Below are 67116 nucleotides of genomic sequence, written 5' to 3' on the forward strand. Positions count from 1 at the left end.
TACATCCAAGTTTCAGCTTAACTAAGTGACATTGATAAATGTCTATTTGCCTCTTCAATACAACAATAACCAAAATTGCTGATAGGTTAGGTATCTAATTCCTAAAAGAGGTAAGCAATCCCGGTGTACTTTTGTGTGAAAACTCATTAAAAAAAAAACTATGTGAAACTACTACAAAGATTTAGAAATCAAATTTTAATATACCACTGGAATAAAACAATCGTTTATTTATTGAATGTGTTTGTATAATCATAAGTCTCATCTTGATTTTAATTCTCCATTACAAGATTGTTTACCTTTTTAAATACCTAATCTTTTTTTTTGTGCATCATACGGCCCTTAGTGATGAGTCATATGCTAAAATGGTTGTAAGTCTCGTAACTTATCGAAACGTTTTCACAAATTATTTATTTGCTCATGTTTCTATTTATAATGAGCAATTCCATCATTGGTAAGAATGTTCGCAAGAAATAAATCATGAATTTTATCACTACAATAAAACAAATATCTTATTTTAACTTTAAAAGTCGCATAAATCCTTCTTAACTAAAAACGCCTTGACTCATAATGCCATAGGCTTTGGAAATGTTGCCTGTAATGTCCTCAGCTGGTCTGTCTGACGTCACAAGCCATGTGCTCGCACTGGCACCTTCTCTGTAAGCTGTAAGGAGGCCGGCCACTGCTGACTCGATCCTGGAAAATAAAACAATTAGCTGACTAATGACTTTTAAACGTCATTGATAATTATTAACTCTTGCAAATTGCCACTGGAACCTTGTCACATTAAGGGCATATGACGTCATCCACATAAAAAGTAGCATTAAATACGGCTTGCATAGCAGTGTACAGTCAAATTTACTTTACCAAAACGGCGGCCAGATTGTTTAGCAATTTGCGGGGCTTAAAGCAAATATAAAAAACGTTTTTATTGTGTAATTCAATCATAATTCCTACTTTCCCATGCCACCAGTTTGACTCCCTTTAGTAAATATTATGATATTTATACTTTAGTTCAGTAATAGTGAAACTTACTTCTGCATTGGCAATTTCCCTAGACTTCCCACAAGTAATTCATCGGTTTCTTTATCGAAGGCCCCCATTTTGGAGAGGCTGAAAAGGCTGGTGTCGGTGCATCCAAAGCACAAGGTCAACACCCTGACACCCGACCGAGAAGCATGTGGGTCCATCTGTGGATAGAAAGAATTTGTATTTTAGCGAATTGACCAAACTTTTTTTGTCTCTCCTTCACAATCGTCTGTAAACGAATCCCGGACCTTATTCTTATTTAACTTTGATATAGCCGTGTCCACGGTATTGTTTTGACGTTCAAGTCCCCAAATTCCGGTCGAGGTGACATCGCTAGTTTGGCGCATTTTGCGTAAGGTCATAGACATGGTTGATCAACAATCACAAGGTTGATCATAGACATTAGTCTAGAGTAACAGTATCTAGATACTCAAAGCCGCATTCCGTCATTCCCGATAGTTGTTTTGCGACTTAACCATCTTTAGTTCTTATCACCAGACCCCTTATAAATATTTAGACATCTATCTCTAAGTTTGAACAAACATCAGTCTATTTGTAATGCTCTTCATAAAACATTATACAATTTTAATTATTGTGTAAAGATAAGATAGTAGCATAACAATGCAGCTATTTAATGAGTGGGATTACTCTTTAATAGCAAATACTTAATAGGTCATATACTTATACACGTTAGTAATCCGACTGCCTTGTTTGTCTTACGTGGTAAGGGTGAGCCATATGCACAGAGTACGGGGATTGATCCCAAATCAGGTGCGAAAACACTTTATTTCCTGATTTATTATTTCGCTTCATTATCAAGACCAAGATATTTGGGATTAAATTAAACAATTAGTCTTATCAATAGTACTTACTCCAAGACAGTTGCTGAACTGCAAGACAGCACTCTTAGTAGCAGTGTAGACGGGTAAAAGATGAGCTTGAAACAGGCCAACGATTGACGATATATTGATAATCGTTCCACCTCTACCGCCGTGGTCTTTGCGCATCAGTTCAAATGCTTTAAACGAACTCCTTATTAAAGCAGTCTGTAAAAACATAAAAAATTCGTCGAAGAAAGTCATTTGAATTTCTAACAAGGTACAAGAAAGGTCCAATTTAACTCACCACGTTGATTTCAATTTCCTTCACGTAAGCATTTGGTCTATCATTCATAATTCCAGCGCAGTTGACAACTACATCTATATAACCGAAATCATTGACAACATTGTCATACACTGCATCTATCTCATTGGTTGTGACGTCACATTTATGGAACCTCACTTTCCCTTCGCCATATTTGTTGGTCAGGTCCTGTTGGAGTGCTTGGCCGTTGGAGGTGTCGATGTCTAGGGCCGCGACATGCTGAAGAAGAAAACAGGGCATGACTTTAAGGTGTATTATTTATTATATTGTAAAGTTGAAGTGTTTTAAGCATAAATAGATCAGCTATCTATTGCCGTTGGGATGGTTGACGTTATTTTTGGTACACCAACGTTCCTCTGTGTAAATATATTTATAAACCTACTTCTTGATATATCTTCATCACTGCATGCCTCAGGCATTAAGTGAGCCATGGTCCATTGCGTGTATAATAGGTGTGAGTAAATAAATAATATGAAACATAAACTCACATGATCGAGAAAGCACAGTACTTACCCTCGCTCCTTCATCCAGAAAAGCTCTTACAATGACAGCTCCTATACCCGCAGCGGCGCCGGTTACGAAGCACACTTTGTCTTGAATTTCATGCATTTTCAGTGTTGCACCTCTTTTACTCACAGATCAGTTACACCTAGTAAAGAAATATCGTTATTTAGACCAAGAGGTAAACAGTACGTACGTAATTCATTTTATAACAAGCCGAGATCCACAGCATTTTGAACTTTAGTCCCGATCATCTATAGGTATTGTGTGACTGATCATAAAAACGTTGTAATCATTGCAAATAATTCCAAGTATGCCAACTGAGGTTTAATCCGCTTCTTAATTAGACGTACTACCTATATTTCGTTCATAATCATTTCTTCTACAATACCAAGAAAAGTGATAAACGAAACAATGTTAATAAAAGGGTCAAAGACAGAGGAAACGTGTAATTTCTTCAAGAAATATTTGAAGGTAACGGAAATAAAAATGAGGTTAAACGAAAAATCGACGATAGTGGTTACATGTAATTAGTGACGATCGTGCATCCAAATGCCTTATTACAATCGTACAATGCAATTATTATAAGCTTCTGTCACCAAGCAATATTAACAAAAATACAATGCAGATCCCTGAAAACCCCGTTCAAGGCGGGGGTGCGATGCTGAAGGTTCCATTCCAATGACCAGACAAAAAAATTGGTAGGGAAAATATAGCCCATCAAATTCATGACTGCACCGTAGCTCAACTTTTCAACTGTGCATTTTACGTTTCATGAGATACGGACGAGACAACTGAATATTTTACATTGTTCCTAAAAAAATTGCAACTTTTTTAAGCGTGACAAAGCAAAATATACTATCACTTGACACGTTACAAATCTATATTCTATATACTAATATATAAAGCTGAAGAGTTTGTTTGTTTGAATGTGCTAATCTCAGGAACTACTGGTCCAAATTGAAAAATACTTTTTGTATTGAATAGACCATTCATCGAGGAAGGCTTTAGGCTATAAACCATCACGCTGCGACTAACAGGAGCTAAGATACAATGGAAAATGTGAAAAAAACAGGGCAGGTATAAATCATAACTTATATCTTCTACCCACGGGGACGAAGTCGCAGGCAACAGCTAGTTATAAATAATAGTACAGATAAGTAACAGTTCAACGAGCGGCCAATACTCAGACTGCCTTTCAGTTGAAATGTTTGTTCTACGATAACAGTTATTTTTAGCTTTCAGTCTAGTAATATTGCACTTAGCATTGCAAATAACCTACTCAATTGCTATCGAACAATAATAAATATAAATACTATTAGTTCTATATTTGGTTTAAAAATATAATAAAAGGCAAGAGAGTCCTTCTGGGGAGTGGTTAACGCAAACTCCTCTATGTATATATCTCTATAAATAGAGCACTTAGGAAGCGGTGAAGGATTGGCAATTTAAAGTGATAACACAGGACCTTGTGTATTGTATGTATTTTGAACGTTGTAGTTTACCTTATATGTTATTATTCGCTTTATATAATGATAGACAATTGCACCGCTTGAAGGTACGGGTATGGGTATACATTTATGACCTCTTTCTTTAACGTAGGATTCCAAAAATATTTTTTTTCTTCTCATAGTTTTAACTGTCACTTAAATAATTGTCAAAAGACCTAAATAATTCTAGCACCATTATCATTAAAAGGTCAATAATAGTAAATAAACAAAACATTAACACCTAAAAATTATGAAATAATACTGGCCACTCACACCCAATACACAGCAAATATTCTAAGGAACGTTGCTATTTAAATTAAATTCAAATAAAAAAACAATTGTCGATACCTTATACGTTAACCACACTGTAGTAAATATCACTCCGAGCTGCCAACACAACACTACTGCATTCGAAAGATCACAGCTCGCGACTGACTCTCAAGGTGCAACCAGGTGATATAGGCCGCGAAAATATTTATGCTAAGCATCTGTTTCCCAAGGCAATTGATGCATTGCGTAGTATTTGTTTTTAGACCTTATAGCTACTAATATGTTTATTAACATAAAACATACATAGCGGCACACAGTAGCGAGGCTGTGTAAACAAAAATATGTTTATTTATTCAATTTTTTATTTTATTCAATGCTTTACTTGCAGAAGTTATCTACTTGACTTTTATGATTTGTAATGGAGTCAGAGGACTGTTTGCTGTGGAGTAACTTAGGGAATGCCTATGCTAGGCCTAGCAGTGGGCTGAATGGATTGATTGAATACAATGAAACAATTTTATTCACACTTCAGAAAGACAGGACTCAATACTGTGACTCCCGGACGAACATGCCCACTGCTTTACCAACCAAAGAGGTGCCTGACCAAGAGTTAGATTTTGTTCTTTGTATTGTGACACGTCTTTTGATGAACATATTTAATAAGAATGATTTAAATGAAGATATGATGTTTTGTTTTTATTTCTAATACGCCGTTTTCTTAACAGCGTAAATTTTAATAATTAATGCGCCTTTGTTAGGATTTTTGATTGACTGCAGATATTTTTACAGTACCTAAGCAAAATTGTGTCTAAATTTTTTTGCGTACCTGTTGAATTAGATCGCCGCCATATTATTACCTATTATTAGAGATAGTCTATTCAAGTATTTTAGAATTCAGTACCCAAAGAGTAAAATCGGAACCTTATCACAAAATTTAAATAATCCAGTTATTTTAGGTGCAGGAAAAATCCTAGTAATCTGAACTTTTGTATGTCCCTTTATTACTGTATTATCATGAAGATTTGAGAGAGCTGAAGTTGTGCAAATTTTTGCTCATCGATATCTTTCAGGTAAATAACACTTTTGACGTTAATTCACACTAAAAGATAAATTAATATTTTTTAATATGAAGCCTACCTACAAACAAGGAAATTTGTAATAAACTTATAAATATATCATGTGTGTATCCTTTCAAACATTCGAGTGCTATGGTCTACGTAACCTCTAAGCCTTTTAGTCCAAACATTTTCAACACTGTTACGGTATTTGCCTAAGAGTTGCCTGACTGCAAATTAAAGAACCTCAATCAAGGCATCTGAGTCAAGGCAAAGCATCGCCGTTCGCCGCCAAAATTGGTAGGACCAGTCGGTAGTATAAAAATGAACTCCAACACCTTTAATTCGCTACGTTACCTTATAAGCGATATTTGTACATTTTTCCCATTCGTCGAGATCCCTAAATTCTACGTAATTGGATAACTTTATAACTAAAAAAATTATGAAGTACTTTGTTTTTTCGTTACATACTTACCTACATAGATCAGTCTCTTAACGGATTCAAAATTCTGCTTATACCCTCTGAGATCTCCGCCATGGGCATGAAATGGAAAAATTCATTAAAAGAAAAGCAAAGCATTCATTAAATGGGGAAATGAAAAAGCAAAAATTCTTTAATAAGTATAAATTTATTTCACTAATTGCAAAATACTTGTGACTTCAGTGTTTAAAATATCTGTAAATGTGTTCTTATTACTTATACCTACACGATCCAAGAGCCATTATATTTTCGTTGAAAATCTCAAACTCACTTTTCAGGTTCGGCTTTGCTTTATTAACATACTACACTCCCTACAGTGCTAAATATCTTAAAATACGTTGTTCAATGTATATAAGGTGGACAGTGCACATAAGGTCTATCACCATGTCTTAAATTAATATCATTAACGTTGTGAAAGCGTGACAGTTCAATACCCGGCGTAGAGTGGCATCTCTCTTTCATACCCGCAAAATTACCAAATAAGCTCAATTGACAATTATCACATAAAAATAAATACATTGATCCTTATATTATTCACACAGTATGCGTATAATTTCTTTGTCTGCTTCCTCTAATATCTTCGTTACTTCTGTAGCAGGCTGGCTTCTGTGAACCAACCAGATCGACGCACTCTCCGCATTCTTGAAAACTTCAACTGTACCACGTGCAGCATCCTCCGAACTGGAAAAGGGATTATACATTTTATTTGTAGAGTCGTAGTTTTGTATTTTTCGGGCGAGTTGCAATACATTGCGGAGCTGAGCAGCTCTGGTATCAAAAGTAATATCAACATCGCTGGCGATGTATTGCAACTATTAGGTTATACCCTTCCTCATTTATACTATGGGGTGGGCAAGCTATTTCAGAAATACAGCTAAGCACAAATTTGGCATCTTATTGTCTATCTGAGGAGCCTGCCACCTCTTCAAGAAAGAGTATTGCAATTATAAAAGCGAAATGGCACGCTTTACACTGTAGAGTGGCATCTCTCTTCTACAAAGTAAAAATACTTCCTATAAACGGTATTGGAAATTTTACATGTAACTAAAGGCAGCGCATTTTGGTAATTACCCGTACGTACAGATCATTGATCTGAATCTTCATGCGAATACATTACAGTAATACATGACCAAAAATACCAAGATTTCTGATAACAAAACAAAGACCGTGATTGCACCAGAAGATATGGAACTCTACTTTTAAGATAATAATGATGGATTTAATTGATGTTGAGACAAGATAATCGTTATCAATTATTATTATTTTTGAATATTTAAACTATGTTAACCGGAAACGACTCATTGGATAAGTCAGAAAAGGAAAAATGGTTTAGCACAGACAGCCAAAACGTACTGAAGACAAAATTCTAACTTGACAAATACAAAATATTATCAGGTTTTTTACATACGAATTTATGTAGAAAAGTACCAAAAGTTGGACAGTGAATGCTTACAAGTGAAAAGCAGCACTTTAAGTCTAAAACAATCTAAGGCGGTAAATAAATGTCCTAACTATTAATTTATAAAACTGGACTAGATTACTAGCCTTGAGTAATATAATATATATATATATAATATATATAGTAACTCATACGTACCTTTGTATAGGAACAGAGTTTACTATAGCCTTCACTGTTTCATCGAATTGACGGTCAAAAGTGTTCATAGTTTTTAAAATGGGAGTATCGGTGACTCCATAGGCAACCCCAATTACTCTAACGCCAGTATTAGCACAGGTATCTTTCTGAAAACAAAAAATGAAACGTGTTTTTTTATTGGATCCCAAAGAATTCGGACGTTCTAAAAACGTCTGATCGTTTGTCTGGACTTAATTAAAAGTGATTAAAATGACTGGACATTTTAATCTGCGGAAACATTCTTAGTGAGCTGAATTTTTGTATATCCTTTTATGACGGCGCTGTGATGAAGACGTGAAGGTGTGAGTAACATTAATATCGTGCCGTTAATGAAGGTCAAAAGGTCGCAGAAAATCATTATTTTAGCAATCAATGGTCTATGGCTCAAAGGTCAATATAAAAAGATACATTATTATCTCTAAAATTTTCTCTCCATCTTTGATGAGTTTTAATTCGTATGTTTTATTAATTTAATAAAACAAAAATTACGAATCCAGGGAATTGTCTTTTTAGGAAACCACCTGACGGACATTCGTAATTACTGAAAATTATTACTTACACCGATACAAGTGCTGAATTGCAAGACGGCTTTCTTATTTGATGAGTACACGAAGAGAGGTGGACAGATAGGTGCGAGTCCAGCTATTGAGGATATGTTGATGATCGCTCCACCCCTGCCTCCTTTGTCTGTTCGCATCAGTTCCAAGCCTTTTAGAGTTCCGAAGACTGTCGCTATCTGAAAATTTCCAGATGTTTCAAAAGTCAGAAAACATTAGACCACAAGTAGATAATAGACAAGTAAAGAGAAAATAGTGAATTAAAAAAGGGATTAGGTAAGTTATCCATAATAAATGTCATATTAAGACTAAAAAAATAGTTAATAAAAAACTTAACTTTTATTTTCCGTTGTTACAGTTTTGCTATTGTATAATTGCCATCACAAGACTTAACATCTATCATAACCCCTGACATCAGATTCAATGAGTGATTAGCTTCTTATATTAGCCCATCTGAAAAAATAGTTTAGAAAAAAATATACTCACGTAATTTATTTCAATTTGTTTCCGCACAATGTCCACGGTACTTTCATCAGGGATCCCGGCATTATTGATCAAAACATCAATGAACCCATTATCCTCTTTGGCATCAACCAATGCTCTAAAAAACTGCTCTGTGTTGGTCACATCGCATTCGGAAAACTTCACTTTGTCCTCACCATATTTTTCATTCAATGATGCTTGTAGAGATAGTCCTGATTTTTCGTCCACGTCCAGAATTCGAATATGCTTTAATTAAACATGAATAAGTATTATTAAATGATGTAACGGTTTACTCACGCGTATTTATCGGGGTAGCCAGACTAGTTTCGGACCCAACCGGAGTCCTTAATCATGAGTAGACGCGGCGGGATCGCGATCGCAGTCCGAAACTAGTCGGGCTACCCCGATAAATACGCGTGAGTAAAACGTTACATCATTTAATAATGAATCAGTCTCACAATAGTTATTATAAAAATGAATAAGTTTTATCATATGAAGCTAAAATTAAAATTTATGGGTTATGTTAAAATAATATTTTTACGAAGATAAGTACAATATATTACGGCAGTACCTAGTAACTAGATTTTACTAAATATATCTAATATTAGATACAAATTTCAAAAATATACTTTTATTAACTAACTCTTTGCATCGAGCTATTTTTACTTGAACATCAAATAATGTCGAGGTTATCAATGAGATTTTATATTTAACTGAATGCACAGATAACCGAGTGGTATAATAAATATAGGTCACCAAGCCATTATTAATGAAATACTCGGATGGTACAATAATTATATTTTAGTGAAATTATAATAAAACACATTTGCGATTCTATGCGGTTAACAGGTTCGATCCTAACGCAGGCAAATGTGCCTTTTTAAAGTTATATGTAATTTCTTAATAATTCTAAATTAAGAAACTGTTTAAAGGAAAACATCGTACTAGAACCTGAAATCGCCAACCGGCAGGGCCCTTCTATTCGCGGGGCCCGTAGCGTTTGCTAATCTTACTACAGTTACTACGTGGTCAATCCGGGACTGATTAAAAGTGTGATACCTACTACACGACCATCAACTGACAATAATGTGGACAAATGCGGACAACATCACATACATTGTTTTGAACCCAAAGTAAGTTGCTAAAGCACTTGTGTTATGGAATTCAGATACAACGAAGGTACCACAAACACCCTGACCCGAGACAATGTTGAAATGTGAATTTTTACATTGACCCGACCGGGGATCGAACCCGGGACCTCAGAGCTAGCGACACCTTGAAACCGGTGCGTACGTAATGTATTTAATCAACAATTATACTTATTTCATACCTACTGATAATATTTTCTGCATGCTCGCTTAGGCTAACAAATGAGAAGAAGTTTTACAATAACGTACTCAAATAATTATACTTGTGTCGTATAAAACTCAGAAAATAGAAAAAAAGGCATTACGTAATATTTTATTATTAATGATACTAGGTACATTTATAAAGCTTATAACTATTTTTTGTTTAGCTACTAACATAATGTTGTTTATTGTATTTCGCAACCACTATCCAGCAAATAATAAGAAAAACTTTTTTTTTTTAATGTGGTACTTTAACAATTCTAAAATCAGATTTTTGAAGGATTTCAGTTCGGTCGTCTCTTTTACGGCACCTTCTGTAGTTTCCAGTAAGAGTTTCGAAAATTATTCTAAGACTCAACTAATAATAAAATTCGTCAAACAAAATATCTTCAGAATACCTGGATCTCGAAATCCAATTAAAAATTAAAAAATATAGGCAATTTGCAAATGAGGTAATCCACTTTGTGGACTTTTTTGGACTTTGTTTTCTTCATGAAAAAGAGATTTATTTAGTGGTTAGATTTTAATAACCTAAGCTACTAAGACCTAATTAAGTACTTACTAAATTATAAAGCAAGTTGAAATTAGAAATCAAGTCAAATTTGTAAGATTTGAGGTCAAAAGTGGGAATGAATTGAATGCGGTGTATTTTTATGGTCATCCCAGCAAAATGGATACCAAATGAAAGCCTATCATTACTTTTATGTATTGTGAGTAGTTACAAAATATAAAACATTTAGGTAGATACCTCCGCGAAACCTCGAAGATGGAAAGACCGAAATTAACGAATTAATAAAATTCAACCGAAAAGAAATCCTTCGTGTATTAAATGACTGAGAAAAAAATGCAACATCAAACAAACAAGAAAAAAAATTTTTGCTTACCTTTGCTCCTTCTGCCAAAAAATGATCGGCGACCACAGCACCAATGCCATTAGAACCACCAGTTATAACAACAATCTTATCGTTCAAATCGTACATGTTGGTTGCTCAGACGCCGATTCGACTGTGAGACGAAACTTCCAACGGTTCGTAATCAAATGATATTTATAGACACTAGACAGGTCTACACTCTTATAAATTAAAAAATCCTCTAATAACGCAGCTGTTTTGTCCCACGTACTAACACGTAAGGTGTAGCTCATACTGTAATGAATTAAATTCCTGTGCTACTTAATTAAATTGATGATAAACAGGTTCTCACATTAATAAATTTCTAAAAATTCACACCAGGTTCATGAGATACGTGGCAAATACCATAATAAGTTAATAAAATAAAATCCTTATTAATTCCTTATTTTTTTACTAGATAACTACCTATAATAACAAAATATGCGTGCACGTGGGGAAGCGTAATTCTTAAGTTTAGAAAAACCTGCGTGAGTTATTCAAATTGCTTACAGAATTTATGTAGGTAGTAAGTACTAGCTGTTGCCCGCGACTTCGTCCCCGTGGTTAGAATATATAAGTTATGATTTATATCTACCCTGTTTTTTTCCACATTTTCCATTGTATCTTCGCTCCTATTAGTCGCAGCGTGATGGTTTAGGTACTGCCTAAAACCTTCCTCGATGAATGATCTATTGAACACAAAAATATTTTTTCGATTTGAACCAGTAGTTCCTGCGATTAGCGCGTTCAAACTATTCAGCTTTATATATTAGTATAGATATATATAGATTGGACAACAGCTAATTCAGTGCGAGTCGTTCCTTACGTATAAAAGTTTGAAAAAGCACTTAATGAGTATTGTTCGTATCCTAAAACCCATCCTCCAAAAATACTAATAAAATATATTTTTTCTTCCGAAGAATATATAAGATACAGTACCTATAATTTGTCATCATATTCAAATGTTCCTTATTAATATGAAATGACTTGACAAACTCGTAAGTAGTTAGCGTAGCATCAATACTATACTTATAATACAGAAAAATGTATATTTAATAGTAGGTACAACTTACCTAAAGCATAAAATAATGTTCGCAAGATATTATAAGCGTATCTAATATATTGATACAAATTATTCAACAAGAAAGTATAGTTCTTTGTATAATAATTTAAATGTAAGATAAAAATGCTGGCCTTAGAAATCTCTTATGTAAGCTGGTAATTGATTAATATTACGATCACTATCGCATTGTAAGTATAAAGATATGAAGCGGCCAATTTAAGAATTTATCAAAGAGGATTTCCGTTGCTATCTCGATAGTAATAAGTAAACCGAACGACATTTTCTTTCGTTTCGTAACGGTTGTCTATTTGACTCCTTCAATAGCTATAAATGATTTTATGAACATAATTATCTTATCCTACTGTTTATTATTTTATTTTACTACGGACTGTTTCCTTCGTTTGTTACAGTTTCTGCCGTATAATTTACCCTTACGAAAGTAAGTTGGTAAAAAAGAAAGTACTTTAACTTTGTTCAAATTTTATTTGTTGTAATGACGAAATTATTATGTAGAGGGAAAAATTAGTATGATTGATAAGTTATTGACAAGTTTGTTACCAATTAAGTAACAAGTAATATTGTCTAAATAAGTCAATTTTAGTACCATATTGAACATCTTTTATTTTTAAATAGAATGTTAGAATATTATAACGAAGTGATCCATTCCTAACTAAGTAAATGCATTTGTTGTTAGTTTGTCTGAAAATAACTACATAAAAATAAAATAAATGTTTTAAAATTTATGCTTTTCAAAAATGGCGCCTCTCATATCTAAAAGTTAGTACTTAAGACTCGTTCGGAAACTGTTCTCGGTAGTTAGAAATATTTCTTTTTCAGCTTTTATGAGCTGGTTATTTTAAATCATTTACCTAATAGCTATTTTACAATGGTATAGTCTAAGTTAATCATTTGTTTCTATTCGCATCTTTGCAATTATAATTTATAATGTTTATGAAATTATTCAATTATATTGCGACTAAGTTCTTGGTTTCTAAACCGATCTCACCATTGCTCTGTCAAATTCATCTGACAGTTGGAAACCAACCCAACTCTGAACTCTGTTGACGTCACGAAGTCGCCCGCTCAAGTCATTGAAATTAGCTCACACAGAAAGTTGTTTTTTCCCAGCGAAAAGCAAGCAGGAAAATAATAGCTCACGTCATCGTTCCGTCTCTTGGAGTGCTCATGGTGCAACATTAAAATTAGTCATACGTGCGTGTGTAGTCATTATAGTTACAAATTTTGGAGACATTAGCTGTTCGCTCAGTGTTTTAAAAGTTCGGCACCGATAAAGTTGACTAAAAATGAATCCGTGGCAGCAAGTAAGTGGTTTCTTTTTTTGTAGTTATTAGTTTAGGCTTTGTGTGAAGGTCTTTCGTAATGCGCTGTTAAAATTTGAGACGAATTGGTCCGGTTGGTGTGTAAAAAGTTTGGTTATCCGATATCGGCGTATTTTGGGAGGCCGTTGCTTTGTTTATCACAATAATATTGATTTTTTCTCGGCTAAAAGTAATAGTTCAAATCAAGACTTTTGTAAAGAAGGTATTTTAACGATTACTTTAAGTTTTATCAAAAATAATAATGTTAGTTTATATGGAAGTAATAGATCTATAGGTTCTGACTCTAATTTTGTATGAAATGTACAAAGTAAACCAACTTTTGAAATAATTTGTTATGTACATAGATATTTCAAAGAGTCTAATTTGTCAAAAGTTTCTATAAAGTGACCTACTTTTTAACTTTAGTTATGGTTGTGTATAGAATATCAATATTATTATGATTATAATGTGTGTGTTATGAATGAAAAATAGAGCATGATTTCACCAGCACAATATGAGTAGACAATCACTGGTTATAGGTTTAATTAAAATGAGAAATCAGAAAATTCCAACTAAGTTATTTAATATTAAGATTACAAGCTATTGTTAGGTAGACAATGAATTGATTGTCATTTTCATTTCCTTCAAGGGCCAAGGATACCCGCAACAGCAATACCTCCATAATATTGGATTTAGCAACACAGCCCCACAGTCTTTTGGGAACCCGTTACCAATGCCAGGGTTTCCCACCATGGGATACCCAGCACCTCAGCCTGGCGGTGGTCCAGGGTACCCTCAGGTATCACAGGGTTATCCTCAACAAAGCTCGGGGTATCCAACAAGTCAGGGTTATCCAAACACTGCTCAAGGGTACCCATCTCAGGGTAGCCAGGGTTATCCTGCTCAAGGGGGCTATCCCCAGGCCCCAGAGGGCTATCCTCCTGCTCAAGGGGGCTATCCCCAGCAAGCTCAAAGCGGATACCCTCATGGGAATGCCCAAGCTGGCTACCCCCAAACTAACCAATACCAGGGTTATCCGCAACATAATCAGTCACAAAGTCATAGTCAACAAGCTTACAGTGTATCATCCGTGCCTGAAACAGCACAGGTATGTTAACACCTTTTTTAATCCACCTTTATCAATTCAGTACTTATGCTAAAAACAATAATTCTAGGTTGAATACTTTCACATATATTTTTTTAAATAGTATTGTAATCTACTATTGTTTATTTGTTTACCATTGTGCTAATCTGATTAAGCGACTTATTGTGATAAGCAAAACATGGGCTTGATGCATGGTTGGTATTAGTTGCATGCTCTATTGATTTTATTATCAGCTTTTGATTATTTGGCTAATATAATTTGCAGAACAGTCTATTTTGCACATTTAGTTTAATGGTCATTATTGGTTTTGTTTGTGTTTTTCTGTAGTTTTTTTAGGATATTCACAGGAGCTAAGCTTTTTTAGTGTCTTCAGTCTTATACTGTACTAGCTGTTGCCCACTACTTTGTCCCCATGGGTAGAAGATATAAGTTATGATTTATACCTGCCCTGTTTTTTTCACATTTTCCATTGTATCCTCGCTACTATTAGTCGCAGCGTGATGGTTTATAGCCCAAAGCCTTCCTCGATAAATGGTCTATTCAACACAAAAATATTTTTTCAATTTGGACCAGTAGTTCCTGAGATTAGCGCGTTCAAACAAACAAACTCTTCAGCTTTATATATTAGTATAGAAGTATAGATTCAAAAGTTCAGTAATTTTTGTTAGAGTTACTTGAATCTGTTCATTAATTTAATTATAATTGTCTTGCCATAATTTGCGTTGTAAAAACTTGTAATATTTAAAAAACGGGTATCCCTAATTGCTGTATATCAATATAGTCGAAATAGAATACTATTCTATTCATCTACCATAAAAAAATTAACCTCCATTGCACATGTTAGGCTCAATTACATGGTCAGGTGGATCAGATATGTTTATCATGGCATTTCACATAGTACAAGAAAATACTTTAGATAACTTTGAATTTACAGAGCACTAGATTGTTATGAGTATTGCGAATTTAATCACAGACATAATTTATAATGCTTCAGCTCACATCCGAAAAAAACATGATATAAAACTGCTATTGAATCAAATTAAATATGTGTTATTGGAATGGGTTATGTACAACATAACATATGACATATTTTGATGTTATTTTATTCACTCATGCCATTGAGTTCTTTATAGTTTATATTTAAAATTGGAAAAGCCTATCAGTCGCAGCTTGCAGCTCAGGCCTTTGAGTATCCTGTTTCTTATCAGAAATAAAAACAAACATTACATTATATGAAATCATTTCTGTTTGCCTTTCCAATACCTATTTACTAATTTAATTTAATATTAATCATCTTTTTCCCCTCTCTCTCGCTTTATAGAGCAGGTGTATCAGTGACATTGGAATAAAAATTATTTGTCAATTTACATGGTTCCAAAACGTCACTCTCAGGGACTAATAACTGCCAACTTATTTACTCCGTTGGCTCCGCGATCCGAATTGTGTCTTGGCGTCTGATACGAGAGAGATCCACTTTACCTGATCCTTGGCTACTTTTCGCCGGTCATCGGCATGAAGCGCCCGAAGGTCCGCCTCAACTATCACTCCAGCGATACCTTTTTTTTTTTCCCTATCCCATCCCCTTCCCGCCGGGGGGCGAGAGAGGGGTATGTGGGACTCCGCGGTGAACAGCGTTCCAGGTATACCCACTAAAAAGACCCAGCGGCACTCCGACCTCACCTGAGTGGAGGGGGCCTGGGAGTCTATGTCGTCCAGTACTCCAGCGATACCTGGGTCAACTGACAAAATACTACTCATGCACGGTGCCATTTCATAGCCTGAGTCCCGATTTGAGTTTATATTACTAAGGTCAACTCTTATAAAGGCAAGCCTCGCCTGCCTGTCCTTTTGTTTTGTCCCAAATAGTGCGGTTTAACGATCCGACTCGCTAGACATTTGTTGTAATGTTTATATTTACGAGACTAAATTGACCGCGTTTTATCTATCAAAACAATAACAATCAAAGGCTAATTAAGTCATTTAAGCTTTGATTGTTACTCAAAAAATATGCTATAAAATTAATGAATTTGTTTAGTTGTTCAGTTTTCTCGGCTTATATTTCGTGTTACAGGCATTATTAGCTGTCTGATAGGTACGTTCCCAATTATCCTGTTAATTTGATTAATATTGTATTTGTTTTTATATTAGATCGTCGATCGTTACCGCGAACTCATTTGAATCCAATAGGACTGAGTCACAGACCAATTTAAATGTAGAGAGGAAAACCAGGCCTTTGCCCTTCAGAGGAACTCCAATGGCCAATAATAATAAAAGGGGATAATCAAAATCGAGACTGCCTAATATTAGCAACCAGCTAAACAACCAGTGTCACTAGTCGCCATATATTTGAACAAAATAAAAAAGAAACTTGCAATTTAAATTCGTTGCGAACATTATTGAGAGTAACACAGGAGGCTGGCGTCCGTACCTACTCGTACTGTGACTCTATTCAAGGAACAGTTTGCTGCAATTACATTGTTATGCTCACTTCGCCTCTCAGTACATTTATCAAAGCAACCAACGATTCAGTCTTGGCATTGGTCCCCACTACAATGGATGTAGTGATCACTAAAATCTTTGTTCTCACCTGTAAACCAGGCATTTTGTAATAATCTCGTGTTATGGTGTTAAATAGTGATGCGACTGTTCCCGTTTGTTTAATATAAGTATTGAGAATTAATATGTCCTCTGTAACATCTAATTCAAGTATGCGCAGTGCCTATAGAGCATCAATTGGTATACGGCGAGGATTCAAATCGTTTCGTTATACGGTATTTATTTTCTTTTATGTGTTTCAATGATATGTTATTTGTTCCAATTGTGTCCGTTGAGAGACAATCGTGCATCACGCATAACTAGAGCTAACAAGTTAAATGCTTGAGTGCACGTTTACGCACGTTTAGACTATTCATGTTTGCCTGGTGTTTGCAGCTGGTTGTATGTCTATAAATAGGCATAGACATTGAATCTATTACATCGGAATCTGAATTAGAAATATTTATTTGCTCAAACATCATTAAATCATTTAAGTAGAAAAGATCAACAGTCTTTTAAGCGATGGTAATTAAGGTCCCTGCACTATGAGAGTTAACCAATTAGCGACATAAACTTCCTAGCAGTCCTCCGACTTGGAATAGGTTTTTCCCCTGATAAGGCACACAGTCCTCCAAGTAGAGTCAGTCATTTCCATTCATTTATATATTGCGTCCCGTTTTAATACCACTCAAGCTACCATATACGCTGAACAATTCGTTGGCAGCAAAGGATTCCCAAATTAATCATATTTTGTCTCAGTCAGTACTTAGGTAGGTAGTTACAGTAATGTACATTCTTCCTTATAGATAACAATGCCACTTAATGATATTACTTCTTATACTGTATCATTACACTTATAACCAACACGTGATTAATACTTGGACATGGAATGCTATCACATTAGTAAATACTTAATATCGTATCGATGGGCTACAACAACTATATTATGATTCGAAAGTCATGATTGTATAAAGAACTTTATTGTTATGTTTTTATCATATCATGATTTCTCTCTATTTCTCTAAATGCTTGCTTTTCACGTGTAAATTACGTCAAAGGCTTTTACTACAGAAATATAACATTATTGTAAATTTAACAGTTTCCACATCTCACTTTATCGATTGACGGCCTATTCTTTCAATTTTATGTGTAGTATGTACAACTGTTGCTTATATTGGTTTGGGTAGGGTACTGATATTCTAGCTTTGATACGAGCATTTAAAGTAACACCTTTGCTAAAGTATGTTGGGCTTACGGGCTTACTAAATACTAAACCACACTTGTTTTCCTCTCTCTTCATCCAGACACTTGGATACCTTTAGCTTGATACATTATTTTCAATCATTAGGTGTTTGGTGGAAGTAGCATATAATGTAGAATGTATTTTTTATCTAGAAATGTTTTTCTGTGAAAAATATTGACTCCAATCGTATAAGTTATTACAAAACGTCTGTAAATGTAATCTAAATCAATCAGAACAGCATTTCTTTTTTAATTTTCTTGTGCACTTAAAAGTAAACTCATTTGATAACGTGGAAATGGTTCTATTTAATAATTTTGAATTCAGACTCCAGAATAATTTTAGTTTACGAGAAAACCATGAACATGGGGAGACAATCTCGACTCCTTACTGGTCTGGTCTCAAGTAGCCGTCAGCAAAGACAGATGCATTAAGGATGCAGAGGCCATATAGCCTGGAGTTTGTAATAAAAAATCGAATGAAAAGCTCCAAAGACACCAAAATAGGCATCATAAACAAACTAAATTAACTTTACCATTTTAAGGACTATTACTTTAACACGAACTTCTATTTCAGACGAAACCAACCGTAGTGCCCGCGAATCCCTTCGACCCTCGCGAAGATGCCGCCGTCCTCAGGAAGGCCATGAAAGGCTTCGGCACAGACGAGAAGTCCATCATCCACGTCCTGTCCAGACGCACCAACGAACAGCGTCTCAGAATCGCCTTCGAGTTCAAGACTTTATATGGAAAGGTGAGTTATTTTGATAGATGCTCCAGTGTACGGCTTGGTTGAGTGGTTTTTACGGTAATGACCTCTGTGTGAGGTGTTGAGGGTTTGATCCCATCATAGGATTTATATATGGGGGTGTGCCGGAGTGCTATTCTGAATGCTTGGTTTAAATCTGAATGTTCTTGGGTATGTGATTTGAATTGTCGAATGAAATTTCTGTAAAAAGGGCAGATTTCGATAGCATTGAAGCTATTTTGTTCAACGTTTGTTGTACTGGATAGGATATCTGATCCCTGTTAAAAAAGAAAGAATATTAAATTATATGCCCTTTCTTAAGGTAACTCTCCAAAATCGTATCGAACAAGTTTCTACATTCCTCTATAATGTAGGTATTATGTAAGCGCAATTCCGCGTTAAAATTTATTATGTATGGCTATAAAATTCATGTGTGATTAAGCTACTATAAAAACGTTTTCAATCATTAACAAAAGAGCACGATGAGGCACGAGGTATGTTTACATTCATGTGGTAATTCGTTGCGTACCGTAGACCACACGTCAATGTGAAAAACGAAGTGCGAAAATAAACTTTATTGCTTCGAAATAAAATACTTTTTGAGGTAAGCCACTGATGAGTAAATATCAAACAGTGCCTGTACTATGAGATCCGAAAACGGGATTTCTGGTGTAGAAGTGAGACGCCCTTGTCGCTAAGCAAATTGTTGAGTACCGTCTAGCTTACACAAAGGCAATTGTCCTTTGGTCTCGTTACTGGGTTGTAAGCTAATTGTTCAACCCATACCAAGGGCAAAACGTCACGTGCAAGCACGATGCACCAACTACTAAAAACAGTTCGGTTCATTCTCACTGTTGGAGTAAATACTTTTTGGTTGGGAATGGCAACATTCCTACGATAAAAAAACATGGTACAGGTGCTTATTGTGACGTCATTAAAAACTAGTAGTTAATATGATAGTCATAAAGATGATTATCGTCCCATCCTTTGTTTACAGCTGACTTTGATAAGAATCTGAGTGTTGTACGACGCTGTACTCCAGTTATCTTCAATTACCGTATTTCTTCACTGTAAAGTACTTCAGCTACTTACAGGTAGCTTCCGTTCAACTTAGAAATAGGACGGAATATTCTAGAATTCTTGATAAGTTATGATCATGAGCTGGCCTATTTGAATAATAGGTACAATTGTAAATATTGTTTGTGCCCACTTGTGTTTGTTGTAGTGTGATTGTCAGGCCCTTAGATTATAGAAGACCTTTTATGCTTTTACCTTTTTTCATACCATAAAAGGTCTTCTTACATATCTATCTGTCGCTATTTTATACCTTAAAGAGACAACGGACGCATTCATGGTGGCATAAATCCTTCTTTATTTAGGTATTCAGTTCTAAGGTCATTATTGTTATTATAGATCGATAAAAATAGAGGTAAATACATAAATATCAGTCTTTAGGGGACAAAGTTTACCAATTCACTAAATGTATCCATTAATTCATTAAGCCAGCCATTTCCAATTTGTTTTTAATTAAGAAATGTGTCAGGTATATTGTTGGTCAGTTAATTGATATTTACTGTGTTACGTCAAACAGCGTTTATATTATTACTAATTTTACTAAGTAACAGGGTATAAATAATAATAATACCTACAGTATTCTTATGTTTAGTTTAGGCATGTCTGGGTTTGGGCAAGATGAGTCTCCGATTCCATACAACATGTGGTTTTTCTTCCAACTTTTTCTTATAAATACTTTTCCCTTTTAAATTTTTCTTTTTTCTTGGTTTAAAGCTTCTTTAAATTGTCGCACAGCCATACCCTTACCGTATTTACTTCATTACTTTTTACAAAGGCCTTGCTGCTTGCAATGCATGTTTGTTCCTCGACGACCTAGTAAACGCGATACATGCATATTCCGACACGAAACATTTGTTTTTCTGTGTATTGAAATAGAAACATGCACACTTTTACATTACTTTAATAGCCTATTTGCCATTCGTTTGTGAAATGCAATTTATTTTCATCGTTTTTGAGATCTGCCATCAGGAATTCTAAAATCGTGTTTTAGACAGAATTTAGTATCTGTTTTCCAAATATTCATTGCTACATTTTTGTCTGCGTCAGCGACTTTTGTCTTTCTATTTAAAAGAATCGAGCGCAATCATTATTATATCACTCAAAGTTTCAGTTGCTTCTTGCCCATGGGCAAGATCACGGGCAGATGCTAGTATGATAGGCAATAAAGACTCGGCAGTCGTCCAAAGTTTACGAGCATTGCAATAGAGCTCTTGATCTAGAAGTTAAGGTCATCGACCGTGAGATGGGGGTTCATTGCTTTTCTCAATATATCATTCTTATTATGTAGAACCTAAAATATGCGTTATATTTGTGTTTCGAAAAGTATCCATTCATGTATTCACAAAATTGTCTATCTATTTTAGCAGCTGCTTTACAATACAGTCCGCAATATATTTCCTTTTTATCAAATTTCCGAAACGCTAGAAGTGTCAAGATATATGGAAATGAAAGATATATTATGGTAAAATATAGAAAACAATGGAAATCTCTAAACCGACAAACATTTAATTTTTTGATGTCAATTTCCAAAAGCAGTATCAATATTCACATTTCTTTTTCATCACATCTTCTAAACCAAAAATATAATCGTTATAACTTTATAGTGTCCTATTACTGTCCTGACATATTTTTGTTACATCGGAACCAATCAATCTTCATTGTTCTACTCCATATTTCGTATAACCTCATTATTCCCCCAAATGCTGGCTATAGATATCCCTACATGACTTGCCAAGTCTATTGATCCTCGTACTGAGAAGTACATAGGTAAACGCTATTATGTACACGTATATATTTACATCGTAATTCCTAGAACAAACATATGCTTATTTATAATGTCACATATAGGTTTCTTAAGTCGTTTTCCTGTAATTTTCTTCTTATTAAATGAATTTGTCGTTACGCATTATTATATTTAAATGTACTCGAGTTTTCATAAATAGTATCTACTGGTATTTTATCGATTTCCTGATTCACTAAGAGTGGATATTACTTGTAATTTGTTTCCTATTTCCTTATTGCTTTTGTTTGATTTATGTTAATCGAATTTCAGTTTCTTTTCAATGGCATGATGTGGTCTAATATTAAAAAGTACGGATTTTTTCGTGATGACCCAGATCTTGTTTGTTATTTTACTTATTCCTTGAACTCAGAAATCGGAATGCAATACTTCGAAATCATTGCAGTTTGATTCCAAAAAAGGTTCCAGTCTCTTTAAAAGCCAGAACTTAATTTCGCGTATATTTTTTACTAGGATCTCGTGTCAGACTTGAAGAGTGAAACAAGTGGCAAGTTTGAGGATCTGTTGGTCGCGCTGATGACTCCACTGCCGCAGTTCTACGCGAAGGAACTACATGATGCCATCGCGGGAATCGGAACTGACGAGGACGTGCTCATCGAGGTCATGTGCACCATGTCCAACCACGAGATCAATGTCATCAAACAAGCTTATACTGCAAGTAAGTAGCTTCTATTTTTACTAAAACCCTAATAGCGGTTATACCCTGGGGACTTGTAAAATGATCAGAAATTATCCTTGTTTTGAGGAATTTCGCATGCTAGCTAAAACTGCCACAAAAGGTGATGATTAGCCTTGGCTAAATAAATAAGTTAACAATTTTTTTTTTATTCATTCATAAGTAAAGATAGTAATTGTATGATCTTTAAGAACTGGTTTCCAAATTTCTTATCTAGATCTTTTTAGTATTCTTATATTCTAACTAAGGATACAACCAATCTTTACTAACTAAAACAATTGGTATGAAATTGCGTAAATTGCAGTAAAAACCAGCGGTTTCTTAGACCGCGAGTCCTTGGGCGTGTGATGCTCTAACTAATGAACTGTTTCCTACGAACGTGCCTAAAATAACACCGTTTCAATGTTTCTAGTACAATTGCAAATTATACGCTTCGTTAATTTTTGTCAGAGCGTCTTGAAGCCCATAAATGTCAAGTATTCAGTCATTCTAGTGAATGAAAAAGTAGGTTCAGAGAAGAAAAATAGCGTATTTGCTGATGACTTCGGTGTCGCCATTTAATATTATGAAAGCAGACAAAACACGACCGATTCTAAGCACTCTTAGGGGATGTTACCTAAATTACACCAGGAGTCTAGCGCTAATGTAATTAATTTATACTTTTACGAGCTCTCTTACATATTATCCACAAGGTTACATGTTATGCGGCTGGATATCACTTAATAGGCATGTTTTACGCCCATTTTCATCAGAATGATATTATTTGGGTCGTATCCAAACGTCGAATAGTTAAGTCATAATGACGTCATTCTGGTACTTATGCTTTTTTGGAGTCATGGTTATGAGTCAACTGTTTTTGTTGATGGTCATTTTTGTTATCTAGTAGAGTAGCGGGCGAGCAGAATTGTCGTTAGGGGAATCCATAGATAAGATACATGATATTAGTGGCCTTGTAAATGCCGAATTACATTCAGTACTTTGGTAGATCAATCCCAGGAAGTTTCAGTTTTCCTTTTGAATCATATGACGGAAAAATGATTCTTGATACTCACATCGATTTGGTATTTTGGTAAACACTATCAGCTTTCCTAGAACAAATAATATGGGCATAACTCCAACAAGAAATACATCGAACTGTTATTGTTATACGTCAACGACAGCCCTTTCTTTCCATTACTTATTATTCTTATGTTGGCATCGATCCCAATTGTGCGAATGTAAGTACGAGCAAACAATAAGGGTGTGTCCTGTTCTGTGAAAGCGAATGTGAATGTCTCATGGGTCGATTCCCAGACGAATAATTTCAACTTATGAATCATTGATGTTCTTCGCATGAAAACAAATCGTAGAAATAAAATTTTAAAGATGTACATTAGCTCCTAAAATTGGAAACCTAAATATTGGATGTTTTGTAGGTGAGGTTTTGTATAGTAGGTAGTTAGGTATACCTACTGAAGTGAGGGCGGACGTTGCTTTCTGTTATTTACTACCGAATGGTGTTTTACTACCACTCAACTTATCCTTTTGCAAATGGAATACAGGATAGGGTCGCAAAACTGCTGTAAGTCTCTTTCGAGGCTAGTCGTATCAATGTCTCATAGAATTGGAGTGCAAGAAATACGTGTATCTCTAATATACATACTGGGATTTGATTTCAAATCTCGCCTTGTCTTAAGGCTACAAAGAAGTGGTACCAGTTAAATTGATGATTTGATGTATTTTATTTTTATTTACAGTGTACGGAACTCTCTTAGAAGACGACCTGCGTGGTGATACATCTGGCAACTTCAAGAGGCTCATGACTTCTCTTTCCATGGTATGTATCTGTTTAACTTAAACTAAAATTTGGAATCATTCATTACTTTTTGATGCAAATGCGAGCTTGGAATTAAGTGACCAAGTTTTAGTAGAAATTAACGAGGGCTGAAAGAAATCTTGAAGTTTATTTTTGGCCCCAGAGTAGCCTGATGTTATTTTATTAGAAACTACTACCCTCTGTAGATATTTGGAAACGTTCCAAATTTTGTATTTGAACTCAAAAAAACATCGTTAGATTCTAATTTGTCCAATTGTGGTTTCCAGGGTAATAGATCTGAAGACTTCCATGTAGATCAAGAAAAGGCGCGAGAAGATGCCAGAAGTTTACTTCAAGCTGGTGAGTTTTTACATAATGTATCTTATTTCTATGCATTTAAGTTGCTTTTATTATGATAACAAAATCGTAAAAAGTGTTTAATTAATGACACTAGTTGCTTGCAGGAATTTAGAGTTTAGTTTGGACTATATAGAAAAATATTATTAATTATAAAACATATTTTATTTTTACAATATCTTGTCTGATTGCATAGTTTACCTTTATTATACCTGTCTTTATAACATGTGACGTATATAAATAAAAAACAAAAGTTGTTTTTCATCGCTTACGCCTTATAATAGGACGGATCTCGTTGTTTGCCTTGAACTATTTGTTACGGCTACAATAGTCTAGAGTATAGACTAGACTAGACTGTTCGTTCTGACCTGATTCGTTCGTGTCTTGCTAACTATTATAACTTGAATTATTAACAAAAAACTGATATTAAATAGATATTATATTTCTATTACCTAAATAAAAAAAATAAGTTTTCTTTTCAAGTAGGCCGTTTTTCTGGCAGTTCTTACAGTATACTACCTATTATTGTATTATTTTTATCAACTCCTAGAAGACACTGAAGTAATAGTATTATATTAGTAGCTGTTGCCCGCGACTTCGTCCCCGTGGGTAGATATTTATATGTTATGATTTATACCTGCCCTGTTTTTTTTCACATTTTCCATTGTATCTTCGCTTCTATTAGTCGCAGCGTGATGGTTTATAGCCTAAAGCCTTCCTCGATGAATGGTCTATTCAATTTGGACCAGTAGTTCCTGAGATTAGCGCGTTCAAACAAACAAACAAACTCTTCAGCTTTATATATTAGTATAGATATCTAGATTTTAATGTTCACTTTCTTATTCTTATTATCTGTAATTTCTCTTTAATTTATCTCTATCTTTTCTTTAATTAACACCCAATTCAATAAGCTGATAAAAATATTATTCCTAACCTATTACTAGACAAAAGTTTCTTAACTTTACTATGTCATGTAAATATGTTAACACCATGTTTCGCGGTACATTGACTACTTGTCAGCAATACAAAGCGGTTTGACATGTCCTTGTAATGTTCCGAAGCAAACTCGTGTGTCATTTGTTTAAAACATAACGCACTTGTTGAATACAAATTGTGTAACGTAGTTGTATTGGTGTTTAAGCTATAGTGGGGTTGAATATTTTCATATACGTATATATATATTTTTTTGTTCCATTCCCCTATGGTTGACTAATACAATGTCAAGACGGATGCCTATTGTATTGTATATAAAATAATAATCTTGATAAGTCCCAATGTTATCTTAAAGTCTAGAAAGACTTTATATTTATTTAGCAATTAAACTAATAAATTCCCGATTATAATGTACCTACTTAGCTTGTATTGACTTGACAACACATGTGCTACGTGCGAATCGAACTCAGTTCAAGAGCGTTCACCTTGACTTTATAAGCATTACACTTGTTTGTTTGCAAGATTAAAATATATTGGAACGATAATTAGCAGTAGGTAATTTTGTTCTTTCATATATCACCTTGTATGCACTAGGTACTCTGAATATCCTCAATTAAAAGTATCGAACGAGCTTCAAAAAGGCGCCCTTGAAAGAGAAAACTAGAATTTGGGATTCGTTCCTGTTTTCAGAACTATTTCTAAACACTGTGAGTACTTAGGCCACAGTTATTTATTAGTAAGGCCTTGCTCACGCGTATTTATCGGTATAGCCCGACTAGTTTATCTTGCGACCCCGCTACCGTATTAGCTTATGATTAAGGACTCTGGTATCGTTTGAAACTAATTGGGACACTCAAGATAAATATTAAATGAATAATTTATAATTAGACCTCATTAAATTTATTATAATAACTTAAGCCACGATCGGTTTGTTCGGTTCGTGTAGACAAATAAAACCCCGATATGTTGAAACCTTGAACCAGTTTCGCATCTCACTTAATAACCTACATTCAGATCAATGCACTTGGTAATTAGTGCGGATCAGTCACAGCATCTGAATGCTGACTCTCTCATCATACGTAACTTTCATTTACTTGACTTGATTTGATTTATTTTGACTTTGATGGCCCTGTTGTTCAGATTGTTACGAAAAAAAATTGGATTCCTTTATGGGCTGAAAAACACCGAAAAAGTCCAGATTATCGCAACATTGATTTACGTAAAGACAGTTCTTATTTTTAAATAATTAGTTAAAAAATTGTTTACTTTATTAGTAGTTATCTATCTTCCTCCCGTTTAATTATCAAAGTCACAAATGCGTAGTTGGAAATACCAATTACAATGTTCTTAAATATTTCTCAGAATAGTGTTGTCGCTAAGCGGTAAAGCTCTTAAATAAAAAGAAAAAAAAAATATTTCTCATACATTGTGTATCTGAACTAATCTATATAATCTTGCGATTCTTATTAAACCCCGACGCAAAAAGAGGGGTGTTATAAGTTTGACATTAATGTCCGTTTGTCATCATAGCTCCCGCACGGAGGGACCGATTTAAACTTATTTTTAGTTTCAGTTTATTTTGTACTAAAGGTAAATGATGTGTGAGTATTCCTAGTTCCTAGACATGTTTGATAAAAATCTGCCGTTTATAAGTTGTGAGAGTTTTCATTTACCTGATTATTTGAAATCTTGTTATTTTTATGTAGATTACAGTCAATACAGTGACAAATGTCTTTTCATTTCATTCTTGATGTTTAATCCCAATATAGTAATGGCTGTAAAGTTTTAATTTTCCCGATTTTAAAATCTTATCTTGTTGTTTTTATATAGGTTACAACGTATTCAGTGACTAATATCTTTATTCTGAATGTTTGATCCCACTATAGTACCTAATGACTCACTAAATACGTCTGATCATACGATTTGCTTCCCCCGCATTACTCAACCTTGTCCTTCATTGAAGCCGGCTGTTATGATTAACGCATTCGTTCAACTGTGACGTGGTAACATGTCAGTGCAAACGTCACTTGTTTTGATGAGTCATCAAGAGTGACGTATTTTGTATACGGTTTGTTTATAGTGCTATGAAAGTTTAATGACTCCCACTGATGCAATTTAGTCACACTTTGATGAATGTCTTACGTGACCTATGCTAAAGATTTTAAGAATGGATGAACGATAGTGTTAACGTCAAGGATCTTTATAATATGAAATAAATAAACTCGTTTGTTTTAAAAGATCTGATTAGATTCTGCTTCTATCCTTACAAACAATAATATCAGGCCAGTGACGACAAAAAAAACAAGGTTTTGTATTCGCTGAATAAATGATACAACGGAATAACACTACTTTATGACAAAAAAAAACTAGCCAATTAACTTAAAATAATTTCATACAAAAAACGACCCTGAAACCACTCAGCTAAGTAACATTTTCCTTCAACAGGTGAGCTTCGCCTCGGTACAGACGAATCCGTCTTCAACGCAGTGCTCTGCTCCCGCTCGTTCCCGCAGCTGAAGGCTATATTCAACGAGTACCAGTTCCTCACAGGACATGATATTGATGATGCCATCAAGGCTGAGTTCTCCGGTGACCTTGAGAAGGCGTTGAGAGCTATCGGTAAGTTATAAATACCTAACTATGTAAGTAGATATATTATGTATGTTATCGCTAGGACGCTTTACAATGTTATACCACGCGTTACAGTTATACACATAAATATTTATTGATAAATGTTTTTTTTTATTACTTTACGTAGGTTATAGTGGTATAGGTCATTGTGAAAATTACATTAAGTTAATATTAGATAATTGTTAAGATGCAGTTGTTGAACAACCTCTAAGACAAAAGTCAAATCATTTATTGCGAACACTGTGTTTGTGAAATATATTTTGTATATTTTCATATCAACTCCTGGCAGCGATCTTCTACATCTTTGAAATAAAACAAGACGTCAAAGTTAATATTTCTCAAATTTATTTTTTACAGTTAAAATCGTCCGCAACAAGCCACTGTTCTTCGCGGAGCGCCTCCACAAGTCGATGAAGGGCCTCGGCACTAACGACCGCCAGCTCATCCGCGTCATGGTCACGCGCAGCGAGATCGACCTCGGAGATATCTCGGACATGTTCCAGACTAAGTACGGAGAGACACTGCAAAGCTGGATAGAGGTAAATTGTTAACGTATTTAATGATTTTCAACCTTATTCAAAAGGGAAGAGATTCTCAATTCGTCTGTACTTTTTTATGTGGGTTTTTCGGATTGTATGAACTAATTTTGCTGTTTATATTTTATTCAACTTGAAACAGCCGTCATTTAGTCCCATAAGAATGCCAACAAGTTCGGTGCAGTAGTTTTTATTTGAAGTTGGTTGTATGTTTTTGTTCTCATAACATTTTTGTGTTATGACTTATTATTCTTTATTTTTTTGAGGATAAGAATATATCTGGCTGTAAATTTCACTCACTGCGCCAAACGCTATTGTACACGCTTTTGACAATCATTTGGATACTCCACAGATGACTGTTCTGATTTGTTTTTGAGGTACAAAGTTATAAATTTCGTTGTGCAGGAGTCGTTACAAAAATGAAGCACTGGAAATAAAATAAACCTTACTTATTTTTACCAAAGCATCACTACATTTAAACGTCACCACGTTTGTTCCTTGTTATAACATGTGATATTCAACATTTTTCCAGGGCGACTGCTCCGGCCACTACAAGAAATGCCTCCTGGGTCTGCTTGGCCTGTACTAACCACAATGCTTACATCGCTTCAACACGAAGTACATAATACATATACAATAAGTTTCATTCATTATTATTAGTCTCCGTTATTTGATATTATTACGTCATCACGTAGTTTAAGTACGTCTGAAGTATCTCAATGTTTTTGGTGTAAGTTTTCTATTGTCTAAATGTATTTTACTAAATGTTACTACTGTGTGAAAGTAAGAGCGTCTTTATTGCTGTAGTGATAAGGTTGGTTTTTGTTACTCATTAATATTGGAACCATTTATGTTAAGATTGAAATTATCTCTATTATTGACAGAAGTGAGCTAGCAGACATGTAACAAATTTTAACCTTAAAAAAATATAATGGCTATCTTCTACAGGGCCTTTATACGTGCAACTTACTAATTTCATCTGACCTATAATATATACTGTAGCAAGAAATGCACTGAAAACATTTTTAAGCCGTTGCGATATACAAATTATTCTATAAAGTAATATATTATTATATCTTAAACGACAAAATAGATCTTAAGCAAACATCTTATGTCTACTGATCTTCATTTTATTACTATAGAGTTGTTGCATTTTTGTATTTATTTAAAGATACAAAAAATCTAATGTCATTTATGTCATATTCCATGTAAGCCGTCCGCGCGATCTGGTAACGAAAATCTCGTTAGTTTTATCAAAAAGTATTTTTTTTTATACTGGTCTTTAATTTTAAAAATACATACAAATTATATTTATTAAAAATTATTATTTTATTATACACATTTTAATGGCTTTTAGCTATTGCGTGCCTAAGGCAAATAAATGTAAGCTGGGATCGAAATGCCCCAATTAACAAAATAAAATTAACTAAAATTATGATTAATTATTGGGTCTAAAGTATGTGAATTTCATAAAATTGGAGGAACGAGATCTTATGAATTTTGATAAATTAACTAAATTCGAATACTAATGTTAAGAAATTAAAAACTAAAAAAATAAAATTAAGCTAGACTGATAAAGCAAAACTTTGGCAATCACTCTTATAAAAAAATACAAAATTATTCCAATGTCGGAATTAGATCATATTTTCATCATTCTCATATATTTTTGTTCTAAGAGCCCAATGTTTGTCAGCATTTACGTATAAATACTATAAAATACTTGTTTAACTTATCTTCAATATAATTAAAACAATTTTATTATTTACACCCTTTTTAAGTTGTCTTATTTCAATAAGTATAACTTTTCATACCACCAACCTATATTAAAATAGAAATATAATTACATTACAACACTTTTTTTATTTTGTGTTTTTACTATCATTACTTCCTGTTCTTACATATTTATATTCAAACATTACAAATTAAAAAGGCATTTATCACCCCCCCCCACCCGTCTTTAGCAATATTTTGTTTGTTAAATAATTGCCAGAGTCAAAAATACGCATAACAATTTTTACGATTGATTTAATATTAAAACTATACCTAAGTAAATGTATACGCATTATTGCATTAATCTAAATAAGTATGTGATTTGTATTTGAGGGCGTTTGATTGGCGATTGTGGCTTTTTTTTTCAATTAATTTTCAATGCATGATTTCACTCCTATTGCATTTTTAAACATCTTGTAATAATTGACTTGAAGTTTAGAATCGATTCAAATTTTATTGATTGAAGATAGACCGATTAATCCTTAATCGATTCGTATTCGTATAATTAATAATTGAATCGGTGTTATCATTTTTCAAATAAATTGAAGCAATCGCTTGATAATCGTCCATACATACTCTAAATTTGAACCTAAGGTCTGTCATGTGCCTAAAGCTTACAGCTATTGAAGTTTCCTATTCTCTGCTTGAGTGGTGCTGTAAACTAAATGTGCCTAAACCGTTGTACAACATTCATAAGTCTATGCCGTGTTATTTGTATACACTTAAAAATGTGTAATTTATCTAATAAATCGTATGTAAGAAACTCTTGCTTTTTTTGTGCTTTACTCGTAACTTCTTTGCCAATGTCGCCCTTGGCGATGGTGCTGTGACTATCTTGTCAGATATCGGGCACACGTGGCTGAAAATCCCGAAATATAGAGAGATAGAGTGGTTTGGAAAAAAGGGTATGATCCTTACCTTGATATGAAATCTTAGTGGTAGTCACGAAGCTGCTGGAGAGGTACTCCACCAGCTGAAAGAAAACACAGTTTGCCACCCACCAAAAAACTCCGTATCTCCGTAAAAATTGTAGCTGAAACTCGAATTTTGTGTTTAGTATCATGATACACCTGGTGACAGACGGGCGAACAGACAGCGGAGCCTCATTAATAGGGTTTCGTATTGACCCTTTGGTTACGGGACCAAAATCGGGGATTAAACAAATTCGGGTCATCCAGTACGAAGATCTGAGGTCACAAACAGAAAAAAAAAACATGAAGGCGAATTGAAAACACTTTTTGATATCAGTTGAAAACCTAAAGAGCTCGACGTTTCTTCTTTATAGAAATGACGTTTTTGGACTGCGAAACTAAATGTTACGTGTTAAAATATACTTACCCAAATGGCCTATCATATTGCCGGCTTGGAAGAGAGACGCCGCTATCTCGCTTCTCCACTTGAAACAATATTATCTATTTTTTGTGGTAGGTCCTGTTGAAGAAACTCGTATTGGAAGGTCTAAAATTAAATTCTAATCTTTTTTTCCGTTACATTGAAAATCTGCTTCATTTTATTAAAGACATTTAAATTTCGTAGTCTAGTCGCCAACTGAATAATTTATATCTGTAAGTGCACATCCCGGTAGATCTCGATTTACTTCTTTAAAAGGTTACTCTGTAGCATTTTACAGTATTTAAATCGCAATTACTTAAATAATTTATTGCTCTATTCATTACGAATGCAACTCTGTCAGCAGTTTTGTGATTTAAATGTGAAAATCCCTATTTTATCCGTCATCCTATCTTCGTCTCAGTCTAGTATCAATAAAATTACATACTGAGAATAGACCACCTTTTCTGGCATTTTTCTTCCTCACGCGTCCAACAAGCCACCTTCCTCAAGCCACCTCCAGAAGCCCTACTTTTATCATCCAAAGTACTGTAATTCCAGACCTATACACTATTACCCGAAACTACGGATCCGATTTGAAGAAATCGCTAACGTTAGATAGCCGCTTATAGCATTAAAGTAGTTCCTGAGATTAGTGCGTTCAAACAAATAAACTCTTCAGCTTTATATATTAGTATAGATGATACGATCAATAGAAGCAGATCAGTGATAAATGTTATACAAACAGGGAGAAGTTGCTTGCCCACTAAAACTATTAGTCTGATTTAAAAATCACCCAAATAAATATCTTCCCAACCACTCTAGACAAAGTCGCGCAGAACAGCTAGTTTAAATATACTTTCAAATTTTTCACAGTCTAAGCTTTTGAATTTCAGCAACACCAACAAAACACCTTTTGGTGACAAAATAAGGACAGGATCCCAATTAGGCAAGGCAGACTGGAATCCCGAAATGTTGTCATAAAAACCTGTAGTTACTTCCTTTTAGATACACAGGTCTTAAAGGTTTGAAGCGTCAAAGCCGCCGGAGATTAATGAAACATCTCCGAAGCAAAGCGCCGTGAAACGACTGCAAAGATGAAACAAATTAACTTGTGAACTAATTACACTGCATCTCAGAAACCTGTTGGTTAACGCACTAGTAACGGTTTGTTTGTAGCACTTACTTAGCTTAGCTATTCAGCCTTTGATGTGGATTTTTATTTAGGTGAAATTTAATGATTTTTGGGGCCTATTTTTTTTAAATGTCACTTTTAAAAATAATTGATTATTTATTTTTCGGGCATGTAAAAAATATATAATTCATTGATTTTTTTTTAGTAAATAGGTAATTGTTGCTAATCTTTATGGTCAGAACTAATCCGTCTTAAGTTAGTTAAGTGGTTTACTAAAGAAGGCTGACGAATAGGTGCTGAAGAGGGAGGGGAAGACCTAGAAGGAAGTACCACTTGCTAAAGAAAAAGGCAGAAGTGACAACAAGAGGCAGCAAGTGGCAGCAAAAGATAACTCATAAGATCCGAACGATGGAAAAAGCTACACTGGTCAATGCGTACTACTTCAAAACCCTCAAATTAAACCGGTGAAAACAGCTAACATAATAATATAGTAACTATTTCCTTTATTTCATTAAAATACATATAAATTACATTTTTAAATATATATAAAAAACAACATACATTTAAAAATATAAAAAATAGTGTCCAACCGGCAACATGAACAGGGCCCAAGCTGCCGGTGGTCAGGGCTCCAGAGAGAGGAACCTCCTCACGATGCACGCCGTGTCCAGAAGTACCGCTTTCTGAATCAAACCCTTGACCCAGACGCCCAACGAGAGCCTCCGAAGATGTTGATCGAGGCTCTTGGCTATTAAGCCATTGGCACTTACGACTATCGGGACAATGATTGCCGAGTCCACCTCCCACAAGTCGACAACCTCGTGAGCTAAATCCAAATATTTCAATTGTTTTTCTTTTTCTGCTTTCACGAGGTTCTCGTCATGGGGGATACTGATATCAACAATCATTGTCCGACGCTCTGATCGATCGATCACCACTATATCAGGCTTATTGGCAACAATAGTCCTGTCAGTGATGATAGATCGATCCCAGTACAGTGTGATATGACCACTTTCGAGAACTGGGTCGGGCACATACTTATAGTACGGCACCTCAGATTCCACAAGTTTGTATTTCAGAGCAAGCTGCTGATGGATAATCCTGGCCACTTGGTTATGTCTGTGCAAGTATTCACCGTTAGCAAGACGAGAACATCCCGAAACTATATGTCTCAAGGATTCACCGGGACAGTGACATGCCCGACAGATGTCAACTGTACCATCCTTAATTATATATTTTCGGTAGTTATTCGTCATGATAACTTCATCCATAATTGCACATACAAACCCTTCGGTTTCTCCAAAGAGATCTCCGAAGCGTAGCCAGGCCACGGACGCTAAGAAATCTACATCGGCCCCGTGAAAGGTCCGATAATAGCGTCCGTGTAGCTCCTTGCTTTGCCATACATCTTTGCGGTCTTTGACGCTTAGTACGACAGGTTTAGTAACTATTTTTTTATTATAAAGTGTAAAATAGGGGTGACATCATTCTGAATTCTTTTTTAATTTTTCTTTTCCTTGCTCTAAAAATTTGAAAGATATAAAGCCTTCATGCACCACATCTCAATTAATTTGCGTGTCATTTTATCCTCTCCAGACACGACACAGGTGCATCGTATGTTTACGACCAACAAAATGATACACTTTAACAAATTAGTTTCCGCTCGAGCCAGTTCTATACAAATATTTCAGTTGGAGAAACATGAATTTCAAATTGGCATTGTTGTCTTTGTCAAATTATTGTGCACTTGTGCAGCGTTTCGGAGGTCTCGTTGGAATATTTTGGGGAGAATACTATAGAGGAAAAGCTTGAATAGGATAGATATTTAACAAATACATAAGTACTAACTAGTAGCATAGACTTTAACTCTTTCACCTATTTACATAAATATATAACAAACATTAAGAAAAATACAATCGAATCAAAGATTTCCTCTATTTTCGATTGAAAATTGCCGTTTGCCTGAGCGTAACTTTTTATGTCACCGAATTTTAAAAACATATTTTTTTTTACTTTAATTCACTGACACTGACTATGACACGTCATAAAGGTAACTTCTTTTACTTATGAGTAAAGGCGAAACTTTTGATGCTGATTTAATCAACAAGATGTTTAATTATATTTCTTTAGTTATATCATAAAACTTCATGATTACGAATTAATTACCAATTTCGTACGGTGAACAGCGAATTAAGTTTCTCGCAGTTGTTTTTGTTCTTGCAAGTTGGCAGATTGATTCAAGGGGAGCTGGAAATGGAGGAAATGCATCATTCATGGTCTATCGGTCGCAAGCGCAAAGTTATCCAGTTTAAAGTCTTAGTAACATCGGAATCGGTAGCATATAGCCAATGGCTCAATTATAAGATTAAGTATACACTGCAGTTTCAGTGACTCTATATTTGGATTACGTATTTACTAACCTGTTTTTAACGGTTTTGTACCAGAAGAATAAAAAGGGAATCCTATTACTGAGGCTTCGCTACCTGCCCGCCTGGCGAAGTCTTTGTGACCAGGCTGTATCTTAAAAAACATAGTGTATTTTTTTTTCATATTTGTATTTCTGTTGCCACATTTTTTTGTTTAATTACTCTGTGTGAGCGTCCAATTCTGTGCAAAGACTTTCTCCGGAGACAACAAAATGATGAAAATTAACGACATGGTAATGTCGCGAGTTCGACTCGCACTTGACCCGTTCTATTGTGTATAGTAAAGTATGATAATGCACACAGGCTTCACCAACTGAACTACCAAAAATAAGATTTTAAAAGTACCTGATGTTTATATTTGTGTTAATCAAATTACAAATCATGAATTTCAAGAAGGATACCTTAGGCCTTAATAGTTTATATTATTCTCAGTGAGCAGTTGGGCTTTTAGATTCTACGCTAGGTTCCCTTTGTTTCGGATTTATGTATTAAGACGTAGTGTGTTGGACAGTCTGTGTGCACCCGTTCGTTGCGGTCTGTTGTTTTGGAAAACATGTTTTTACTCAAACATGTATTCTACAATTTAGACTGGCGTTCTCTTTACACACACGTTTTGGAATAGTTTGTTTTAACGTACATATATCCCAAAGGTGAACTCTACTGCTCATTCCTGTTGCTTTTTTACACTGAATAAAGAGCGCCGCTAATTCTAAAGATTTCGCTTCCACGGGCCTGTTACTAACTGTTTACATTAAGGCACTACAACTGACTTTTCAATTCATCTTGTCATATATTATTTATCTTTTCTATTCTACACCGCCTGGGTTTCATAACTTCAGCACTATCTATTGTTTCAAGAAATGTCAGAAAAATATATAGATAGACCTACACAGCAAGCCAGGAAAAGTTTTGCCACGACTCTTCTCATATCTCATGTTTCTAAGCCGTTCCCGTGATTCCAGTTAAAAGTCCTCAAGTTTCCTTAATAAACCCGAGAAGGGAGTTAATTGATTGGCTGCATTTTGTTTGCATATTTGATGCCCGATTCATCATCTCCTTACCGAGCTCATCCTTGGCATTGTTTAAATTTTTGTTACGAGCCCCATCCATCATATTGAAAACGTAGCGAAAATTCATCATTGAAAATTTATGGATAAATTTATCTTTTGAATTTTGTGCGTTAGGTTTCTTTCATATATCAAATTTAGGATAGGATAACATTTTTTAAGTAGGTAGTAGGTATAGGCTTTATTTTTTTGACGGATCTCGGTTTTGATTGTCTTAATTGCTTAAATGTAATTTCAAACAAGCTTAACTATAAAAGCAGAAAGATTTCTTTTAAAATCTGACAATTGGTTTTATTGATCCTGTTCAAACAATCATACAAACTCTCGGTATATTTTTGTTCGTAATAATTTATGTTTATTTCATTGTTCAATTCGATAATATTTACTGATTCAAAAGCTTAAAGAAAACAATGCACTGACTACAAAATTTAATCATTATAAATAGATCACATGCATCGTAGAACCTCTATACAGAAATGTACCAAGTTATCAACGATGCCTGATCGGTAATGCGGGCCAAGATAAAGTTACAAACTCGCAGACAAGACAACTATTACATAGAGATTGATAAAACCAGTTTAACTTCAACTAAGTTACATTTTGAGCAATTTATAGAGTGTACCAGTGTTAGAATACACACATTGCTGCTATGATTAATAGTCGTATTCGTATGGTTATAATTAAACTCGCAGACTGCGTCTATAAATTCGTTGGTCTACCGAAATACAGACTGTTAGATTGTTGTTTCGAATAACTTGTTCTGTATAAACTGTAATTTACATTTGTATTTGTTGATGGAGGAATAGGTCATATTGGTAGAAAGGAAATGTATTTTTTTATTATTATTAGTCGGTAGTAGAAGTAGTCACTAGTATCAAATATCACTATAAAAAAATCTATGTTTGTATGTAAATAGTTTAAAAAGAATAAACCGTAATCATTGACTTTATAATTGACTATTGGGATGATGACTTTGCATAAAAGGGAAAAATCTAGTTAGTCCCTTAGTTAAATAATTATAATAAAAAATACGGACACAGATTCTTGCCTTTTTCTGACACCGCAAAAATTAACAAAGGTAAACTGCTTTATAGCGTAAGTTCCATTTAATGGAATTCCATTAATTTTTGTTTCATTTGCTCTATAAGAGAAGTATAAAAAATAAGTTGAAAGCCTTTGTACGACATTTTATCAAAAAAATGCATGTTGATCGAGTAGTGAATATTCTCCATATTCACTACTCGATCAACACACATTTTTGTATCATAATATTTCATTTGGCATGTCACGAACTCATTATGCACAATAATTATTCATTTTTCATTTAGATCAGTCATCTAGCTGTTCATTATGTAATTAATGATTTCATTTTGATGAAATGTGTCTCAATATAATATATATCGACGTCATCATCATACTAATTACGTAAGTTATGGAAATTTAAAATGATCATATTATTATTGTCAACGAAAAACAGTTTTAATTAAAACGTTTAAATTAGTTAACTGATACTGTCTGTTAATTATCTGACGTTTAATTTGGTAAGTTTATTACTAAGTTTAATTATAATTTTTCATCAAATCTTTTATGGATTGGTATTTAAGTACGTCTAAAATATTATAGTAATACAATATGAAACTGTTTTTAAAATAATATTATCTATATTCAGCTTTTCAATATTGACAGCGACAGCCTCCACACATAAACGCAACTTTTTGCTACGTCATTCTTGAAAACGGTTAACAATTTATGTTTCCAATTCTTTTCTTTCTCTACGTCACTAAAACATCAGTAGCGCTGTGACTACTACTAGGTGTAGACCGTTCTAAGAATGTAAGTGCTACTTAACTAGTCTAGTACACTGGCTTTAACCTTATAGCAGTAGGTAATGAAACACAATTTTCTATAACATCGATAAAATAATACTTTAAGAAACTTTCTTGTAAGTGACAAGTCACAAAACTCATGACACAAGTTTCCGCCTTCCTGTCAATTATATTGCTAAATTGTCAGCACAAGTATTGAAAAGGATTCTAAAAATTGAGAACAGGAGAAATATATATGTGGGAGCGTCAGGAACATTTTCCGAACAGTCTAGGTTGGCCTCCATCTTGGGCGTATGAGCGACGGGATGTTCGAAATAAAAGCGTCAATGTTATCTTGTAGATTGTATAATGTGAACTTATAACATTATGGAGTAGAATACAATAGGACGGTTGAGATGGAATATTATTTGGAGCCAATAGGTTAGTACGTGCTCGCTATTTTTATGACAACTGTCTTGACAAGCAAAACGAACGTCGTCGCACCTAGCGCCACCTACTACTCTATTCGGGGTAACCCGCTCCCTTTTATAATTTACCACTTACTCATTATAATAATAATTATGGACTATCTTAATACACATTTCCACAATCAATTAAAATCGTCTAAATAAACAAAGTATTCTCAATTAATCCGCGCGCCGTCACGGCCGTCCTGCGTCGTCACACGTCCTCGTGTGTCTCATGTGCATCGTTGTTGTCTGCAAACATTAGATAAAATGATACACTACACTCTCGTCTTGGCCTTCCTGACCAATTGGGTGACTGCTGATCACTTATCATTTCTCATAAGACACATTTTCCACAAATCTATCTTAAAAATTATAAAATCCATCTCCGAACTATACTCCAACTACAGCTATAGCTATAGATTAGCAAATATTAAACACACCGGCTCACCAATGCCACATAGGCCCTTGAATGCCAACCAGGTTCGCCACCCAGGCTAGTTTGTGCCACACAGGATAGTTGTCGCCACACAGGCTAATCGTCGCCACACAGGCTAATCGTTGCCACACAGGCTGGCCACACAGGCTGGCCACACAGGCTGGCCACACAGGCTGGCCACACAGGCTGGCCACACAGGCTGGCCACACAGGCTACTTGCCACACAGGCTTGCCACACAGGCTACTTGCCACACAGGCTCGCCACACAGGCTACTTGCCACACAGGCTTGCCACACAGGCTATTTGCCACACAGGCTATTTGCCACACAGGCTATTTGCCACACAGGCCATTTGCCACACAGGCTATTTGCCACACAGGCCAACACACAGTCCAATCGGTGCCACACAGTCCAACTGATAAATTGAATCAACTGCTAAGTAGTGATCTCCTCTAACCACACAAGTAGGACTCACTTACCCGCGCCGTCATCGGCACATTCTACTCATGAAGTATCCCAGGGACAAATTATCAAAAGTACAAGAAACCAAGAACAAAAATTCACTCAGTTAAGTTCCAAATTCAGGCTCCACACTTACGTGGATTGGGTCTTATTTGACCAACGGAAACCTCGTAGCTCAAAATTCAACATTTGTTTTCAGCCAAGAATATTTCTTTATGTTTACTTATGAAAAATATGAAATCCTAATTTTTAGGACAAAGTCATTTAAGTCCGCACGGCCACGGCCGCGTTGACTCAACCCAAAATATCGCTACGTATTGCACAGCATTGTATTACGTTAGCCTGGAAACTTGTCAGCTAAAGTCTGCTTTATTAAAGATCATTAAGCATCAAAGAACAACACAGCAGTACTCACCACTCGGTCATTCGTTATCATGATTATAATAGTTGACTTTATCTTAACATCTGTATCTTCTTTACCAGAAACCTTTCATTAAGTCAGAGCTACCAAGTAACTCTACAATCTTACAGTTGCCACCAGCAACTCACTACTGGAACTAATCACGAATCTCAAAGCAGGAATCTGAGTCATACAAAGTCCGCACGCATTCCATGTGAATACTGAGTCCACCCGACTCCATGGCCTCTCCAAGACCCAATCTCAGCCAGAGTCACCATAGTCTCTTCAGTCGCCACCTCTGCCATAGTTAACACGGTCTCTGCTTCGATCCCGACCATTGACCTAAAATTCTATACTATCACCATTCTCGACCTCGTTCTTTATTTGGAACGGTACTTAGTTTTCGGACTAAAGATATAGGCACTTTGGATAAAATCTTTACTAGTGGTAACAACAGTGTTAACAGCCTTATACTCAGAACACATAACAGCCAATGACATGTGCAATAACACCTATTATCATTCAAACAATAAGAAACTTATTATAACATATCAGTGCTTAACTTTGATTAACCCTGGGAAATGTTCATCATCACACTTATAACTTTAATCCAATCATAAGCATCAAACCAAAATGACCTCCCTCCGGGCATGATCATGCAACCTCCTTAGGTAACGATCACAACGGGTAACCTCTATCCAGTCACTACCACACGTAACTTCCATCCGGTTACAAACACAACACCCACTACTAGAGAACCTCACTTTCTCAAACCTTGATCAAAATAACATTAAACTTGGTTCTTTCAATTTGACACTTTATTTGTCCTATACATAGCCCCTTTTGTAAATCAATAACTTTAAAATCTTAAATAACCAACTTCTTAACGAAACTGCCATCAACTCATACTGATAAATATGCCGCTCCTTATCAAAAATAAATTGTAATCGACCCACCGTTGTGTTAGTGATCCTAAGGAAAGCTTGACCATAAGCACCCAGTTCAAATTAACTCGATACTCGCTGGAGCTCACACAGCGCAACACGATCAGATCACTCTCCGCACTTCGCACCAGTTTCCCTCGATGACTTTAAGGTACAGACATAGCGGTCGACATAGGTCGCTCCTCCTCCGCAAATAACTGTCTCTTTGAATCGACATTATAAGACGACAAGCTGTAATAAGAGCAATAATTAGTTGTCAATATTGGCACCATACAAAAATCAAACTCAAGACATTTTGCTTAAACTTCCGATACCTCGCCTAATGGCTACAATCGTTATACTTACTCACTTCTTTTTTTCAAACACAAGACATACAACTGACTTGACCACATACAATTGACTCGAAGTGATGATGCTACATTCCATTTAGCAAAGACAAATTCACTTACGTGCGTTGCTTTTCTTTATTAACTTAGTACAATAACCATCAAACCTTTAAACGTCTTGCCGAATTTCAATTTAGTACGCATTGTAAGACAGCAACGTAGTATATAGTTGGCCAATTTTCATTTTCAAATCTAGATTTCAAACCAAATCAATCCGCTTTCTTCCAAATGCTTGATCTGTCAACCTGCTTTTTCTCGTACAAACTGCTTTATCGTCGATACCGATTTCAGAACAACCTCACTTCTGTCTTCTAGAAGCTTATACAGGAACTTGATTGTTTTCTTTATACGGTTGCGGCACTCATTCGATACGTAATCCTGCTTGCCACAACTATAGGCCTTTGGAACGTCTTCTACTCGTGACTTCATTGCCACTATCGGCGAAATGGTATACTCATACATAGTAGGCTTTGTTTTCTAAAAGTAAGCGCGACGAGTTCTTGTTGCAGTCTACTGCGACTTTTAATATCTGTGGTAAATGCAATTCTGTACAATCGTGGTTCTATCATCGCTGCGTGCGCCAATGTAAAAGCAATAGCAGTCTTCTCCACTGGCAAGAACTTCATCCGTGCGGTTCAGGTGCTCATAACTCATATCAATCATCGACTTCCATTGAGTAATCGCCATAAATTTGCAGCTGGGGTTTTTCAATTGATCAAATGTTGCCAAAACACGTCTTCAATTCAGGCATGCTATTCCAGGAAACGGTCTATATTATCTTCACCAAATGTATTTCGTAGTTGCATTGCAAAAAGATATTTCCAACAATCGCAATAATTTTCTGAGGACATATTTTCATGCTGACCTGTATTTATCTTTTACGATGCGTCGCTGGTAATCCCACTTCTGATGTGGGAGCGTCAGGAACATTTTCCGAACAGTCTAGGTTGGCCTCCATCTTGGGCGTATGAGCGACGGGATGTTCGAAATAAAAGCGTCAATGTTATCTTGTAGATTGTATAATGTGAACTTATAACATTATGGAGTAGAATACAATAGGACGGTTGAGATGGAATATTATTTGGAGCCAATAGGTTAGTACGTGCTCGCTATTTTTATGACAACTGTCTTGACAAGCAAAACGAACGTCGTCGCACCTAGCGCCACCTACTACTCTATTCGGGGTAACCCGCTCCCTTTTATAATTTACCACTTACTCATTATAATAATAATTATGGACTATCTTAATACACATTTCCACAATCAATTAAAATCGTCTAAATAAACAAAGTATTCTCAATTAATCCGCGCGCCGTCATATATATATATAAATACTTTGCCCAGCAGTGTTACATCTGCTGGGCAAAGCCTTTTTTCCGTACGGAGACTTTCTATAAACATAACTTTGTTCTTTTTTTGTGTATGATCTTTTGTAGTGTCAATAATTTCAACTCAAACTCGAAGGTCTAATGCTGAATAAAATATAAAATACTTGTAATTAAAGTATTAACCAAATATCCTTTTTTAAAACTACTTCCAAAAACTCAGTAACAATTGTACACTTAGCACGTTTACAAAGCTCACATATAACAAACAATAATAGCCAAGCTTCGTTCAACGGTTACACGAGAATAACTCAGTTGCGGAGCAATGAACTGACAATCAATGGAACCTCATGCAAAACGCGCTGTGAAATGCAATACATGTACATATTTATAAGAAAAATGAATAGTTTTTGAGCAGAAAACTGATGAAGTCCGACTCGGACTCGCGACACTTGTAGATACGTACAAATAAGGTGAAGAAAAAGTAATTGGCAACAAAAATACATACTTATTATAATCGGTCTCCGGTCAAAGGTATGACCATACCAACATTTGCTTAAGCTTAATGTTTAGTATCGATATTTTTGGTGCCATAAAGGAAAGACAAAGAGGCTTTATAATAATTGGGTTCCGTTTATATCCTTTGGGGACGAAACTTAAAATATGATCATCTACAGTACCTACTTGTAAAAATGCATTGATTACAGCTTTTCACGACTTTTATTATGATTCCGATCTTCTGGTACTACATTGATCGATTATTACCTACGACATTTTTTAAAGTAAATCAAGACAGCAACACGCAGAAATAGAGGTACCTAAAATACATAGTCCAAAAGTTACAACACTGAATTAAAAAACCTAACTATTACTTTTCATACATTTTACGCTTTTGTAATACAGTAAAAGAACAATCTTCGTGCGGTTGATTCGAAGCGAATAAAATGATAAAAAATCTGTCCGATGCACAAGTCACGTTACCGTTGCCTATTAAAACTACTGAACGATGCTGCTTGGATTTTTAGATGCCTTTTTTGAATATCCGAAGCCACATCACGTTTGTCGAACTCACGATGTGTAGCTATTGTAAGTGAAAATAAGGTGAAAAACAATGGCGAGTATCGAATAAGTGTGGATTTTTGAAACCACCATTTTGTTTTTATTTAGCTGGGCCATCGTCTGGATTTAAATCTTGCAAGTATGGCTAAAAATAGAAAATTAATTGATAATATATATACTTATAAATTTACAAGTTTATGACAAATTTATTTGTCACCCACCAAATTTATAACAGTTAGAACCGTGTTTCAACTTCGATCTTTATTTTAACAACGGTAAAAGAACTACATCGCCGTCAAAATTTAAGCTATCCAGCTATCACTGTTCATGAGATACAGAATGGTGACCGACGGATGGACAGACATTAATAGGACTCCGCTGTTACCCTCTGGCTACTGAACCCAAAAAAAAAAATTAACTGTAGCTTACCGTAACAAATATTAATTTATCTTCATCTAAGACAGCTGTAAACCGCTTAAGGTTATAACTAACGAATAGAAAGCTCATATCTTTGATCTTAAGAACCAATTAAACGTTTAACAAACCAATAAGATTATCTTAGGATTAAACCGGTCTTACAAGTATGTGATACATTCGTAATGGTTTTGACACTACAATTATAATTACGCCTTTGTGACGATCACCTGTGACTGATAATATTAATGAGTCATTTTTAATACAGAATGTTATCCACAAAAGAAATTGCAAACATATTTATTTACATGCATTTTTGTTTTTCTGTTTTGTAGCCTTTGTCTATGTAGAGCAATTAAGACTTTTCATTAGTCTACAATGTATAAAATGTAAATGTAGAAAACAGAATTGCAAATACAATGAACAACTTTTAGTTGCTCCAATTTTGCTAACCTTTACAGACTGAATTCACTTTAACATTATTATTAAAAAGTATCTTACATTTCAAATAGAAATATATACTAAAGCAGTTGCTTCGGAAATGGCAAATCAATTTAAGAATTATTATTAAAGACCTCAATAATAAATAAATGCGGACAACATCACATACATTGTTCTAAACCCAAAGTAAGTTGCTAAAGCACTTGTGTTATGGAATTCAGATACAACGAAGGTACCACAAACACCCAGACCTGGGAAAATGTAGAAATGTGAATTTTTACATTGACTCGACCGGGGATCGAACCCGGGACCTCAGAGCTAGCGACACCTTGAAACCGGTGCGTACGCCACTCGACCACGGAGGTTGTCAATGTTGCAAGTACTCTTTTCTGAAAAATACTGGGACTTGAAACTTCGAACTCGATCTCTCCGCTATTTTTTTAAGCCAGTTCCCTTCACTCGTTTCTTTATTGGCTCATTTACACAACCCATTCTAACCCACATTCATTTATATCTGGTACATACTTAACGACAATCAGTGATTCTGCGAGACGAACGTAACGTGTGATAATATGCAGTAATGTTGTGTTAATAAAGTCTGGTATTTCTTGAACAGACATTTATTGAATACTTAGTCTACCTGTCTGGAGTTCTAAGTATTGTCTTAATAATGTTATTTAAAATGTTTCTGAGGAATTGCTTGCTTTATTTATTTATAGATGTTCCCTTTAAAACATTTTAATTGATTTATTTTCTGACTTTAAAAGGAAGGAAGCTCTCAATTTGGTAGGTATTTGTAGGTTGGAATAGTAGGTTTTTTTGCTATATTAGGGGATCCCGTTTATGTTAGTAATTTTACACAAAGCTATTGTTTATCTGGCCTTTTTAATTGGTAATACAGCATCTTTTTGATCTCGGTTTGATAGACTAATATTAATTAAACTTAAATACGCGGCAAATTAAAGTTTTAAAAACAACTTTTTAATGCACATTAAACACGAACATATATTTTATTGACATGGCATGCTATATTTAAAACCTTATCTTTTTCAGCGTCTTCAAAAACACAACATATTTCCAAGTTTGCTCGTAATTGTCTAACATAAACGATTTCCTTACAAGGAAGTTTTCCCAGGTAAAAGGGGCTTGTAAAACGATCTCGTCTCTCAGCCCTTCGGACTTGACGTCTTATCATCGTACATCGATACTTACCGATTTTAATTAGAAACAGTTCAAAGGATCGCTTCTAGTTAACACACGTCAAAAACATAGCCTTTATCTTATGTTGTTATAATTATATTGTTGTGGAAACGACTTGAAAACTTACGTCTTTTAAAGTATTGAAGAATAGAATACCAGAAATAGAGCCAGCTTGTAAATGGCGAGGTTTTCTCGAGATTTATGACAATTTATGTCTACGATAACTTTACAGTATTATGGAAAGATATTGTTTTATTTATTTTGTACTCTTTAAATAAATCATTCACACAACGGATCAATAGCATTCATCAAAATACAATGTGAGTTTCAATTGTATTATATTTAGCAACAAAACTCATTTTGTGTTTAATAACGCGTAATGACGGTCACTGTCAAGACGCCCTTTACCATAAATAAAAAAATAAATGGAATTAGATAGATCGTAGCGTAAGGCGAGGTTTGCGAGTAAATCAACGAAAAAATTAATAATAAGGCATTTTATTTAAAAAAAAACGATCTTTATTAAAATCTAGCCTATAGTTTATACATTAAGTACTCTATAATTATACACATCCTTTCGTGCTTTTTATCCTTTTCAATGTTATTTTATTAAAACTATGCCTGGATTCAAGATTGATGGTCGAAAAAGTGACACAGACATGTTTTTCAGTTATATCGGCGTCGATTGCACTCTGGTTTAAAAATTGCTTTCAAATTGGTCAGTCAGCGAGACCCAAAAGGAATTGATTGCCCATAGAACGCTAAACGTAGTTACCTAATAGTGGAGTCCATCTTTATCTAGTCTAGTCGGATATCCCCAAAGTGATTGAGGAAATAAAAGTTGATTATTCACTCACCTAGGTTTCATCGTTATAATATTATGTTATGCATATCAAAAAAAATGTTTTTATTTTAATAATGGTTATCTCTGGGTTTTCACAAACAGTCAATAATTTAAATAACATAGAGTGATAACTTTTAACTGAGTAATTAACAAAACATAATAAAACAACTAGATAAAAAATGGGTTATTTTTATAATAATTGTTAACTTTGATTCGAGTAAACATCAGCATGACACTCATCAATATTTAAAAGTGACCTTTTATCAGTAAGGAGAAAGAGACTATTGCTAATTGCCAATGTGTAAAGGAGACCCAGGTTATTTAGCTTGATTTTTTGTTTTTCTTTCAAACTCTATGGGGCTGTGCCCCTTGATTGTGGAAAATGTTAGCTGTGGCTCTGGTGGGTCATGTAAGCTCAATGAGAAAAATTTAAAAAGTAGTAATTGTGATTAGCAAGATTTGATTACAGGCAAACAAAGAGGCGAGAGTATTCATCTCAAGGTGTAGAATATCATTTTAATTTTTTTCGCCCAAGTGTGAGTCGGACCGTCGGCGCAGAAGTTCCGGACAGGCTAAATATAAACAAATAGGTTGGGTGACAAATAAATTTGTGGATACTTTCAAACTTATTTGACTCTAACCAAAAAAGTTATGACCGTATCATGTTTGAAAATTAGTGGATAAAAATACATCATGTTTAGCTACCACAGTCTATGAGTAAAAGCCTGGTGAAGGGGGAACGGAACCTCAGTCATGGGGTTCCGGTTATAAGCCTTTGGGTGTGGAACTTAAAAAAAAATCATCACTATTTTTTTATTATATTTTCAAAGAACATATTACGTATAATGTAATGTATTGCTAAAGCACATGCTGTTTGTTTACGATCAAGACCTTCCGCAAACTGGTTCTTAAATAAATAACATTTATCGACAAGTTTGCATCACACTATCGATAAAATCTCAGACAAAAAAACACCATTTGAAAGTCAATTTAAAACTCATTAAGATTAAAACAATGACATTGTATTGTTTTCAAAACAATAGACTCATTCATCGGATGAATTTTTCTCAATTCAATTTAATTGGTCATAAGTTTGCCGGCAACCAAGGTATAACGGGTTGCCGGCAAGTTGCTCACCTTGAATATTAAATAATAACATGGTGTGGTTATCAAGGGCCAGGTTTTGGCAGACATGTGTAATCGTGTAATGAGACTTCCTTGTATCACCATGTTTGCTTTATTTAAACATAATAAGATGAACAAAACAAATGCGGAAAGAAGCCTTGAGCAGGTTTAATAGAGTACATCTTATAGGTAGAATAATGAAAAGTTTTTGGCCGGCTAATCCATAAAATCTGTTGTCAATTCACCTATTCACGACAGTGTTTTTCAGTCCATGAAACTTACAACTAATTTTCTTTATATTATATTTGACACATGATTCTCAATTATTTCAATCATTATTATTCGAGACAAAGTATATTATACAGGGCTAATACCCGCTGGAATCCAAAATTATAAAGAAAAAATGTTCATATAGGTACACAATTAAATAATACACTGAGGTGGTGAGAAAATTTGTTTAATTAATATTACCTATTACACGCTCGTTGCAATGGCGATGGCAATAAACAAATCAGATTCATCTTAGATCTAATGTTTCAATTTAAATTTATTGTTGTCTGATAAGTATCTATGTAGAACACAATTCTCTGAAAAGGAAAATGGCGATGATAATAAAGATTAATATATTTATGATAAGATTACATGTCGTACATGTTTTGTTTTGAGATTTTATGTCATTTATACGTAACGTTTGTTTAGAAAGAATCGTGGACCAAAATATCAATCCATGTTTCTTGAGATTATCACCTACTTTCAATGAAAACAATGAAACAAATAGTAAGTATGGTCGATCACACAAACATTTGTCTAGTAGTAGATTTAAATTCCTTCACACTATGTTGGTAGTTAGCTTTGGAATTAACATTTGTGAAACACGCCAATATTTGTTACATACGAGGAATCAATTTGTAGCACTGAACTTTTACAATATTATGTAATAAAATTAAATATAAACACTTACAATAAGAATAATTAATTATCATACATGCAATATACATAATATATTTTAAATAAAAATAAAATGAGACTCGACGAAGTCCAAAGACAAATTGTTTAAAACAGTTTTTTGGACCCTTATGGACCTAGTAAGAAACTTTACTTTTTATAATTATTAAAAACAAAACATTGCCACATGTAAAATCGTTTGTAACATTACTGTATTTAGTATTCGCTACTACGCAATTAAAAGCAGTATTTTAGTTTATTGTTAATTAATCGCAATAGTCGCTATTTAGATCTTGATTGGTCATTCCGCTAATGACTCAATTGACTGAAGTAGTTGGACTACGGGTCCACGGAACATCAACGAATTGTTTTTTTGTTGCATTACCGAACGTAGCTTTGTGAATTTTGTATTGCAAAAACCTGCAAATGTTAGTAGTTTGCTTTTCTTATTTTGTAATTAGCTAGCTATTATGTGAGTAGAGTAAAAAATTAAAATGGAAGAATGTTTTCGAGATCTGAATTTAATGGTATCAAATTGTACAATTATTTTCTGCAAGAGTTTTTTGAACGCTGTACTTTTAGTGTTCGATTTGATATGACCCTGTGAAGTAAGCAGAAGCTAATCAAAAGCTTCAAAATATTTTAAAATACCACTTTCATCCATATATTTTTTAGGGTTCCGCTCCGATATGATAACAGAACCCTGCGATTGCTTAACGGATATTTTTTCATAGATGCCACATTTCTGTTGCATGTATAGCCACAAAAATTGAGGTTAGGCGGCGACTGCTATAGTCATGAATTTGATGAGGGATAACTATTTTTTTGAAAATTGTTTTTCTTTATTCTATTTGAATGAAATTTCAGTGTTGCATTCGGACAAGCACTAAAAGGGTACTTTATTTTTATAAAGCTAAATTATAGATTAAAGAAATTGGTGGTCGAATAAGAATAATTATTTTCACAACAAAGATATAGGTATAACAGACTTCAAATAAGAACTACTGAGCCAAACTCGATGAAATAGTATGAGACCAAATGACAAACATTTCATAAAACTACATCGAAAACCTCATCCTTTCAACATAACACGACAGAACATTCTCATCACACATTGCATAACTTCAATTCACTTAACAAAAATGAATTACATGCTAATTAGCTTGTAATACACAGCACTAAGTACGGGGCACAGACGGCCGTGAGAACACTAAAATGTGTTAATTTGATAACAAAGCAGTGTTGTCGAGATTCACATTTAGTAACGAGCGGGTTTCCCGAACATCTTGTTAGTGGTGAAGTAATTTACAACATGTACTGAGAGCAAATGTTTGTTTGTCTGTCGTCCATGTGGGCAAAACTGCAGTCTTCTTATGTTTGCTTCGTATTAATTTTGTTGGGAATGGCATTTAGCTTGGTATGGTAATTAATTGGCTTGTTAATTAAATTAAGAGAAGTTGCGAACATAAAACGTTTCTAAGGTGTTTAAACGTAAACAGGGATGCTAACGTCACTTGTCGGTATAAGAGTACCAATAAGTGACGTCACTCTAGATTTTACCTCACTTAGTCAACTTTCTGTAGAAATGCGTTACCAATATTTTTTTATGTATCTAACGAAGTAATTAGTTTCTTTTTAAGTACAAAAATGAAGTGCGTTGATCAAGAAACTAGTAAAACACAACACTTTATCAAAATTCTTATTCGCAAAATCAAACTCTACGAACGGGAATAATAATATGGAACTTCAATTAATGTGGGCAAAACTGGTTCACGTGTATGAATTAATTTTCTTGCTAATGGTATTTATGATACTAAATAATTAGCTTGCTTTTAAGTTTGTTGAATAGTAAGGTTTATGAAATTATAATGTTAACATAGTTGATGAGAATGGTTCAGTAAATTGACGGGCATATACCTACTGCTGAAAAATTGATATAGCATCCAGTTTACTTATTGAAAATATAACTTACATATCCCCACATACTTTTATGGCCCTGCAGCGCTTGAAAAAGGCACTAATTCTTGTACCAACAGTTCTTTTAAAACCTTTTTACATTTATTTTGCTAATAAACACTTTGAATTGACTTTCACTACGACAACCAGTGTATCTATTTCACAAATAAAATACGTAAGTAGTAAGTACCTAATTCCTTAAAAATTAGTGAAATAACTTAAAATCATGTCATAAAATAATAACATACTCTCCATAATAATTGATTACCCCTCACTTGTCATAACAAGGGGTAACAACAAGCTTCTCTCATCACATTTTGACCACACTTCAATGTCAATTAACAGCTTATTAATTTGGTACTTTGAGCCATGAACGAGGTTTGCTGTCGAGTTATTTAGTAGCTATCATGTGTAATGTCACGACTATATTTGTAAATTGACAACGTTAACGTTCCTTGCGTCTTTTTCTGAAGGAATGTTGGATATTTACAGAAAATATTATATGCAAATTAATTTATATAATACTAGCCTTTAGGTTAATTAGCGGTGGTAGCCGACCCTGACGTAGTGGGAAAAAGGCTAGGCCAATGATGACTAGCCTTTAGGTTAGTGACTGCTGAGGACAGAGATTTGAATATCGATCGCCACGCTAGAAATCTGCGGATTTATAATTTTCAGATCTGAATATTGGGAATACAGGTTTTCTCGTGATGTTTTTCTTCACCGTTTGTCAGTGGTGTCTTAGTCTAATAAAGAAAGTCCATTTACTTGGTACCTTGTAGGCAGAGTTGTATGCTCGACCCCAACTATTAAACCTGCAACTTTTGCAATGAGCCACAAAGGCACCACCAAAAGTAAAATTAATTATGTGGAATACCAGAAAAAAAAAATTGTCCATGTTTATCCCGCAAAAATAGGAAATTTTTAAGTTTCCTTACCTTTTTCATACTGTTGATGGCAAACAAATTGTATTTAAATTAGTATTCGCCAGTTCGCACTCCTCAAATGGTGACATTGAGGTCATTGTCTTACTGCATATTATTAAACTAACAAAAAGAGTTTGCATTTGTTTTTACATGAGACATAATAACTAACTGCTGTCGAATATAAAAACGAAAATAATTCGTCGTCGTCAAGTTCCATTTTGCATAAAAAAAAGGTTTTCATGAATTATATAAGTAGTGCTTGAAACTTAAAATAAGGAATGAGAGATAATTTAATATAAATAAATTAAATTCAGTAATTACAATTTGAGTATTAAAGTTAGGTAAAGAGTTATTTTATAAAATCAAAAGTAAACATACGAACATAAAATGCATCAAAGGTGTTGAAAATACGTTTCAACACATATTCACGTCACTTGTCACTAAAGTGTACTGAAAAATGACGTCACACAGTGTGTCAACTTAATTTTCAGTAAAAAATTCGTATCCGATATTTGTTATTATTCTGACCTAATAATAAGTTTTTTTGCTTCGAATACTCAATTTTAATTAAATGTGCTGTTTAAGAAATAAGCAAAAGATTACACTTACAAAAAATCTTGAAAAATCAGATTTAACAAACAGAACTTTAATTAATTTAAGTCACATCTGTTTTACTAGGCTCTAAGTACCGTAGCACCTGTTCTGAACAATTATAAGTGTCCCTTTCATACCGTGACCCCTGTCTAATTAATACGTAGAATTAACCCTGACTGGGGGCCTACCACCTCCTCCTAAACTATTATTACAGTTGTTAAAGCGAGACAACACTACATGGTGTAGGCCGGTCTCTTTTTTCATAACCGCAATCATCATCATCATCATCATAAACCCATATTCGTCCACTGCTGGACATAGGCCTCCCTAATTGCACGCCATCGAGATCTATCTTCGGCTGCACGCATCCAGCTCCATAACTGAAATATTTATCATTGAAATAAAACTACTTTTAAATAGAAGTAAAAGTAGTTTTATTTCAATGTCTAACATTCGCATAAACCTAAGAAACTACAGATAGCATGGTAGACCCCCTGGTCTCATCGTTCATTGTTCAAAGTTTGATTGTAGTTAGGTATGCAAATATCTTAACTTTCGCAGCTTAAAATATTAATTATGATAAGATAAAATTGAGAATTATAAAATGGGAGTTTTGAAAACTATTTGTGACATGTATCCGTTTCTTTATGTTCGTTTTTAAAGTATTCGTTCACAATCTTCTTATAATTTGAGGGGTATTGCAATATGTGGTACATTTAACACTTACTTAGTGACAAAGATATAATAAAACAGTCACGATGTATTCTTAGTGAACAAAAAACTTGCTAAAATTATCATACTTTAGACAAGTATAGGAATTTTACATTAAAACCGTGTGATAATAATCGTGATTGTGTTTCTAATATTTTGATTACACAATAAGCCTCATTTTGTAATATTCCATTAGTAGTTAATATATTTTTTCTCACCACGATGTGTCGCTTATCAAGAAAGTACAATAAGTTCTTTATTATTAGTGTCATAAGGAATTCCTTGTTTGTGATTCAGATATGATGTCAATAATTTGATAACATATGATGAAATCGGTAAAAAACGAGTAGGACGCGGACTTGGAACTCGGAGGGTTCTCTACAATATAGGCTAAAGGAAGTCTAATTGATTGAATGAGAAATCGCTTTTTGAGGCCCCAACTTAAAATTATCAAATCTGAAGATATTCAAATAAAAATATTATCTATCCTTATTTTTACTATATTATTATGTTAGCTTTTAATAGCGGCTAGGGAAATAAATCATGTGAAGAAATTTTAATTAATTTAACTTTTCATGAGATACATCCTGGTGACGGACGGACAGATAAATAGATAGGCAACGGACCCTCAGTAACAGGGCTTGTTCCCTTTGGGTACGTAATTCTTAAAACTTTAAAAACACCGCCATTGTTAGCTTAACAATCCATTTACGTAAATATAGTTCCAAGAAGAATATTTAATTATACAATTTATAATTAATTTATACCTCTGATTAACTTGCAGGTTCATTTATCATAAATTAAGTCGTCTCTTAGTCTCATCCTGTATAATAATAGCAAATAATTTAAAATCAAGACAACAATTGTATGTACTTACCATTGTAAACCGTTACGTCGGTAAAAACTATTGAATAGGAATTATATTGGTTGGGGCTAGAAAATAAGCGTTTTCAATGACCTAACTATTTATTCACGAATGCATTTAAATTAGTTTACGTTCATTTTGAGGTAAATACGTTTTGTGTTGTTCAAAAATAAATTTGACGACCTCCGAGTGGCGTACGCACCGGTTTCAAGGTGTCGCTAGCTCTGAGGTCCCGGGTTCGATCCCCGGTCGGGTCAATGTAAAAATTCACATTTCTACATTGTCTCGGGTCTGGGTTTTTGTGGTACCTTCGTTGTATCTGAATTCCATAACACAAGTGCTTTAGCAACTTACTTTGGGTTCAGAACAGTGTATGTGATGTTGTCCGCATTTATTAATTTAGAAATGCTTTCAATGTTTTCAGCATTTTAGACTGGAATACGAAAGTTAAAACTCATTTTTTGAAATGAAGAATTAGTTTATTTCTCTTTCCATTAATACTTCCATTACTTTTCTTTTCTTCTAAAAAATACCTATATTCCGCGTTAAATCTTGCAAAAACAATATTTAAAGAAAATCTCGATCAGATTTAGATTTTTTACACGCGTAAACATTCTTGCCAATTAAGCTATACAAAAATAGCCAACATGTTCTATTAATAGCACAAAAACAGGCCGATAAAGAAACAAGAACCATTCATTACTCATAAACAAAGTCATCATTACAAACCAACTAAAAAATCAATACAATGACAACTCTTTTCTCGCTGTTTTCAAGGCCGCAGTGACTTCGCAACAACTGACAATCGGCCGCCATACGCCGATCAAAGTGTAACTATGATAGAGAAAATAAAAAACGTTACGGATCTTTTGTTGAAACGGACCGAGCCGGATGCGGGGAATACCGACTAGAGTATGACTGAACAGATGATATGGTTAGATTAAGATAATTGCTGATACCTTATATAAATAGCTAAGAGTCTACCGGGAAGGTGGTCTAAAGAATTTTCTATGCGTTTTTGACGTGTGTTCCTTTGTTTTGTAATAATGACTTTGTTATCATTAAATGTTTAGAGGAACGTGTAGAAACAGAAATAATTAGAAAAAGCGTAAGAAAAAACCCAACATAATCAGTCAATTATTATTTAGGATTACCTCTTTCCGGCATGACTTAGAAGATTATTAATCTTGAGATGAATACCTGAACTAATTCAACATTCATATCACATATTACTGATATAAAATAATTTATACTCTATTGTTTGCACTACTTTTCTGATACCACGGTAGCTTCTGAGACAATAGGTCTTTAAAATATATATTGTATACTGTGATAAAAAAGCAGTTAAGAAACAAAACGAATTCGTGGTGTTTAGAATGTGGCGTTAATGTCATTTTGCGATGATAGATATGAGTCAGCGTCTATTTGTTGCAATACAAGCCAGTGTTGATCAAACGGTACATGCAGCATTATGATAGACTAGCTGTTGCCAGTGGCTCCGCATGCTACAAATTCAAAATGATGAAACAGGAAAATAAAATCGGGATCAAAACTACCTTTTGCGTTATTGAAAGAGGAACCGTAAAGGAAAATGTGTTGGAGAATCACTGTTCTACTTGAATCAGATCTGCTTCCAAGTTATATCTTCCTTTATTTTAAGCTCGTCTCTATATTTCTTAGAGTTGAGGTCGAAATCGTCGAATCACATTTTGTAGTTGTCTTAAATAAATCGACAGTAATTCTCCAGTTTTACTAAGAAATATACAATTGATTTTCCAGAATTTTCCTTATCTTTGTAAAGTTATTTATTTTACCTAAACTCCTCATTTCTTTTAAAAATATTCAAATTTCAGAATCCACCACCACCCTATAAAAACCGTTGCTCTTTTTGAAGGGTACTAGGATACGTTGAAAAACGATCGGTCGTGAAATCTTCAAATGACTTCTCCCATCTGACTAACACCCATCCAAGTTCTTTTTTTTTTCCCTACCTCTTCCAGCAGTACCAGGGCCATGGTAACTCGATCAGACAATACCGCTGAGTGTTAAACTAGCTTTACTTTAATATTCGGAGTTTAGCCTTTGCAATAATCATTAACTTGACATGTAAATAGGTCCTCACGTGGGGCAGGATAAAGTTGAACACGAAAAGCTTTTACTACGCCCTGATTAAACTGGCAGATAGTGGTAAAAAGCTATCGTTTACGTCATACATTTAATTTGACGCATGTGAACCATTTCGTGTGAACTAATGGTGTTTGTGATATAAATTTACACTATATTCCCCTTTTTTAAATAAACTTCGTGTTTAATGGTGTAGCTTAAAATGTTTGTATGGCTATTTTGGTTATAATAACAGTTAATGCACCAGTTCTGGGCATAGATTTCTCCATATAGTGATGGTTTGAATATTGTTCACCGCAATTGTCGATTACAAATTCCAATATTTGAAATTTCTAAATTTTCTCCCGATGTTTTAGTTCACCGTTTCTCAAAGGTATCTTAGAATAATTCAGAATATGTATAACTTTGAATTACATACTTGTGTAACTGTAATATGTATAATCAATTAAATGCGGTTACTGTTAGTTCAGGACTTTAATAGGTAAAGTTCCTCATTCTCACCTTATGATAAGTGGTATTCAATTATCTGTCCACTCGATCTAAATTAGCAACATCTGAGAACAACCTTAAACATGACGAAAGATGCTCATACATACTTTTTTGATTAACTACTTCCGCTTTATGGAATTTTATTCTTGTGGCCACAAACATTTTAGTCACAGTCACAAAGATACCCAGACTCAGGACAAGTCTTTGTGAGTCAGTCAAATGCTTGTCCTACGCGAGGTTCGAACCCGAGCAGTGTCACGTTCCGCGAATTTGTCGTGGTGGCCTCAACCACTCGGCTATCCGTGCATTAGCTTAACCTTGTCTCGGCGACCAACATTTTTAAGAAGTACCATCTGTCATACAGCCATCTGAACAAATTAACACGATTACAATTGTATTAAGTCAAGGTTTCAACCAGGATATCAGAGTACAGAAGGTCTGCCCATTGATTGGAAACCGGCTTGATTAGTTACAGAGAACAGTTACACAATGGCCGGCTCGGCAACAAATAATTAGCTGAACGCAAACGCAAATGGAATACGTCGAACTAAAGGTACTGTTTCGTGCATCGCGACTGACATGCGGCTGATGCGACAAACATAGATAGCTCATTCAAGATTGACACTTGGCTAAATGACAATCTAAAATATCTATTTGACAGTGACAAGAAAGACAGACAACTTTGGAAAGTTGCTGAAGCAGTAAAGTGTCTTACCCCAATCGTGTGATATGCCTACATAGATATGTAGACAGGATGGACGTTAAGTTAGGATGCAAAACCGATTTTTATGACGTAGAAAGTTTTTTTTTAGGTTAACTTTCTAGAGTCAATAGCCTTGCAGCTCTATGCATGGATTTATATGGACGTGGTGCAGGTTCTAAAATAAAATGTAATGGAAAACATTGCAAGGAAACTTGGATGCAAAATACTGGAATCTAAAATCAGTTACTACCAGTGAGCGAGCATTCCTTCTCTATAAGGCAAGAGGCCTATGTCCAGCATGATGGTCAATACAAATTGAATCTTAATGCATTTCTTGGAGTAGAAACGTAGTGTCTTAAAGCTTATTATAGCCATTTAGTGTCCCACTGCAGAGCAAATACCTTCCATTTTTCTCAGCCTACACTTGGTAAATTCTGACAATACTAGTAACAACGCCCATTAGCCCCGCGCGTCTGATGCAAGTGCCTTTGATCGGTCGCAACTGGCTCCATGGAAACGCACCTTAATGACACTTAATGTATTGATTGCAGTCACGTGACAAATAATTATATTCCATATAATAGTTTTACAACTGTAAAACGTAACGGAAAGTTGAACTCTGTACTTTGTCTGTTTGTTTGTTATTAACATATCATTATGATTATAACATCGATCGGAATTAATTACTTAACGAAGTTGTGATGTAACGAAGAGAATGTTTATTTTCATCGTCAATACTTTCTCAATAATTACAGACGTATGCCAATGGGGCACAGTGGGCTGGATAAAAATATGCTAAATAATTCTAATTAGACTAAAATCGTTACTGAAAATTAGATTCCACATTTTGGGACTAATGCTACGGCTATAACGTAATATTACAAAACAGAATGTATACATGCACAAATGCACGTAGTACGCTCCCACTAAGTCTCTATTTAATATCTACCTGTAGGTACGTACAAAGCTAGCAAACACAATGTGTCTATGTGTGAGTGCAGTGAAATAATGTCTAGTATTTGCTAGCAAAACTGTTAATGAACTTGCTAATACGTTGTTAGTTCAGCCTAGTTGTTTGTTCGACGTATGTTTTGCCATTTCGTAAAATGAGCTATTGCAAAATAGGAGTCATATTTTAGTGCGAACTATAGAACAAGCGTGAAATATACTTAGGTTTGCTTTTTCTTTTTAAAATAATAATAATTCTCCAACACAAGTTTTTTTTTTACTTATTAGGGCTATCTCAATTTTGATTTGCATATCAATGGAAGATATATCTAATAAAAACATTTTTATTAAACAAAAAACACTCCTATACCAAACGTTGTGTCGCGAGGGGTTTACAGACATTTAAAGCTACACAGACACCTCAACTCAAAATAAGCTTTAATGTATGACAAAAAAACGAACTCTAAGCGGAAATCGAACCCGTAAAACGTTGCGCATTGTGACATAATCTCTATGAAACACACTGCGTCACAAGGACTTAGTACCGAAACGCAAAAGATGCATTAAAAATTGTATTTTTAAAACGTCATATGTTGCTAATCTTTTTTTATAACTGCAACGGTGTAATTTTATCAAGAATTGCACAGGAAAATGAACATACCGTACTTCCTCAGTCATCCCATTTTATACGTAATTATAGAATGGTAATCTACAGATACTCATATATTACACGTATGTATAATTGTGTAGGTAAGTGATGCTCCGTTCTTTTTTATACCTCAGACATTTTGTTTTTGTGTTCAAGAACGTGAGAATTTTGATCTAAATAAGTTGGTCAAGGAACAAAAATTTATGAATTTGGGAAAGTGACTGAAATTGAGTTCAAAGAGCAAAACACAAACATCTACCAATTTATTGTAGAGGATGACAACAGACAAACTAAATTAAAAAAGAAATGAAAAATCTTGTATAGTAATAAGTATATTGATAGTAACTGTCGTGAGAATGATTCATTACGGTTTACTCACGAACTTTCGACTCGCGATCCCGCCGCGTCTGCTCATGAATAAAGAAGTGTTCTTTAAGAGATCCCGGGCAGGAGTTCTTAACATTAAAGTCAATTGGTGATTAAAACTGTCATTAACTGATCAAGGCTTGTATGAAAAAGTCAGTCTGTTTCTTAAGTAGGTACACGGTCACTTAAATGATGATTAACAATGAATAGGGAGGATAACAATTTTTTTTGCAGTGTCCGTCTTGTAGTTTTTTGTATAATAATGGATACGTATTTTTTAATTTATTTATTTTACAGTGAATGAAACTTACGCGTGAAGTCACGATTGAGTATAAATTTTACCATATGGTTACGTCACAAGCCCCCTCTCCTAAACTTTAAAGTAGTTAATCTTTGTCAATTCTAGTTTTTCTGGTAAGAGTAAAAAATACGTGTCTCATACTTGTCAATTATTTTTTCTTTTTATACCCAGTCATCATTCCTATTGTCTGCCAAGCAATATCCGTATTATTTGTCAGTTGTCATAGCTATCATAATTATTTTTCTTTGAAATTTGGACCTAAAATATAGAGTAAAACACTATAATTATATGAAAATACGAAGATGCATACCATTTTTCACCTGTGCCTCGAAAAAGCAAAATAAATATTATATTTTATTCAATAGGAAATATAGACATTATAGCAGATGCACTTTGTTCAAAAACTTTGAATTAGTAAGCACTAATTACTTCCTCGAACATTCAATGCAGAGGAGATAGTTTTCACTTCGGAGTATCTTTCTCTTGTTAAAACTTGAAGTTCGATTCTTAGATTAAAACTTTAATATGCCAGAATTAGCGTTGAATTTCAGCTTTTGGAGCACAAAAACTTAGTTGACAGATATTTCTTAGAAAAAGCTCAAAACTTGAGTCGCATCTCCTTCTTGGTAATGTTTTTATTGAACAAGATACTAATTTAAATAAAAATGCCTCAATTATAACTATTTTTTTTAATTTTCCTATAATCCGGAAAAAGCCTTGAAATGAAACTTCTATTCTGATTTTGAAGGTGAAAAAATATTTGAGTTCCAACTCCTTCGAATTTTATAAGAAAATGCTTGTTTAATTGCATTTTGCTTACTTAAAATACACTGTCGACTGCCAGTATCTATCGTTTGCCCTATTCCGGGTCTGCTGGTTAATTCCACAAGAAATAATGAGGCACCTTATCCTAGTTTCTAATGTGTTGTTTCAGTACTAATTTGCGTGCTTACAACACGCAGCACATCAATTAGTTTATTAGTCAAAAAACATCTCGAATCAAGAATTTCCTGAAACATTGTATAAGAAACTTTATTCGATATTTTGTGAGCATATGTTATCAGAATACCCCTGACATCCTTCATCGTGGCTTATGGATGATATATGGACCGAACTAAGTCTTTTATGGACTTTACGTAGCCATTTAGTGTCGGGAAAAGTTAGTGATGTGTGATCATTCTTTGAGTAAACTCTGTGTACCAAAATAATCTACTGAATAAAGTGTGTGTGAAAGGTTTTGGCGGTATATGTTGGAACATTTTTGGCAGATATTAAGTATGTATTTAGGCTATTAAGGTTAAATATATAGATTGAGTGATTTAAATAAGATGTAGCGAAAAACATGAATACATATATGTGAACTTATTTCTATTTGTTCTTTTACACATATACCTACATTTCATAACAGAGCAAGCCCTAAAAGTCAAAAGCAATCCGCTAATAACAGCCTCGTTTTTTCATGGTATTGACTTGGGCCAAACTGGGAACCGAAAAGCTAATACTCGTGTAACGTCGGCTTACGAATAGGAATAATAGGAAAGCCAAAGTTTTGCAGACGAATAAAAAAAAATTGCTTTTACCTAAACAATAAAACATTTCAACTTTATTTTAATGATAGTATTGTAAAAATATTTATCATTTCTCATGTGAATTTGACATCCTTTATTCTTCCATCATAAAATTTGTTCTTAATTTACCATACTCTAATCTACAGGTATTCGACATTCACACAGCCATCGTACTGGAACCGTCCGGACCAATGATACTCTACCACGTTGACTCGGACGAAGAAGGACAACTCTACCAGATCAACTTCTGGGTCCACGCAGTCGTCATCAAGCTCCTCCCTTGCTGTATCCTCACCGTCATCAGCCTATGGCTAATAAGAGAAGTGTACAGCGCAAACCAGCACCAGAAAAAAATAAGAGTTTACAACAAGTGCCCCACAAATAATAAGGCTATGAAAAGACAGTATAAAGCTGATAGGAGAACGAATAGAACAACAAAAATGCTTGTAGCCGTTCTTCTTTTGTTTCTAGTCACGGAGCTCCCTCAAGGAATACTTGGCCTTTTAAGTGGGCTTCTAGGAAGATGTTTCTTTAAGCGTTGCTACGACTTGTTTGGAGAGTTAATGGACGCATTAGCACTACTGAATGGAGCCATTAACTTTGTGCTGTACTGCTCGATGTCGAGGCAGTTTCGCATGACGTTCGGACAGATGATGTGGCGAGCGCACTTACACCGCTGGCCTCCACCGAATGCGTCGCAATCTGACGGACCGAATACGTAAGTAATTTATAAACATTTTAAATATAAATATTTTTATAGTTAAAAATAATACTTTCCGGAAGCATCTTCAGAATTTTTGAACGGTTTAAGTACGTATCTCTTGATTCCTTTATCGTAAGCTGATTCGTCGGTTTTGCCGTCGAATTCACTTTTATCGCAATAAACGCGCGTGAGAAAACCGTTCTTTTTATTTAGTTAAACGCGATATTGGTCTGTCCCGAGTATAATAAAAATAACATTGCAATACAACGTTTTCACAATTCTCTTAGTTATGTAATTTGAGTTCTTTATTTAATTTCGCAGTTTTACTGAAAACTGAGTATCATTTGTATCCTGCAAATTTTTAAATTACACGCTTTAAGAGCTAAGAGAGAGAATCTTATTAGAAGGAATCTTTTTAACTTATAAAAGCTCTACGTGTTATACAGGGAGTCAGAGATAGTAAGGACGTCGATCCATATTTTAAGACATCCTGTATATCTCGGTCTCGACATGAGAAAATGTTATTTATTTAAGGTAGAGACAGATTTCATTACTTTGTTTACTTGTTTTGTTTAGCATAATAAATCTTAGGAGAATATTGTCTTACTTTTTGTGAATGATCTACGAGGATGGCTCTGCTCTGCAGCTCTTTTTAATCAAAACTTGCTTATCAGGTTACCTTGCGGAATTCTTGCAAAGTGTAAATCGAAAGCTTAAATTGAGGCCACTATTCCTACGTATAAAAACAAATTTGTAAAACATCCGTTGCTTAAGCTTGATCTTTATTATAAGTATTCGTTGTTACAGCAGCAAAGAAATACATCACTTGTGAAATCATGACTGTGGTAGCAATCACGATAGTTCACGATACCCTGATGACAGATAGTTAGTGTTAGTGGTGGCTCAGTAATAGGGTTCCAGTTTCACTACGGTATGATACGGAACCCTAGGAAGGAAAAACTTTTCAGTTCTATTCTTTTGAAAATCATAAAGTGAATGGAGTAAAGAGAAACAAGTTGAAATAATAGGAATCCGCGAACAATTTTCCGTGAAATATTTATTTTAAGTTTACCCTTGGCTTTAAGTTAAACTACTAAACATGTTTAAGGGGTTTCATACCCAGAGGTTAAAATGGAATCCTAACGCTACTACTTCAGTCTTTATCCGTCTCTTACTAGGCTGTATCTCACAACCCGTAATGTTTTTTTTGCGTCAGGTATAAAAAAAAGAAAAAGAGCTGACTATGTAAAAACAAAACTAAATAAAGAACAACATTTCGTACTTAGCAGATTCTTTTGTATCTTTCCTTACTTCAATGTTATTTTATTATCTAGAAATTCAGTACCTGTAATCGCTTTTTTGTGTTCTGCACTAGAAATAAATTCTTACTTCACTCTATAAACTATACTCCTTAATATAAAAAAGAAACACAAAAAATCTATTTTTTCTGTTCATTACTATTTCACCCTCTATTTTTTTTACGGTAGACAATCAGATCCCACGTCTTCAACCCACACAGCGGTAAACAATTATATCAATGCACCATTTTAAAAAATAAACAATATTGCCTGAAACAACAAGAGTAGTTCCAGGCAATGTAACATCGCATTAAAATAAATAAAAAAAGAAAAGAAAAAGTGAAAATTGGAGCGACATTTCTTTTTTGACAAGTGACGTCACTGACGCCTTTGACTTGTCAGCCCTGTACAGTTAAGAAAAAAATCACCTGACTACAGGTTTTGATATAAAGTAAGAGTGAAGAGGCCGTCGCATTGACTTCCAAAACGCGAAAGGGAGCCGTCGCGGTCCTTTTGACCTAGAGTAGTGTATATTTCGGTGCAGGACAAATATCGATGAATTACCCATACATATCGAATGCGGGGGACATTGCACCGGGGTTCAGGTTAACTCAGTAAAATTTTGACACTACTCGATTTTTTTTTAACCACTCCCGCAGTAAGGAATATAATTGCGGATGGTTCCACGAAGATTCAAGTCACTTACATTAAGACCCCCAAACTCAGGATGCTTGTCCTACATGGGGATCGAACCCGCGACAGGTCGTGCTCAATGGGTTTGGCGTGGTGACCTTAACCACTCGGCTAACCGAGCGGTCAGATACCCGCCAAATCTAAAAGAAAGGACCTCATACAAAATGCTTAGCACACATGCGTACTTGATACATCATATTCTATTTTAGATAACCATGCTATTCACCGGAAACTTGATTCAATAAATATTGTTATTGCTTGCTATATTAATTATATTATAATGGAACAGGATCCTTATAAATAAGCGCGATCGAATAATTAAAGGAAGTGAGGCTTTGCCTTAATTAATGTAATCCGCTAGTTAATTACATCCCGAGATGGTATGATTGTTTACACAACTATTGATTACGCCTTACACATACCCGAGTGGTTGAGGTAAAGACGCATAGCAAACAGGGCGCGACGTGTCGCGGTTCGATCCCTGCGAATGGCAAGCTTTTTGCGTGGTCCATGAAAGCTTGTCCTGAGTCTGGGTGCCTTTTTATATGAATAGAGTCGTTATATACATATTTTTTATTAATGGTAAATTTTGTTACATTTCAGGGCAAAGTCGTCGGTGCCTTGAGGAAGGTTTGTACAAGAGAAACATGGTCATGTCATGCAGCAGTTTCTTTGAACAATAAGTGTCAGCATACGGCCATAATTATTACGTTACGAATTTTCATAGTAAGGTCAGCAACAGAAGTCTTTTAACACAAACAGTTTTCCACAACAACTGTACATGATCAAATTAAATGATTTGCCGTTGTGCTATTTTTTGTGTCTTTTGTTTCTTTAAAAGTAAACGACTTCTGCGGTTAGAAATGTAATCTTTGCGTTGCTTGTTGTTTCACAAACATTCACCAGCCACATTCTCTCAAGAATCAGAACAAGCATTCGTAGATTCATAAACACTTGTCGTGTAATGTCGTGGAATGTCGGACACAGTGTCTTTGGCGTGCTGATCTATTAAACCACTCGGCTACCTGTACAGACAATTTACTTGATTCCTAAAACAGTTAAACATAATAAATAACAATTGCGACATATCACTGAAAAATACAAGAGCTTTAATAATCTGATTGTGTTAACAGAATTCTCTTGATGACCGTACCCACCTAATTAAGAGTTGATAATACCTACCTATGTATAATTTAAATTGAAAATAGAGAAAGCTATGATATTTTTAAATGTCGTTGTTTACTCGAATATATTCCCTTAAGCTCTGTAATGAAATATCAGCAAAAATCGTATTTTTGCTTATAAGTATGTGTGTATAATATTATGATTATGCATTTGATGTAAGTATAAGCTTGTTTGTACAAGAGATTATGCACACCTAGACCTGAATTCAGAAACAATACTACTTAGTGAAGTTCTGAATTGTTTTCGTCTCTACACTTTACTTCACAGAGACTGAGAGCATGAGTCCTTATAAAGACTTTTGGCTGATGGTCATTTGTTTGTTATAAGCCCGCTTATTTCCAATAATGAGTAATTTATTTTACAACTTCATTGGAGTTTTATGACAGTTACTGTCATTAAACCACTGTAGTTCCTTGAATACATAAATAGCTAATTTTTTATGCCAGGTTAATGTATAATATTGGAAAGGTGTTTTTTTATTTAGCCCGCAAACATAAATTGATTAAGAGAATGGAAATCACTCACTGTCTTAATATTTTAAGCAGTTTCTCTGTGGGTTGTTTCTGGGGATTACACAAGCGCTTGTCCTACGCGGGTATCGAAAGTGCGACACGTGATGATTCTACGGATGCTTGTTTTCAGTATAGCTGGTGTCCTGTGTATGTGACTTGAATGTTTGTGAAATTACAAGCGATATAAGGATTAAATTCAATAGTGTGAAAGTCGTTATATCTAATAAAAAATATCGCGTCTTGTACAAACAAGCTTATTATGTAACCGTTCCGTCTGAATTATTCTTTTGTAATTTTCTCATAATATAGAATGTGTATATTCAATTACAAGTATCTAAGTCATAGAGATAATAATATTAATTAAGGTTATGATAAGAGCTTTGTGTACTGTAAATATATGGCAAATATAAGTGTAAATTAATTAATATTGTGAGCATATTATTGTGCTTAGCTTTTGTGGTGGTTTTTTTTTTGGTCTGAAGTTCGATGCCCGGTTGAAAATAAGTGAAAAGAAAAAGGTTATTATTTCGAAAAAAAAATAAAATGTCGATTACACGTTCCGTGTATATATATATCTGCTGCCTATCTTCAATGCTTTTATTGAGCAGTAATGAAAAAAAAACAAATTATAATATCAAATTAAAGGGTCAAATTAAAAACAAATAAAGTAACGTTAAGTTGTCTTACTTATTGGGATAGTATTCTTCAATGATAACTCACTCATAACCCGGTTCGATAAATTCAATTATGTAATTTCAGTGACATGGAAAACCACACAATACTTAAATATTAATATGGAAAAAATAAAATGAGTCCAGCTGAATCATAAAACAAACTCATGTCAATATAATTATTCAAACAAATTCTAGTCTTAATCCCACAGTGTTAGAATCTATTTTTATAATGTCTAAGTATATGTTTCAGCCAAATAAACTTTCTAGTGTATCTAGGTAATAAAATGTTTAAATATAGTGTTGTACAGTCAGTAACATAAGTCTTCTAAACCATAAAATTTTCAGAACAACTACACACAATTAAATGAGTTGCTATCGTGATATTTAGTAATAAAATTTGTTTTAAACTGAACTCCAATTGTTTATGTATAAAAAAAGTTTATGTACCTACTTATTCTAATTTAGCTGTATTATCAAAAACTTAAGTGAAACATTAAATTCGACTAAAAAGTAATATTAAACAACGATAAAGATTACCAAATAAAAATTTTTACGGAAATATTATATCAGTTTCCATGCCAAGTTGTCATTTTTTACTAAATAAATAAATGGTGCAAGTCTTATTAAAGAAGTCAACCACAGTCATCTAAAAATACATCTAAATTGACATCATATCTTTACAGAATAAATAATTTTATTTATAACGAATAAAAAATTTGGGATATTTTGTAAATTGAATTAAATGATGCTATCCAATTTTTTATCGATTGAACGTTAACGATGAACAGAAAACAGATGTTAAATGTTTTCGACTACTTCGCAGTAAATATATAGGAATTACAAAAGTCGAACTGATTGGATTCTTTCAGTTTCATACACTATTTAATTTCATACAGTTTTTATTCTAGACTCAGTTTTTGAGTCAATTTTAATATACCTAGTTGAAATTTCTGTCTAAAGTTATAAATATGTGCTTTTAACGAATAAGTTTATCCTTCTTAATTTATTTTGAATCAACTATATTTAATTGCGTCAAAATTATATTAACTGGGTTTTTCTAACGATTCGTAACAGAAGCATAATTAACCAACGAGTTTTTTCTTAAATAATTTATTCAATGCAAACATAATTTGTATAATTCAACTACGTAATAGTTTCAAGTATTGGCATGCTCAA

General features: G+C 34.3%; 4 protein-coding genes across 7 annotated transcripts; 2 read left to right on the forward strand and 2 right to left on the reverse strand.

Annotated features, from left to right (window-relative positions):
• Positions 1–193: 193 nt before the first annotated feature.
• Positions 194–4718, reverse strand: LOC113504631 (15-hydroxyprostaglandin dehydrogenase [NAD(+)]-like). The gene is made up of 6 exons (XM_026887040.1): positions 4509–4718; positions 2683–2818; positions 2152–2388; positions 1899–2072; positions 1033–1187; positions 194–693 (listed from the first exon to the last, which is right to left on the reverse strand). Exons 2-6 carry the CDS (start codon positions 2776–2778, stop codon positions 543–545), a joined length of 813 nt encoding a protein of 270 aa, XP_026742841.1. The 5' UTR covers positions 2779–2818; positions 4509–4718; the 3' UTR covers positions 194–542.
• Positions 4719–6095: 1377 nt separating this feature from the next.
• LOC113504613 (15-hydroxyprostaglandin dehydrogenase [NAD(+)]-like) lies at positions 6096–11021 on the reverse strand. The gene is made up of 5 exons (XM_026887008.1): positions 10876–11021; positions 8646–8888; positions 8162–8338; positions 7564–7709; positions 6096–6647 (listed from the first exon to the last, which is right to left on the reverse strand). The coding sequence occupies exons 1-5, from the start codon at positions 10969–10971 to the stop codon at positions 6497–6499; spliced, it is 813 nt and encodes a 270-aa protein (XP_026742809.1). The 5' UTR covers positions 10972–11021; the 3' UTR covers positions 6096–6496.
• A 1964-nt stretch (positions 11022–12985) lies between these two features.
• Positions 12986–30550, forward strand: LOC113504468 (annexin B9-like). Of its 4 annotated transcripts, none has more exons than XM_026886762.1 (9): positions 12986–13266; positions 13913–14371; positions 18720–18896; positions 22219–22423; positions 24178–24257; positions 24524–24596; positions 27972–28145; positions 28515–28696; positions 29226–30550. In XM_026886762.1, exons 1-9 carry the CDS (start codon positions 13249–13251, stop codon positions 29280–29282), a joined length of 1425 nt encoding a protein of 474 aa, XP_026742563.1. In that variant the 5' UTR covers positions 12986–13248; the 3' UTR covers positions 29283–30550. The 4 variants fall into 4 exon arrangements, with proteins under 4 accessions (XP_026742563.1, XP_026742564.1, XP_026742566.1 ...); XM_026886763.1 differs by having other exon boundaries at positions 12987–13266; positions 13913–14062; XM_026886765.1 differs by lacking the exon at positions 13913–14371 and having other exon boundaries at positions 12989–13266.
• Positions 30551–60554: 30004 nt separating this feature from the next.
• Positions 60555–65235, forward strand: LOC113504565 (sex peptide receptor-like). The gene is made up of 3 exons (XM_026886929.1): positions 60555–60582; positions 60927–61593; positions 64173–65235. The coding sequence occupies exons 1-3, from the start codon at positions 60555–60557 to the stop codon at positions 64192–64194; spliced, it is 717 nt and encodes a 238-aa protein (XP_026742730.1). The 3' UTR covers positions 64195–65235.
• The last annotated feature ends 1881 nt before the right edge of the window (positions 65236–67116 follow it).

This window comes from Trichoplusia ni, chromosome 22, assembly GCF_003590095.1.
Source record: "Trichoplusia ni isolate ovarian cell line Hi5 chromosome 22, tn1, whole genome shotgun sequence".
Lineage (NCBI taxonomy): Eukaryota > Metazoa > Arthropoda > Insecta > Lepidoptera > Noctuidae > Trichoplusia > Trichoplusia ni.

Coding starts and splice junctions, on each gene's coding strand:
- LOC113504631 (XM_026887040.1), bottom strand. CDS start 2,778: ATGCATGAAATTCAAGACAAAGTGTGCTTCGTAACCGGCGCCGCTGCG. Junction 2,389..2,682: donor TTCTGGATGAAGGAGCGAGG/GTAAGTACTGTG, acceptor TTTCTTCTTCAG/CATGTCGCGGCCCTAGACAT. Junction 1,188..1,898: donor AGTTCAGCAACTGTCTTGGA/GTAAGTACTATT, acceptor TTCTATCCACAG/ATGGACCCACATGCTTCTCG.
- LOC113504613 (XM_026887008.1), bottom strand. CDS start 10,971: ATGTACGATTTGAACGATAAGATTGTTGTTATAACTGGTGGTTCTAAT. Junction 8,339..8,645: donor AACAAATTGAAATAAATTAC/GTGAGTATATTT, acceptor GGAAATTTTCAG/ATAGCGACAGTCTTCGGAAC. Junction 7,710..8,161: donor AATTCAGCACTTGTATCGGT/GTAAGTAATAAT, acceptor TTTTGTTTTCAG/AAAGATACCTGTGCTAATAC.
- LOC113504468 (XM_026886762.1), top strand. Junction 24,597..27,971: donor CAGAAGTTTACTTCAAGCTG/GTGAGTTTTTAC, acceptor TTCCTTCAACAG/GTGAGCTTCGCCTCGGTACA. Junction 28,146..28,514: donor GAAGGCGTTGAGAGCTATCG/GTAAGTTATAAA, acceptor TATTTTTTACAG/TTAAAATCGTCCGCAACAAG.
- LOC113504565 (XM_026886929.1), top strand. CDS start 60,555: ATGTTGGAACATTTTTGGCAGATATTAA. Junction 60,583..60,926: donor ACATTTTTGGCAGATATTAA/GTATGTATTTAG, acceptor TTTAATGATAGT/ATTGTAAAAATATTTATCAT. Junction 61,594..64,172: donor CAATCTGACGGACCGAATAC/GTAAGTAATTTA, acceptor GTTACATTTCAG/GGCAAAGTCGTCGGTGCCTT.